This window comes from Equus quagga, unplaced genomic scaffold (assembly GCF_021613505.1).
Source record: "Equus quagga isolate Etosha38 unplaced genomic scaffold, UCLA_HA_Equagga_1.0 153_RagTag, whole genome shotgun sequence".
In the NCBI taxonomy this organism is placed as follows: domain Eukaryota; kingdom Metazoa; phylum Chordata; class Mammalia; order Perissodactyla; family Equidae; genus Equus; species Equus quagga.
This window is the reverse complement of record NW_025796915.1, coordinates 2417238-2488632: the sequence shown is the minus strand read 5'-3', so window position 1 is coordinate 2488632 and position 71395 is coordinate 2417238. Positions and strand designations below refer to the sequence as shown.

Sequence of the window (71395 nt, the reverse complement as noted above, 5' to 3'; positions counted from 1 at the left end):
ATGTGTCAGAATCCCAGGTTTTTCCAATGAGGACCCTGACTTCAGCGTAACAGATCTTCCTTAGTTGGGCATTTAACCATCTTTAAAATCAGTCATTCACACTATTAAGTCCTGGGCTTTGTCCTCGCCTTCTCCACTCTCCCACTGCAGGAGGTGTGGGCTTCTTTGTATGAACCAAAGACCCTCTGGTTTTCATAACTGGCGTTCACTTTCCTGTTACTGGCCCTAAGTTGTTCATTATCCAGTAGCACATCCGTGGAGCTTAGTAATAGCCACTCAATTCCATCATCCTTATAGCTACTATTCCCTCCATACATCTCAAGCATTCTCCATTGTGCCTTCTAGAGCATTCCATTCTATTGGTCCACTCTCCCAATTCACTCCTGGTTGTGCTCCACCTTCCTCCAGTAATGGCGTCCTTGTTGTGAGATGGGTGGGATCCAGTTCCAAAACTCCATCTTATCAGCTTTCTCGTCCACTTCTGTTACCAACTGTTGAAGGTCACTTTCTCAAGAAGGAGATGCTGAGACAGAGCTTGGGATATAAAACGCTTATTAGAGATCTACACCTGTCAAAGGAAGGGAGTGAAAGCAGGGTTGGGCAGGGAGAAAGTCAACCTGTGCTGCAGGCTCAGCGAAGTCTCAGCCAATCAGCAGATCACTCTGGAGTGAGAAGTCCCATCAGTTGTCCAGCATCAAATTGAAATGGCTGGACCTTTATGCCCCTACTTTGCTCAGTCACCAGATGAAAGTTGCCCCAGGAAGGATGTGACTTCAGACAAGCCAGCCCTCTGCAAGCTCTGAGGGAACTGACAGCTGGAGACGGTCTGCTGACCCCTCCACCTGCAGTTGACCAGTAGGTCCTTCCTTGAAGGGAGATCTGGGGAACACATCACCACATGTCCCACGGTGAGTGCATAAACCTCAGGGTGCAGCTTGGTGATTTCACCCAGGTAACCATCACCCAGCTCAAGAAATAGAAATTACCAGCACCACAGAAGTCTTATTTATCCCTCTTCTCAGTCATTATCTCTCCCCCACAGTAACTATCCTTCTTCTATCACCATAGATTCATTTATCTGCTTTTTAAAAAAATTTTTAACTGTAGTTAAATACACATAACGTGAAATTTACTATATTAACTATTTTTTATGCTTCTTTTTTGCTGAGGAAGATTGGCCCTGAGCTAACATCTGTTGCCAATCTTCCTCTTTTTTTTTTTCTCCCCGAAGCCCCAGTGTATAGTTGTATATCGTAGTTGTAAGTCATTCTAGCTCGTCTATGTGGGATACTGCCACAGCTTGGCTTGATGAGCTGTGCATAGGTCCGCGCCCAGCATCCTAACTGGCAAACCCTGGGCCACCGAAGCAGAGTGCATGAACTTAATCACTCGGCCACGGAGCCAGCCCAGAATCTTAACCATTTTTAAGTGTACATTTCAGAAGTGTTAAGTAGATTCACATTGTTGTGCATGCATCTCCAGAACTCTTTTCATCTTGCAAGACTGAATCTCTATACTCATTAAATAACAATTCTCCTTTCTCCCTACCCTCAACCCCTGGCAACCACAATTCTACTTTCTCTCTCTATGATTTTGACTACTCTAGATACCATATATAAGTGGAATCATACAGTATTTGTCTTTTCGTGGCTGGCTTATCTCACTTAGCATAATGTCTCAAGGTTCCATATTGTAGCATGAGTCAGAATGTCCTTCCTTTTTAAGGCTGAATGATATCCCATTGTATGTGTCTACCTTACTTTGTTTATCCATTCATCTGTCGATGGACACTTGGGTTGCTTCCACCTTTTGGCTACTGTGAATAACGCCACTATGAATATGAGTATAGTCATTTACCTGCTTTTGAACTTTTTATGAATGGGATAAATTATACCATGGGTATTCTATTGTGGCTAGTTTCTTTCCTTCAATGTTACATTTGTGAAATTCATCCATCTTGTTGCATATAGCAATGGTTTATTCTTTCTCACTGATATATGGTATTCCATTGTGTGACCACACCCCAATTTGCTTATCCATTCTACCATAGATGGACAGTTAGGTTGTTTCCAGGTTTTAGCTATTATGAATAGTGCTGCTATAAATATTCTTGTTCATGTTTTCTTATTCTTGTTTCTCATCCTCAAGAGTACTTGATATCATCAGTCATTTTAATTTTAGCCATTCTCGTTGGTATAAAGTGGTATCTCATTGTGGTTTTAATTTGTATTTCCCTGATGACTAATGACGTTGGAAAACTTTTCATGTTTATCAGTCAATTGCATATTCTCTTTTGTGAAGTGCTTGTTCATACCTTTTGCCCTTTTCTTAATGGTGTTGCCTGGGTTTTTCCTTATTGATCTTTAGTATTGTAGTATGTATATATATTTTCCAAAGGGTGTTTAATTCTCCACTGCAGATGGCATGGCCTTCCTCCAGAACCCCAGGGATCCTTCTGAGGCTTGCCACAAATTACACAACTGTCCTCTCCCGTCTCCCATACACATATGTGTGTGTGTGTTCTTGATAAGTGTCCACTGTTGGATATATGTATTGCAAATATAGTCTTGCTGTCTGCAGCTTGCCTTTTTGCTCTCTTAATGGTGTTTTTGATGAGCAATAGTTCTTCATTTTGGTGTTTGAATTATCGATCTTTTTCCTATGGTTAGTACTTTTTGTGTTCTGTGTACTAATTATTTTTAAAATATATATAAGAATAAACATGTATCTATTGAAACAAAATATTCTTTTGTGACCAACCTAAGATTATGCTGTGTAACCCCAGCGGTCCTCATTGGCCTACTGGATGAAGCACAAACTGCCTAACATGAATCCACAGTCGCACCGCTGCTAAGCCCCCTGCCTCCTCTCGTTGCTTCCTTTTCTGTACTTCACCCTGCAGCTATTCCAAGCATTGTTCCCTCTCCTACAGCATGGTGTTGCTAACCAACCACCCTGCGCCCGTATCAGCAGTTCTGGAAACAGTGTGTCAGGAACTGTAGCAAACACTCCTCCTCTTTCCCACAGAGCCCTGATTGTGTTCAGGCGTCCGCACTCCTCCACATAGCCCTGTGCTTCAGGGGCAGATGGCCCAGCTCTGAGCTACTGAAGGGGCATCCTGATTGCCTAATCCAATCATGGCTCCACATCCCTCCGGCCGTGGACATAGGACCCAGTTCTGGCTGCGGAAATGCCAGAGGCTCCTGGGAAAGTCATCTTTGTTCCTGCCAAAGAGAACAGGAAGAGGTGCTGCATTTCTTACTTTGGACGTTATGGGGTCTGAGGGCAAATCCCATACAGTGAGCACAGAGATTTACCTAAAAGAACCCGGGCCTTTGGTGATGTTGGGTGCCAGTGTTCACATTGTGCCTGAAGAACAACCTTCTGCTAGTCTATATTTCCTCCTGATTTAAGCCAGTTTGAATCAGGGTTTCAGTCCCTTTCAGTTGAAAGCACCTAGTGACCTGGGTGAATGACTGAAAGTGGACATCCTTGGTGGACTGTGATGTGCAGGGCCAGCTTGAGGAGTGTGTGACCTGTGCCACGACATAAGGCCTCAAGGTTAGTAGGACACAAACACACTCTTGGTTTAATGTTCTGCTGTTACTGTTTTGAAATTCTTAATAATTTATGTTCAAGAGGCCAAGCATTTTCATTTCACACTGGGCCCCCCAAATTATGTAGCTGGTCCTGGTGATGTGACATTTTTTTTATCTCTTTGTTTTTCTTTATCTTCCCTCTCAATCTTTGAATCTTCACAGCTTCGTCTTCAAGACACTAGGCCAGATGTGTCATCTGTGAAACCCACCAGCTTAACTGTAAAATGGGAGATTGAACCATTCATCAGCTCATACCTCTGGATACCTTCCAACACTGTTAAGAATTCAGCTTTCCTCCCACCCACTTTGGTAAGCAATGACTTCTTAGTATCCAAAAGTGACCTCTACAAGGCAAAGTCCAAGCCCCCGACCTGGCATTCAATATCTTTCTCAATAGGTTGCTCACGTCCATCTTTCAACCTCAACCTCCATTACTCTCCAGTGGGAATCACCCGCTTCAACCAAAATGAGAACAACAATAATAATAATGAAAACAATGCATTGAATAGTGGTTTACAGACTACATTCACACATATTACAGCATTTAATCCTCACAGTAATTCTGTGAGACATAATTTAAAAAATAATTACCCTGTACCTTTATTCTATTACAAACAAGAATTTGCTTATCAGCATTATATTTAGTGCAAAAGTCCACAAACTTAATAAGTATCATTAGTTACTAGTCACTTTTAACAACTTTTTATTTTGAAGTAATTTCGGACTTACAGAACGGTTGCATGAAAACCACAAAGACCTCCCATATACCCTATATTCAGATTCCCCAAATGTGAACTTTTCACCACATTTGCTTTATCATTCTCTCTCTATATATGTATATATAATAAATATACACACATGTAAATGATTTCTTCCTGAACTATTTGAGAGTAACTTGCAGATATGATGCTCTTTTATCCCTAAATACTTGATTGGGTGTTTCCTAAAGCAAGGACATTCCCTTACATAACAATAGCAAAATTATAAAATCCAACAAATAGCATTGATACAATAATACTCTCTAACCTAGAGACCTTATTCAGACATTATCAACTGTCTCAATAATTTATTTTATAACAAAGAGGAAAAAATCATTTTTCTGCTTCATGATCACACATTACATTTAGTTGACAAGTCTCTTTAGTTTTTTTCAATCTGGAATAATTCCTCAGGTTTTCTTTACCTTCTACAACCTTGTCACTTGAAGAATACAGGCCAGATATTTTGTACAAAGTCCTTCCAATTAGGTTTACCTGCTTTTCTTCGTGATTAAGTTCAGGCTGTGCATTTTTGGCAGGAATATTACAAAAATGATGCCATGTTCTTCTCAGTTCACTAAATTAGGAGGCATGTAACGTCTATTTGTCCTATTATTGGTGATGTTAATTAACTTTGATCCCTCGGTTAAAGGTGGTGTCTGCCAGGTTTTTCATTGTAAAGTTATTCGTTGTCCACTGGCAATTAATAAGTATCTTGTGGGGAGATATTTTGAGACGATATCCTATTCCTCATAAAACTTTCAGCTGCCAGTTTTAGTATCTATTGATTCTAAAGTTACTAATTCTTTTAATTGAAAAAGTATACATGACCCAATGGTTAAAAAAATCCACACAACGTAGAGAACAGTTCAGTACAATACAGTGAAAATTAATTCTTCTGATATCAGATCCTGACTCCCTCTTCCTGTCACCTGTTTTTTGTGTGTCCTTGTGGCAGAGACAATGTCACATGCTAATGAAACCCATTTCCTTTTCTTCTTCTTGGGCCTGAAGGATGACAATATTTCCTACCCTGCTTTGCTTGAGGCTGCACCCGTAAGACTAGTTCTGGTTCAAGGGCTATGAACAGAAGTGATATGGGCACTTCTGGGCCGAAGCATTTAGCGTTAGTGTGTGACCCTCCAGCTTTCCCTTCCCTTGCTGCGACAATTGTGGAGGCCATACCTTTAGATGGTGGAGCCACAAGATGGAAACAGCCTGGATCCTTGAGTCACCAGATGGAAAATACCTATCCTGAAGAGTTTCCCATCTCACATTGGACATGTGTATGCACAAGAAATACAAGCCTTTGCTGTGGTAAGCAACTGAAATTTCAAATTTAATATGTTGCTACAACATAATTTAGCCTGTCCAAATAAAATTCTTCTGGAAATGTTCCTCACATATTAAAAAAACATGTATTTATGCATAATTTTATTGTATGTAAATAGGTACATTATGAAATATTCTGTATGTTCCTTTTCTTACCTAACAACATTTTTGAGATTTTTCTACATCAGAACATATAGCTCATTCTTCTTAAGAGTTGGAAAGTGCTCTATGGTGTGAATGTACTTTCTTGAGTTTCTTGAATAAGTACTACATACATATGATTTAAAATTAAGATGGTTCAAAAGAGTATATGTGAAAAATTCTCCTTCCCACAGCTTTCCTGAGCCAACAAATTTCCCACCAAAGGTAACCAATATTTCTGGTTCCATATGTATACTTCCACAGATGTGTTACATATAAGATGTTTAAATGAATCTCACTTAGTCTCAGGCTTGGCTGAGACCTAAAACAATAAGGCCATATTCAAAGTTAGATGCAAATCCAACAACACAGGATTTGCCACGGGAGAGTACAGAAAACCAGTCTTTCACTCTTAGTTCACCACCCACCTCCAGCTTACAAAAGATGTTGGAGAGGTTGAAAAATGATAGGAGATTTTTTAGAGATAGAGATAAAGTTTTTAGAGAAAGCTATTGGTGTAATGAGTCATTGTCACCACCCCTAAGGAGTGTATGACCCTCACCTCGTGCTGATAGAAGGAGTTTTGCTGGGATCCCACAGCAGTACATGGTATTCCTTCCAATGTGAGAGACATGGTGGCTGATGTCTGAGTTATGTCTGGGACATGTAAAAGGTGAAGGGCTGGCTCGGGCATCCTGTGGGGTTGGGATGAGGCTGTGGTTTGGGATGGAGTAGCACTCTCAACAATGGTTCAAATGAACATGTTTCCTCTAGTCCAAATATAGTACGCATAAGCCAGAGTTCTGGGGAAGTAATGTCTTGGATCCTGTTCAAGAAAACTGCCTAGAGAAGTGAGTGGACTTCAGTAGAAGGAAGGTAGAGGCATATAACCAGATGCCCTGAGTTTCGAGAAGGAATTGTAAACAAACAGCTGTAAACACAATGCATTCATGTATGGGAAAGAAACCACAGAGATAAGATCCTCAAAGATGGTACGAGGGAGCTTTAAAGAACTCAGGAATACAGCCCCCCCACCCCAAAAAGGAGTAAGCCTTAAACATCTGCGAACCCTTGAGAATGCAGGTGCCACTCACAACAGTACTAGTCAAGTACCAATGTTACTGTCCCCCCATTACTTCCTCCATATGCCCCAACCTTCACAGGTCTCACGATTGTGTAAGTCCTTCACGAAAAGGGTGCCTGGCTGCAGGTGCAAATGGGCGCTGGAATCCAGCCTGCTTTCCACTCTCCAAACCACAAGCCCCAGTAGAGGGCTGTGTCTACTTGGAGGAAGAGTTGCTTTTTCCTACTTCATGAGAAGCAATTCTCTCACCGTGGAATTGCATCCACCCAGAAGGGGAATATTTTTCTAAACTACGCAAAGACACCAGATGGACAAACAACCACTCAGGGATCATCTTTCTAGCAAGATGAAGAAAGGAGTGGAAGCATTGAACGAGGGAAGAGTGAAACTGGTCACACACTCCTTTTCCATAGGCGTTGGCCCACCTTATAGAGCCCAAGCTGGGAGAGAGAGAGAAGCTTCAGTTTTAAATAAATTTTAGTGTGATGACTATTAGAGGGGGCTGGGTATTTTTGTTACTTAACTGATGATGTTTGGGAGACCAGCATGACAGGAGAACTTTTAATACGTAAGAGTGATCAGAAAAGTTGAGGGACCTGACCAAGTTTTCCTCTAAGGGGGCAAGAGAAAACTAGCCCCAGAGAATAAATTAATGGGCCAGTAGAAGACAAAAATTAAGATGTTTTCTGATTTACACCCTGTAGTGGAGACCGCTAGCTCCCTACTAATCTACATTCTGTCCTTTAGGCACAAAGCCAGGCTACATTTCCCAGTGTCCCTTGCAATTTGATATAACCTTTAGACTAAATTCTTTTCGATGGAACGTGGGATGGGTTAGGGCTAATCTGATGGATGCCACTTCCAAGACTGGCCTATTAAACACCCTCCCCCGCCTCCCCACACAAAACTCTTTCTCTCCTCTTCTGCCAGCTGGATGGAGATGGTGACAAAGGCACAAAAGTTGACAGATAGAAGGAATCTGGGTCCATGAATGACAGCAGTGATGAGAGCTGCCCTATGAAGCTAAACACCTGTCCAGACTACTATGTGAGCAGAAAATAAACCTTCATTTTGTTACATCATTATATTTTAGGTTTGCTTATATTAAAGGAATCCCAATTCTTTCAAATCTAAAAAAAATAAAACACAAGTAGAAATTATTTCTTGCCAAGCAAGAGAGAATTGCAGGGAGACATATAATCTCTGTGAATAAAGTAAAAGATAGGGTTTATAGGGCTTGGGGAAAATGTGGGATTTAGGTTAAATATAGATGATTGGCTTTGATTGGCTCAAAGCAAAATGGGGTTAGTCATTGATTAGATGGATTTCAAGAGCAGACCTATTGGGACAGGGTTTGGTGTCTGTGGGTCATTCAGCCCAAGACTGATATTGACTGATCTTACAGTTTCCTGTTTAAATACCTGAGAGCATGAGTAAGGTCCTTCAGGCAAGAGTGGAATTTTCCATTCTCATTTACCTTTTGGTCCGCATTGACAGGTCATGGAAGAGGCCGTTAAATATTGTCTAGAACAGGGATGGGCAATTTTTTTTTTCTGTAAAGGGTCAGAAGGTAAATATTTTAAGCTTTGCAAGCCATACTGTCTCTGTTTCAGCTACTCAACTCTGCTGTTGTAGCACAGAAGCATCATAGACAATATAGAAACAAATAAGAGTGGCTATGTTCCAATAAAACTTTATTTACAAAATCAGATGATGGCCCAGATGTGACCCACAGGCCATGGTTTGCTGACCCCCGGTCTAGAACTCTACATCTAGTCTATCTGGACTAGGTATGGTTTTGGTTTTTCCTACAGGGTGAAATGGTGGCTGTGGTGATCACCATGATTTCATTTTGTTTTTGATTCAGGATCATCTTTTGCTCCATCTGATGAGACAGTCACCACACGGTAGAGGTTAAAATTCTGGCCACCAACTAGACAGTATACAACTGCAACATAAACAAATACACAACTAGGAGAATCAGGAGGGACCGGAAAGCTCACCAAAATCAAGATCCAAGTTTTCAGAGATTAAACTCCCAGAAAAGATCCACTTCTTGACCTGAGTTATGGGAATAAGATAAGGAGTATTGACCAGGTTGTTATCTTTTGAAATTTTTTGAAGTTTCTCTAACTTTTTTGATAATGTTGAAAATCTGTCTGAGAGATCTTTGGGAATATAAGCTGCTTAGAAGCAAAGAGATCTGAAGTTTCTGAGGAAGTGTATTGCCAAAAAGCCCACAAGCCTGGCCTGAATAAATAAGTAAAGCCATAAAACAACACTTGAATCTGCAAACTTGAGCCATCAGGAAGCAAGCTGTCAAAGCTGTATAGTCAGTCCCCAAGGAAGGCAAGCTCCCCACTTCACGTAGAGCCAGGGACAACAATGGCTGGGCGAGAACTTGCCAGAGGCCAGAACCAGGGCCTAAGGAGAACAATGACAGAATTTTTCCTAAAGAGCAAAATTGGGTCTAATCTAGGAACTTCCTTCACTGTCAGGAAAGGGCATCTTCATACATCTCAGGATTCCATAATTGCTTTTAACGTGACTGTTTTGTGTTTCCCATTCTCCCTTTTCCAAATAGGAGTTTTTATGCAGTTTTTCTGTCCCCTCTATCACTGTATATTGCGTGGGTGGGTTTATTGGGATAGTGATGAAGTGGCAACACCTTGGCTTTTAGTTCACAGGTTGCTGGACCATGAGGAAATTCATCCAGGCCAATTAGAAAAGACTGAGAGGGGGCTGGCCCGGTGGTGCAGCGGTTAAGTACACACATTCCACTTCGGCGGCCTGGGGTTCACCGGTTCGGATCCTGGGTGCAGAACTACGCACCACCTGTCAAGCCATGCTGTGGCAGGTGACTCACATATAAAGTAGAGGAAGATGGGCATGGATGTTAGCTCAGGGCCAGTCTGCCTCAGCAAAAAGAGGAGCATTGGCTGCAGTTAGCTCAGGGCTAATCTTCCTCAAAAAAAAAAAAAAAAAAAAAGACTCAGATCTAGCTTTTGATATGAAATGCTATAATTGGGTGGGATTATTTGTCATCTTTCTTGCAGGAAGGGTGAGTATCTTTGCTGACCAGAGAGACAGACTGTAACAGAGACCTCTTCTGTTACAGACTGTAACAGAGACCATTATTCTCTTTAGGCACACAACTAAACTCTTTCCCACATTACCTTTCAATTTGTGTGTGGCCATATGACAAAGTTTTTTCCAATGTAATGTGAGTGGAAGCAATGTGCACCACTGTCTGACCTAGTGGATGGTAGACCACAAGATGGAAGGAGCCTAGGGCCCTGAATGACAGCAACGAAGGAGAGCCACCTCCTTGACTTGAATATCTGTTCAGGACTGTTAGGTGAGCAAGAAATAAACTATTTTGCCCAGTCATGTTTTGGATCTATTTGTTGCAGTAGTTTAGCCTACATTAACTGATACACACCCCTTGAGTCATGCTTGTTCAACATAATGATTACACATGTACATCCTTTTTAAATATAATTATTTATTTATTTTTTTTTGGTGAGGAAGATTGGCCCTGAGCTAACATGTGTCAACCTTTCTCTATTTTGTATGGGGGATGCCACCACAGCATGGCTTGATGAGTGGTGTGTAGGTCCACGCCCAGGATTCGAACCTGTGAACCCCCGGCCACTGAAGCAGAGCATGCGGACTTAATCACTAGGCCACTGGGCCGGCCCTATCAAACATAATTACTAATGGAAACATACTAGACACCCTGTAATGAAGCTTGCTTTTTTCTTTAATGTCTTGGAAAGGGTTCTATATCAGTATATTTAAAACTTCCTTGTTCTTCTTTTCTTTCTTTTTCGCTTTTTGATAGCTTAAGTATCATGTTAATTAACTAATTACCTACTGATGGATGTTTAGGCTGTTTCTAATCTTTTGCTAGTGTCCTATGTTCAGCTTCTTTCAACTGGTACTCTGCAAATGCAAGGCACAGGTCAGCTTGGTGTTTAGCATTGTCTAGTTTTACTCTCTGACTTAGGACTTTACTTAGCTTCTTTTAGCCAAAGTACAAAGCTAATATGCGACCCTACTGATTCTCTGTGGCCCGTTATTGTAAAATGTATATTGAAAAGTAAACTCAAATGGTTACAAGTCAAATTTTTACACTGATAGGAAGAATATGGCTTGGTGGTTACCAGCATGAATTATATAGTCAGACAGCCCTGGGTTCAAATCCCAGCTCTGCTACTGGTAACAGGGAACTTAACCTTGGGCAAGTTATTTAACTCCTATAAGCACTAATTTTCTCACTTGTACCATGGGGGTTACTGTGAGGATTAAATGACAATGTAAGTGAAGGGCTTAGTGCATGATAACTATCAATTAACAGATACTGTAGATTTTTCCTTAATATGGAATTTTTTCTAATTATCAAAGAAAGCAAAAATTAAACGTGAGTCTAAGGTTAGGACATATAACTATCTTTATTGTTAAGATGGGAACTTGTTTTTCAAAAGATTAAATCATCATTCAATGTTTTTTTCAAAATGATTTTACCTACTTTTTGGTAACTTGCTAGTTTCTCTTTAAATTCTACCACTAACATCTCCCCATGTCAATAGAAATGTATTGACTTTATTCTTTTTAATGGTTAAACCATTTTTGGGGTAACTACAGTATTCGTTTTTAATAAGTAGAGAGCCCTCAAATCTTGTGACTATTCATTTGAATTTTGGATCAAACTATGAGCATTAGATTGTATTGGGTCAGGGCTGATCCTGTACTGTAGGTTCAGAAAATGCGGTCATTGCAGATGCCATAACAAATGTTAAAGCAAACAACACAGCGGCTTCCTCGCTTTGGGAGGGAGAAGGGAAGGAGTTGTAGAAAATGTACACAAATGTACATGCCATTCTCCTAAGCCCTTGAATTCCAGAAGTGAAACTGGAGGGCTATGCTGTCCATATTAGGAAATGAATGGTTGCTTGATGACCACAGCATTAAGCTAAGTATTTTGCCACTTTTTTAGGGGGGAGGCATGGAAGGGAATTGGTCAGGAAGATATTATTATTAGATGAATTAGCTTTATAACCCCTCTATTCTCTTCCAACATAATCTCAGTGCAGTCACAGGCATTATAAAACCAAACTTTCACTTTAACTGGAGAGACTGAAACCCAGCTCAGTCTTTAAAGATGAAGTTTCTGAATCAGATTCCCAAATGAGGTTATCTGTCATTCTCTGAAATTGCAGCAGGGTTAAAAACCTGTGTTAAGATTGGTTTGAGGGGCTGGCCCCGTGGCCGAGTGGTTGTTAGTGCACTCCACTGCGGTGGCCCAGGGTTTCACCGGTTCGGATCCTGGGCATGGACATGGCACACTCATCAGGCCACATTGAGGCAGCGTCCCAGCTAGAAGGACCCACAACTAAAAATATACAACTATGTACCGGGGGGCTTTGGGGAGAAAAAGGAAAAATAAAATCTTAAACAAAAGATTGGTTTGAATCAATCAAAGCATTCAATATGTGCTCTTGCTATAAAGCAGTAAATGAAGGCCCAGGGTACAGACAACCTTTTCAACCTCTCTGCCACTGAATATATTTCACCGTAATAAATATCAGGATCTCCCATTATACTATACTTAGTTTCCTTTAGCTTAGAATCAGGGATAAAATATCATTAAGCTTGCAACAGGAATACAGCTGTATGGCATGTGCTGTGTGAGGGCAGTAAAGATGTGATGAAGACCAGCCCCAGCAGCCTAGTGGTTAAGTTTGGTGCACTCCACTTTGGCCACCCAGGTTCAGTTCCCGGGCGTGGACCTATACTACTCATTTGTCAGTGGCCATGCTGTGGGGAAGAAGATTAGCAGTGGATGTTAGCTCAGGGGGACTCTTCCTCTGGGAAAAAAAGAAAAGATATGATTATCCAGGGGCCCAAACACCTCAAACTTAACAAAATCAAGTGGGAAACTCCTTTTCTACACCCTCTATTTGGGAAACTTCTTTTTCACTGAAGTTTCTCTGGGCCACCTTGCATCCTCAGAGCTCATGTTTCCAAAATACTTGCCTGGTGTCCTCCATAACTCCTCTATACTTTTCTCCTGAAACTGAAAGATTTTTTATTTTTAACTCAGAAAGGACATTTTTTTTTTTTTTGAGGAAGATTAGCCCTGAGCTAACATCTGCTGCCAATCCTCCTCTTTTTTTTGCTGAGGAGGACTAGCCCTGAGCTAACATCCGTGCCCATCTTCCTCTACTTTATGTGTGGGACGCTTGCCACAGCATGGCTTTCCAAGCGGTGCCATGTCCGCACCCAGGATCCAAACCAGCGAACCCCAGGCCACCCAAGCAGAATGTGTGCACTTAACGGCTGCACCACCGGGCTGGCCCCTGAAAGGACAGATTTTCGTTTTTTTTTAACTCAGAAAGAATCCTGGCCAACCTTGACAACAGAAAATGTTTATTAATATACTTTATAACTCAATATTCAGTGTTGGTGCTTGGAAATAAAGATTTTTTTTTTTTTTTTGAGGAAGATTAGCCCTGAGCTAACATCTACTGCCAATCCTCCTCTTTTTGCTGAGGAAGACTGGCCCTGAACTAACATCCACGCCCATCTTCCTCTATTTTATGTGGGACGCCTGCTGCAGATGGCTTTGACAAGCAGTGCGTAGGTCCACACCTGGGATCCAAACCGGCACTCCCAGGCCGCCAAAGTGGAACGTGCGAACTTAACCGCTGTGCCACTGGGCCAGACCCTAAATATTTTTGATAGATGTAAAGCCCCTGGGCACGTGTAGGTGTCTATGGACACATTTACAGGAACTGGTTGGCCCTACAATTCTCCCAGCCAGCCACGCTTTTTGCTAGGCTGACTTCAACTTGGGCATCCTCTCCTAAGTCTTAACAGTACTTGACAGCATCTTGTTTATAACAGCTCTGTCAGACGGGGGGGCCAGATGGCTCCCAAAGAGCCCCGACTAGAGGCCCAGACCTGTAACCAGATGTCTTGTTCTAGGACAGATGGCTTGAACTGCCTCCTATTCCCTTTTGCTCTGACAGGCTGTGGGACTGCTGAGTGCTGGGGCCACCACAGAAATCTGGATGGAGCTGTGCAAAGACAGCTTTCAATTAAGTATCAAGGAGAGTGAAATGATCCAATGTTTTCAAAGATGAGTTACTCGGGGGGCCTGGCCCAGTGGTGTAGTGGTTAAGTTTGCACGCTCCACTTCAGTGGCCCAGGGTTCGTGAGTTTGGATCCCAGGTGCAGACCTACACACCGCTCATCAAGCCATGCTGTGGCAATGTCCCATATACAAAATAGAGGAAGATGGGCACAGATGTTAGCTCAAGGACAATCTTCCTCAAGCAAAAAGTGGAAGATTGGCAACAGATGTTAGCTCAGGACCAGTCTTCCTCACCAAACAAACAAAAGAACCCCCCAAAAAAACCGATGAGTCACTTTGGGATTGGCCTTTTTACTTGCCTTAAAGTTCTGACTACTTCCATTCCCAGGTGAGTGAAGAACAACATGGTGCACTTCATCAGAATGTTGGCAAATCCCAGAGTCACAGGAATGGAAAGGACCTTTGTGGTGAGAGCAAGTTGAAAGGGAATGTGAGCAAAAAAGTTGAAAGGGCAAGAGAGCATCTACCTGCAGAGGAATGCCGGCTGCCACAGGCCAGCGGCCCTCATTACCTTGAAGACATTCTCAAATTTCAGCTTTGGGCCTCAGGAACTAGGTGCTGGCAGTTCCCCAGGGTTGACTGGCTGGGGGAGGCTGACACATCATATAACTCATGACATCAGATACCAAATGGCAATTGACTGCTTTAAAATGCAAACTACAACACCACAAATAGGAACAGTTCTGTGAAAGAAAGGACCTAGGAGTCATGGGCATATCACCCTCTGTAGGAACACACACCGGAAGCCCAACCAGACTGCAGATAACATTCCTGGTGTATCCATCTCCACAGCAGTGAGGTCGCCTCAGGAATGTGTTGACTTGATATACCTCCTTTCAGGCACCCCCTGGACTGTCACATTTTTTCTTTTACACAAGTTAGCACCATTTACTTAGCAGAGGCTTTACACATGCTAACAGAGGCTCCTGAGGCTATACCTTGATCTCAGAAGAAGAAGAAACATTAATCTTCTTGTTACATTTTAATTTTCCATGACAGTAAAAGGTACAGTAACTGCAGGACAGTCCTCTTCTGCCTTCCTAGGGTAATTAATCCTGAAAAACCTCATGTGGGGCCAATGTAAGTCAAAAACGTAATCACCGTTAATTTCAGTGGGAAAACATTTTATATGTTCCCTGAGTCCCAAAACTGATGCCCCCCCATGCTAAAATACCAAATCTCATTAAGACGGACACAATTACATCAATAATTAACATTGGCTGGGGCCGGCCCGGTGGCACAGCAGTTAAGTTCGCACATTCCGCTTCAGTCGCCCGGGGTTCACTGGTTCTCATCCCTGGTGCGGACATGGCACTGCTTGGCAAGCCATGCTGTGGTAGGCGCCCCACATATAAAGTAGAGGAAGATGGGCACAGATGTTAGCTCAGGGCCAGTCTTCCTCAGCAAAAAGAGGAGAATTGGCGGCAGATGTTAGCTCAGGGCTAATCTTCCTCAAAAAAAAAAAAAAAATTAACATTGGCTATCATAAACACAAACTAAAGACATTTTCCCTTCATTAGTTATGACTGATTACATTATTATAAAATATGGCCATTTACCTGTTGTTTGTTAGCTTTTGTCATGCACATTTAAGATTAAATTTATAATAAAACTTACATACAAATGATACCAAATATGTGTACAACTCAACCTTTATTTTAAAAAAGAGTAATAAAATCAATGAAAACCATGCAAATGGTATTACCTTTACTAAACATGTGGAAATATAAGAGACATGATGTGTAAGATTATTTCTGCTATAAATAAGCAAAACTATGGGAAATCTGATGGGAGAACTTAAGGTAACATAAGCCAACTTCACCAACTAACATAGTGAAGATGATCCACAGTGGCTCTCTTCTTCAGGTGCTAGCAGCTCCAAGAAATAGACCCAACCAAACCCAGCCTGTTGATGCAAAGAAATGCCTTGGGTATCATTTAACTTTTATTGCAAAACAAACCACCTCAGAACTTATTGGTTTAACTTTAAAGCAATAAACATTATTTTTCATTGGTCTGTGGGTTTGCTGGGGGGTTCTTCTGGTCTAGGTCAGTACAGCTGGGCCTACATGGTCTACGATGGCCTAGCTCACACGTCTGGTGGTTGGCAGGCTAGTCCGTCTAAGGAGCCAACCTCATATGTCTAGCAGTTGGTTAGATGTCAGATGGCATGATGACCACATCTCTCATCATGCATCAGGTTAGCCAGGAGTTTTTCACAAGGTGGTGGAAGAGTTCTCAGCAGCAAGAGAGAACAAGCCATAATTGTAAGCACTTTTCAAGGCTTTTCTTGATCAGATTTGCTAATGTCCCATAGAACAAAGTAAATCACATCACCAAGCCTAGATTCAGAGAACGGAGAAACAGACTCCACCTCTTGATGAGAAGCTGAAAAATACCGTGGCTATTCCAGCCAATCTACTATAGCTTGGAAGCCAAAGCAGAGAGATTAAATGATATTACTTGTAACCAGATGGGTGAATATCTCAGGGTTTAAACATATTTCTATGAAGGGAGAAGGACTTTTCTGTTTCAACTACTGAGGTCATCTAGTATGGCTGCCCTCTTGGGTCCTCTACACCTGAGGCAAAGAGATAAAACCAAAGAGGTAGGCAGAGGTTAGGGCTCTGCAGGCCACATGAAAGTATTTAGGTCTTGATCCCAAGAGCAATGGGAAGCCATAGAGTGTTTTAAGAAGGAGAGATAAGATCACTTGGGCTGCGGTGAGGACAGTAATTCTAGAAGCTCTGTCAGGAATGGGAATAGTGAGATAAGTCTTCAGTCACAGAATATGGCATCAAGAGAAATGTTTTTTGGTTTTTTTTGAGCAAAAGATGGTTGAAACTAGAGCTTGTTTGAATACTGATGGAAGGATTCAATATTGTAAGCGGTTAAAGGGAGACCCCTGAGAATTGGGAAGGGAAACTTGAGCACGCATGAAAAGTTTGCCTTTTAAAAAAAATCATCATATAATAAAATTGATTATATCTTTGTTGTACAGTTCGATGGATTTTAACACATGTATGGATTCATGTAACCACCACCACAATCAGGATACAGGAGTTCCATCACCCCAAAACCCTCCTTCTTGCTATCCCTATAGTCACTCCTCCATTCCTAACTCCTGGCAACCGCTGATATAGTCTCCATCACTATAGTTTTAATCTTTTCAAGAGTGTCATTTTGAGACTAGCTTCTTTTACTAAGCATAATGTCTTTATTGTTATGTTATTATAACGCCAAGTTGTTGGGTATATCAATACTTCATTCCTTTTTATTGCTGAGTAGTAGTCCATTGTGGTCATTCTGAAAGTAATCCCCAGGTCAGTAAATGATATCACTATTCTACCAGGTACTTGGCCCAAAAACCTTGGCAACATCCTTGACTCTATTCTCTAACCTATACTTCCAATCCACAAGGAAATCCTGCGGGCTTCACTTTCAAAATACACTTGGAATCTGACTGCTTCTTACCACCTCCCCTGCTATTACCTAGTTCAGGCCATGATCATCTTCTACCAGGACTAGTGGTTCCACTCTTACCCTTCCACTCCCATAGTCTATTCTCCACATGATAGCTAGACTGATCCTTTTAGAGGCTTAAATCTGATCAAGTCAGTTTTCTGCTCCAAACTCTCCAGTGGTTTCAGTGGTAACAATCCAAAGTTGTCACCAGGGCCTACAAGGCCCCACATGATTGGGCACCTGGTTACCTCTCTGAGCTCATCTCCTACCACTCACCCCCTCAATCACTCTATCAGCTGTAGGAGTCTCCTTGCCATTCCTATAGCACGTCAAGCATGCTCTTGCCTCAGCGCATTAGAACTTGCTATCTCCTCTGTCTTGAAAATTCTTTCACTAGATATCCACATGGCTCACCCTTATCAAGTCAATTTCAGTTTTTGCTCAAATGTCCCTTACCAAAGAGTCCTTCTCTGACTAATATCTAAAATAGCAGCTACCTGACACCACTGTCTAACCCTGATCTGTTCTTCAAAGCACACGTATGTTTTTCTGTCTCCACACACTACAAAGATCCTTGAGAACAAGGAATTTTTTTGTTTACCACTCAACAAACACCTAGATGAGTGCCTCACCTGGCATATAGTGAGAGTTCAACGAATATTTTTGATTGAATACTAAATTATAGGAGGGAAGGACAGGATAGAAACACACGTAGATTTCTAGATTTTAGGGCATCCTCCATTTTTCTGTTACTTATACAGTAGGATAATCAGGGGAAAGAGTATGGGAAGTGTGGGGTTAGAGATCTGCAGACAGTGGAGAGCAAGTTAACTAGAAAAATATAATGAAATTTCCTGGCACTGTTCAGAGCCCATTTAAGGCTGAAATTACTAATTTAGTGATGCCAAACTATTCAGCAGGACAATTTTCTGTGACAGAGTACAGACATGAAGAAGCATGTTGGTCCATTCAGGGCAGAGGATTTGGCTGGGGAAAAGGTAGTACTGGGGCAGGCTTAAGAATAAGTAAGAGCAGGATTATAATGATGTACCTTGAATCTAAAATGGATAAGGAGGGAAGTGAGGAGTGAGGATTAAGTACAGGCTTTCAACAGATTGGAGGTTCTGATTAAGTGAAAAAACAGTTATGGTGAAGTTCTTGAGCAGTCAAGCTTAAAGGATATCAGGCTGTGATTGGACAGAGGGATGTTCTAATTACTGAATCGTGCTGCGATAGCGTTTCTGGTGACAAGGTCCAGGGTTTTGACTGGGATTGGGAGGCTGACATAAGGGTCCTTAGAGATGAGGCTCGGACGTTAAATGAGTTGTCCACATTGACTCTGAAATTATCAAGATGGAAGATGGTTAGAGGAGAGAAAGTAAGACAAGGAGCTGGATGCACAAATAAGCAGATGATCTCTACACTGGCAGCTGACAAAGTCTAAAAAGTAAGCGTCAGAGAGGCAAAGGTTTTTACAAGAGGCGACAGTACTGGGCACGCAGCCCCTCATCTTTGGAACCTGGGAAGTGAGAATACTAATCCATAAGAAGGGGTTCCAGGGAATGCTGCACCCTCAGGGGACGGCCAGGTCTCCGTCCAAGGAGTGTAGAAGTTCAGAGAAAAGCCGATCTGGAAGCGGGAATCTCAGAGGAAGACTCATTGTCCTGTATTTACATTCTTCAACCTACCGCCCGCGCCACAACAAACTCCGCAAACTAGAAAACACACAGAGAAGACTGCATGCAAACCAGCTCTTTTCAACTGCCCGCGGAAGTGCTCACACCGGAACTCCTCCGTGTCCGCGCTTTCCTATTGGCCGAAGCTTCCCCCAGCTTCAACCCGCTTCCGCCCACGACTCAACCGGGCGGGGCCATCCCTAGAAGTCACTTCCGCCTGACCCCGCCCATCGTTCCCTTTTTGGCCGCTTCCGGCCTCCGGCCCCGCCCCATCCTTGCGGCCCCGCCCCCGCCCCGCCCCGGGCCGGCAGCCCGGCCCCGCGGCGCCTCTTCCGGTGCGGGCCCCGCCCCGGCTGTGGACCCCGGCTGCGGAGAAGTCCGAGACGCAGCTGCCGCGCCGGGGCTGAGCGGCCGCCTCCTGCACTGCGGGCGGACCGGAGCGCCCCGCGCAGGTAAGCCTCACGGGGCCCGTCTCCTTTGGCCGCCGCGGGAGCGGGGGTTGTGGCAGGTGGAGGGGACGGAGGAGTGGGAGGGGAGGCAGGTGTGTCAGGGGAGACGTGAAGGCGCGGGCTGGCGGAGCGTGGGGCCGTGGAGGAAAAGTGAGAGCTCTGGGAGGAGCCCGGAGGCGCCCTGCTCCCATCAGGGTGATTTGAGATAAAGGAATGGGAAGAGTAAGGGGCCCCCGGGAACTGAGAGGGCAAGGATAGGTGGGGTTGGGGTGATCGGAGAAGAGCCAGCGGATTGGCTGTGAGGGCTTGGTAAAGGTAAAAGTGATAGGGCTGGACCTGGGGGGGGGGGGGGGGGGGAAAGAATGGGGGGGGGGGCTGGAGTAACCTGGGACGGAGGTCTGGGGCTGGAAGGGGGCCGGGGCCTGAGGGATCCGGCGGCGAAGGTAGAGGGAATGGTGGGCGAGGCCGGGTTCAAAGCTGCAAGTAGTCCGTTGCGCCGGGCTTGGTGGTCCGGGAACTTTAGGGGAAATGGGGGAGGGGGCCGTATGAAGGGATGAAGTGGCTTAGATTTCTGAGACGTTAAGTTTTCTAAGTGTGGGCCGGTGGTATTGTTGTTTGGATCAACTGGCTGCTTAGGGACAGGGGGAAGATGGGCTCTTTGGGGGAGGGCGTGTGTATTGAGTTGTAGAACTGAGTCATCTCAATCTTACTAAAGAGGCCGTGAGACACCTCCCCCTCTGCTGGGGACAGCATGCAGAGAAGATGGTGCCACAAGACAAGAAGCAGTTGTTCAATGACTGGCAGGACTTGGTTGAAAAATTATCCTGCTTGTGATTGATTGACTGTGATGATTATAAGGAAAATTAAAATGACCACCGAGTTATTTGCTTTATTCTTTTGTTTCATTTTCTTTGAGGCAAATTGTTTTTATTTTATATGAACTCTTGTCCACTGGATTTAATGTGGGTGCAAATCTTTTCATGCTTTGTTACACTATAAAAAGGGCTAAGCAGAACGAAAGTATTGCTACAGGCATAACTCACACTTTCTAAGGTGCCAAGAGAGGAAGTAAAGGCAGTAAGAGGCAAATTGGAATTTGAATCTTTCACAGAATACACAGACTACAGAAGGCAAAAGCAGTGTTTCTAAGATAAACAGAAAATGAGAATTTTTTAATCTCCACTTTTTGCCTAACTTTAAAAATTGTACCTTTTTTCTCTAACCCATTTAAAAACTCATAAGTCCAAGCAGTTTTTATTGCTAGGGATGTGATTATTTCCCCATGAATTTTTGGAAATGCTAAAAACATTTAGGTTTTTAAAATCTTTCTCCGCAATCCTAAAACAGTTCCACAGAATGCAAATATCAAGTCCTAACCTGTGCCACCCAGGTCCTTCTTTCATGTGATGACAACATTGTAGCCATGTTGCAAGTCCTGTTCACCTAAAATTTGCGCATGCATAGTAATCCGTTCAGTTTTGGAGCTTGCTGAAGAAAGTGAGGTTTGTTGGGGGTGGGGGCCTGGAGAGGAAGAAGGGAAGTGGGGGTTAGAGGAGGAGAGGGTGTGAAAGGGGAGTGTGTTTGGAGACTGATTGGTAAGAATGCTGATAAACCTGCCCACAGAATACTTTTGGCCTGAAAGCCTTTTCTTTTTGTATTCGTCATAGAATATCATAGAAGTGAATCAGAAAGAAAGGGGATGTGAAGAGATTTACTTGGCTGTTTATAAAAAAGAAACATTGACTTGTTGTTTAGACACTGTTGATATCTCTTTCAAATTAATTAACTTTAAAATCTCCAGAGGAACTCCCCCTTATTTGTTTTTGAGTGACTATTGCAATTTGAAACTCTTGCCTCCTCGCCTGTTTTCTTTCTTTCATGTTGTTGAAATTGGATTCTTTTTGAGGCTCTAATGTCAAGTTAGTGTGGTTCAGCCCACAAACGCTGGCAGTTTGATCTGGGAAATTTGAAAAGTTTAAACCCCAGAGCATTCTGCTAGGTTCTGCTTTTCTGTGAGAGAAATCTGTCTGCCTGATAGTTGTGTGTCTACCTGATGGTGCTGTCTTTCTCTGATGGGCCCGGGAACCTAAGCACTATTCTCTCTTTGGTAGGCAAGCCCTTCTTTCCCTTTATTATTGTGGTTTTCATACTCACAACCTTTGTACAGTGCAAACCCAGTTGCCTTCTCAGTAATAAACAGATTAATGTTTGATAATGTTGAGGGAGAGAGCACACAGATGTTTGCAGGCTAGATATTGTCTGGATTTACGTCTTTTTAAACCCACAGTAGTCACCACTACTGAGATTCATCCCTTATTTCTCCTGTTAAATCCTATTCCTCTTCTTCATACTCTTCCTTACCCACCTACCTCTCCACTCCTCCCCGAGTCCCACCACTCACTCACCTTAAAACTGAAGTTTAGGGACATATGTTTAGTGTTCAGAATTCATGCCCTTTACTGGAGAAAAGAAAGCCTTCTTGTACTTGTTTTACATAGTGTTTTTTTCCTCTTTTGTGGTTTCTATCAATCACTTAAGGTTTAGGCCCAGTGTGCCTGCTGGGCTGTGCCCACATTCAGAGCCATGCCAATCTGTGGGTGAAGCTTGAGGTAGTGATGGAGCCACAGCAGCAGCAGAAGCAGCAGCAGCAGCAACAGCAGCAGCCGCCGCCACAGCCGCCACCAGCACACCTGGCTGCTCTGCAGATGGATACCAGAGAGAAACAGGGACAGCAGATGAGAGAAGCCCAGTTCTTGTATGCCCAGAAGCTGGTCTCACAGCAGACTCTCTTTTCTGCCACACCTGGGAAGCCTTCTGGTAGCCCTGCCCTTGGTCCCTTAGCCAGAGTTCCGCAGGCCCCAGCAGTGACCCGAGTTTTTGAACGGAGCAGTGTGAACTCAGAGCCTGAAGAAGAGGAAGGATGTTTGGAAGATGAGGAAGGGGATGACGAAGTTACAGAGGTGGCTGAGAAGGAGGCCCAGGCTGCTTCAAAATATTTTCATGCGCAGAAACTGGCTCGCCAAGACCCCAGAGCAACACCTGTGTCTGGTCTACTTCCAGCACCAGGGCTCCCACCACATGGACAGCAAGCTAAAGAAGACCATACCAAAGATGCTTCCAAGGCCCCACCTTCAGTCTCCGCAGCTGGGCAGCCAAGCTGGAATCTGGATGAGCAGCTCAAGCAGGTCAGTCTTTCTGGCATGTGAGGTCCTTTATTCTTCCTAAAGGCTAACCAGAGAAGGTACTAGATTGCCAGGGCTAGGGTCTCTGCCAGTCTGTGCCTTCTCGTCCCACTTCAGTGACCAGCAGCCTAGATATAAAAAGACTTTGAATTTTTTTCTCACATTTGTTTTCTTGATTAAAGAAATGAAATGTGTAAGTTATTCCTAATATAGATTGTTCCAGGTTTGATGTGAAAGAATATAAGTACAATCCCTTTTTTTTTTTTAAAGATTTTATTGTTCCTTTTTCTCCCAAAGCCCCTCGGTACGTAGTTGTGTAGTTTTAGTTGTGGGTCCTTCTAGTTGTGGCGTGTGGGATGCCTCCTCAGCGTGGCCTGATGAGTGGTGCCATGTCCGCGCCCAGGATTCAAACTGGTGAAACCCTGGGCCACTGAAGCGAGCGCGCAAACTTAACCACTCCGCCACAAGGCCGGCCCCTCCTTTTTTTTTAAGGAAGAATGAGGTTGCAGCAATGTTATGAGGCATATCTAAAAATGAGATGTGTGACTCTAATTATAGTTTTTCTAGTAGTAACGTAAAGAGCAGTCTTGCCTAAGACAGTGTCTTAGCCCCAGGCTAACCCAGGTTCATGCCCTTTAAGGACAGTTTTGTTGTTTTGCAGCTAAACAAACATCCTTGCTGAGAAGCTTTTGCATTGTATGTATTTTCCAGCAAAGAGCCTTGTAGACATGATTTTATTTCACCTTATATATCGCCTCCTTTGAAACAGGAAAAGGTAGGCCTCACAATTGCCTTTTTAGCCAAGGCAAGTTGCAGTGATTCCAGTACATCGCTGAGCATAAGAGTCATCTAGGGAGCTTTAAAAAATACAGATTCCAAGTCCTAATGAATTATCTCAGGGGGTGGAGCCTAAGGAACCTGTGTTCTCAACCAAGCTTTGACTTCTAATTTCTCTTCTCTTTCTGACCTGTAATGCAGCTTTTCCTCACCCAAAGAATGGGAGTGATGATAAGTTGTTCCGGGTTAAGTGTCTTGTTGGTGCTTAGGCAGGAAGTTCATGATAAAGCTGGTAATATCTGTCTGGGTACTCCCCATAAGCATATACTCTTCATGTAGTCCACTGGTGCTGTTTAGAAATCAGTTGTGAGGAGCAGTGGGTTTATTCAGTGCAACTGAGAAGTCGTGTAAAAAATGTCCTTTGGAACCTGAAAAATCAGCGTCTTTGTATCAAGGAGCCCTGTGCAGTTGATCTGAGTCTTACAATAGCAGTGTTTGCAGAGTTTCCAGAGCCAACAAAGTGAGGTTCAGATCCCATCTCTTCCATTCATTACCCTTGTGATCTTTCAGTAGGGCTCTTAATTCCTCTGAGCCTGTGTCTTCTCTGTGAAATAAAAATACTGAAGTGTACCTCCAAGGATGTTATGAGGACTAACTGAGCTAGCACATGGTAGGTAGTATTGCTCCAGGCGCACTTTTATGCAAATAGTGCCATCCTCTGCTGCATCCAGACAGACATGCTCGGAAGCCCCGAAGGTGCTGAGATGCGTAGAGGTTTTCCCTCAGATCACCTGGGAGGTAGTGGCAGAGCTAGAAGTAGGATCAGAGAATCCCAGCTTCCACGACAGCAGCAGCCTGGCTGCCAGCCCAGACCCGCCTCCTGGCTGATTGCTTTGGTTTAGCAAAACATCTGTGACTTGCCGGCCGCCCCCGCATTGCTGTGGGGTTGGCAGAGTTCCATGCCGGCCGCTGAGTCAGCTCATAGTGGGATCCCGCCCTGACAGCACTGGGAAAGTTCAGGCCCGAGGCGGCTGGGCTGCCCCCACCTTGGCAGCTGGCCAGCCTCTGCATGTGTGCGGTCGTTCCTAGAAAGTGCAGCCGCGTGCGAGGAACAAGTGGAGCTCCAGAGCCTGTCTGTCTTCAGGAAGTGCAGCAGGTGTTGAGGTCAAGCCATTAGAGCTTTGAAGAAAGAGACTGTTCGGAACGGGCGTGTGCAAGCACACATGTGTGCACCGTGGCCAGCACCCAGCTCTGTGTTCTGGGCGGCAGCAGCCCCATGGCTACACAACTCCGTGCTCAGGAGGGTGGCTCTTGGCTTCTGAAACCCTTTGAGTTCATTTTAGGTTTCTGAGGCTTACTCGCTAATTATAGACTGCCTGGCAGAGCACCTGCCAAAATGTTTTTAAATGCCAGCATAGCTGAAGCCTAATCTTGCACCCTAACTTTACCTCCCCCTGGGTTTGGAGATTGAGAACTGGGTTAGTAGGTCATTGGGTAACAGTGACTTAAAACCTTAGATGTGCATCTCCTTTTCCCCTTTTGAATTTAGTTTTTCAAAACTGATTTGGCCTGTGTCATCCTCCTTTGTCTAACCCCACTTTTAAAGTAGTAAATATTGTGTTTGGGAATTTAAAAAAAAACTTTTTAGTTGTGCTTTGGAAGGGGGACTAAGAAAATAACATCCTTAGGGAGAGCCTATGGGAACCATTACAAACTATGAGACTAGCTTTTTTTAATTGTCCAGTCTTTTGTCTCTTATGCAATTAACTTCTAGAGAGCAGAAGTAGAGTGTCACTTACTCCAGCAACAATTAACAAAGATCTTTTACAGTTGATGCAAAATGATCTTGTTAATATGTTACAGTGTCCATTTTGTTCTTTTACACAACAAACTTTTACAGAGGCTTGTTGGGTCAGGCCTCTGTTCCCTGGACAAAGGCGTGCTTCTCCCTCAAAGAGCTCGGGGTCTAGTGGAGGCAGAGCGGGAACCTCAAGGGAAACTGGGTCCTGAGTCAGCTGAAGCGCAACTGCCCAGTCTGAGCTGTGCTGCAGATATTTTAAAATAGGATTTTGTTTCAAACGTTCCTACACCAATACAAAAGTTGATTTCGTCTACAGCATAGCTTGGTAAACCAACAGGAGTACTCAAAGTAATTTTAAGAGGTTGGGGAGGGACAGGCAGCAGGCATTTGTCAACTGAAAAGCAAAATTTGAAAAGCTTAAGGGCTCCACAGATTATTTTTTGTTTCTGAAATTCCTTTCTTAGAACATGTAAAATCAAAATTATTTCATGGATTCTCTTTGAAGAAACTCTTAGAAAATAATTGCTGAGGCCTGGATTGTTAGAAAGAGCATGGTGTTCTCTGACACCAGAGTAATGGGAAGATGGATAATGCCATTGAGCCGAGGGTTCTAAAGCCCATCAGATTTCCATGGGCAGAGTAAATAATTGTAAAACAAGACAAGAAACAAAGAGCTGAGTGTCCCTTCTCTCAAGGGAAATCAGTAGAGCCCTGTCAGCATACAACCAACTGGGGGGTGTTGCTGGCCTATTAGGTCTTCTGTCCTCCTGGGAAGAGGTCGGTTCAGGCAGTGCAGGCTTTGTCTGTCTTGAGCCCATTAGTGGAGCTAGTTTTCCAGAAGGGCACAGACTGTCTCCCATAGATAGAAAGATGAGCGATGGCTTGATAGGCATGTGGGAGCCAGAGTGTGTGTGTCTGATTCTCTGCATACTTTGGCAGGCAGTCAGTTTGGTTACTGAATGTGAAGAGGAGAAGGATGCTTAGTCTCCAGAATCTATTACCAAGAGTCCCTCTAAGTAGTAAGGTGTGGTCTCCTGGGCTGGGCCTATTTTTCTTGGTATGTACTGCATGTCTTTGAAACATCTGATGCTTTTTGTAAACATTGTACAAACTATTGCCTGAAAATAAATAAGGTCATAAGCTTTCCCCAGTTTCTTTGTAGGTCTCTCTTGTGTGCCCTCAACTTCTATAGTAACAGTGAAATTCATCCAGATCAGTGTTCCTCAACTGGAGGTGATCTCCTCCCTACGCCCCCACCCCCACCCTGCCCCCAGGGGATGTTTGGCAGTGTCAGGAGACATGTTTGGTTGTCATGACTGCTGCCCTGGGGGGAATGTGCTACTGGCATATAGTGGGTAGAGGCCAGGGATTCTACTAAACATCCTACATGCACAGACAGTCCTCCACAACCAAGAATTATCTGGTTGAAAATGTCAGTGGTACCAAGGTTGAGAAACCCTGCTTTAGATTGTGTAATTAGAAAGAGATCGTATGTTGTGCTTTCATCAGACACTGCCTTGGACTCTGTTCATTTGTGTTTTGGTCTTGGTAACTGAGAAGTTTGGCAACCTTGAGTTTTCTTCACTTCTGTTTTCAATAACCATGTTGAGTTCATGTCTTCACCCGTAGTCATCTGGGTGAGCAGACTCTGTCACTTGAGAGAGGATTGGGACCTAGAACGTGCACTCATTCTTCCAGCCCAGCATTCCATGATGTCTAGGATGTCTGTGGTGATTTGTGAGAGAGCTTGGTTGCTCTTCTAGACATTAACCCCAAAAGATTGAGTCGTAATTACTCAGCAGACTTGTTACGTAACAGATTTAATTATTAAATCAGCCTTGATTTTAGAGCCAAAAGATGGGCATTTAGATCCCAGCTCCACCACTTGCTTTCTATAGTACTTGGGACAGGTGTCCTAACCCACCTTTCTGAACTCGTGCATACATCTATCCCAGTGGATGATAATCCTCTCCTGCCATCCTCCCGGAGCAATTTTAAAGATATTACAAAGGTGGAAGAAGAATATGAGTGTGAAAGATCTTGGAAAAGCTATACCATCATACAAAGTTTAGGTCAAATTGTCATTAGCACCTAAATACTTGTTGAAGCTATAATTTTTCAGTATTTACTATCTTTGTAGGTAAGATGCCCCATAAATCCTAGACTCTAAAACAACTCCTTTTCAAGTTTTCAAGAACTGTGACCAACTCTAGTATTCTGGAGTTGTCTGAAACATTTCAGGATTATGTGAGCTAAAACCATTGCACTTTTGAAGCCACTTCTTTGCATATTAAAATAAGGATATGTGCATATTTGTTCTTTAGTAAGCTTTATTTATATTAAATTCTTATAAATACATGATCACTGACTTAACTTGGGTCCTTATCCATCTTACCAGAGACTATTCCCTCCTGATTTTTGAGGACTTGCTCCATCAGTGAACTCCCCATTCTCTTTAGACTCACTCTCTTCTGAAGCCTTTTCCACATTCACCCGTGTTCTACTATCTCCCAAATTTAAAACAATCCCCTTTAATCATAAATCTACCTGATTTGATTGTTACAGGGAAATGAGAAGTCGCTTTTTAAACGCTTTCCCGTGACTACAGTCTCCTTCCAGCTTGTTCTATAGTCCTAGCTGTCCCCCACTCCTCACAGCAGAGCTTCTCAGAGGGATTGTGTGCGCTCCTTACCTCCACTGTCACCTCCTACTCACTCCTCAGCGCATTTCAGTCTGGACTCTGTTTCTTCCATGTCCCTGAAGTTCCTCTTGGTAAGGCCTCCCAGTGACCACCATTTTGCGGTGCCCAGCCTGCCCTCACCGTATTTGATTTCTCAGCAGTATTGAATACAGTAGTTCCCTCTCCTTGAAACAATCTCTTCTTTTACTTTCTATAGCCTCTCTATCGGCTTATTTTCCTTTATCTCTTTCTCTTCTATCTGACCTCTAGAGCTCCAAGTTCCCTAGGGCTCAGATTTAAACACTCTTCTCTGTATGTTCCCCCTGGGCAATTTCTTTCACTCTCATGGCTTTAAATACTATCCACAAGCCACTGACTCCAGTATATATGGTTTGAGCTCATGTTTCCATTTGAGCTCAATGGATATATTCCCAGCTACCTTCTTGACATTTCCCCTTAGAAGTTTTACTGGTATCTCAAGTTTAACACATATAAAGCCGAACTCTTGATTTCCAACCTACTCCCCCACAATTATTTCCTCCTTTATTTTCCTTCTCTGTAAATGGCATTTCTATCCACTTGGTCATTCATATCAGAAACCTTGGAGTTGACTGTCTTTCATACCTCCTACTCTGTCACTCCATGTAGTAATGTCAAGTCCATCACGAGGTGTTACCAGTTCTCTCACCTAAATATCTAGAATCCTGTCACTTCTCTCCTCCACCATCATTTACGTAATCCAAGCTCCCTACCTACTGCTGTAGCTGTCAACAGGTTTGTGTCTCCGCCCTTCCCATCCATTCTCTACCCAGCAGCTAGGGTGATCTTCTGAAAAACAAATCAGATTATGTCACTCCTTTAACACCCTCCAAGTATGATGTGAGTTGCTCTAATTGGAAAAGCCAGAATCTGCATAATCTGATCCCTGCAGGCTTCTCCAGCCTTATTTTTACCAATCTCCTGACCTGTCACTGTACTGCAACTACCCTGGCCTTTGCATATGCTAGTCCTTCTGCCTAGGACACTCCTCCAGGTTAACTCTTACCCAGCCTTCAGTCCTCACCTTAAACATCACTTCTTCAGAGACACTGTCTTCACCTTTAGTATAGATCAGGGTATATGCTCTCATTAAACATTATACTTTTATATTTGTGTTCTTTGATATCTGATTCCCACACTAGATGGTAAAGCTCCAAGAGGACAGGGACCATCTGTGTTTTGCTTGTCATTGTATACTAGCACCCAGCAGAGTGATGGCAAATAAGAGGCACTGAATAAAAATTTGTTTCTTCTCCTTTCTTTTAATTTGCCTTGTGGCATTTTGTTTGTTTGTTTTTGTGAATGGCACCATTTCATTTCTTAAAAAAAAGTAGACTTTATTTTTTAGAACAGTTTTAGATTCACAGCAAAATGGAGCAGAAGGTGCAGTGATTTCCCATATACTCCCTGCCCCAACATACACACAGCCTCCCCCACTATCATAATCCCCCACTAGAGTGATAGATTTGTTGCAGTTGATGAGCCTACATTGACACATCGTTGTCACCCAAAGTCCCTAGGTTACAGTAGGGTTCACTCTTGGTGGTGTACATTCTGTGGGTTTTGACAAATGTGTAATGACATATATCCACCATTATAGTATCATACAGGGTAGTTTCACTGCCCTAAAAATCCTCTGTGCTCCATCTCTTCATCTCTCCCTCCTTCCTGAGCCCTGGCAACCACTGATCTTTTTACTGTCTCCATAGTATTGCTGTTTCTACAATGTCATCTAGGTGGAATCATATAGTATGTATCCTTTTCAGGTTGGCTTCTTTCACTTAGTAATACACATTTAAGGTTCCTCCTTGTCTTCTCATGGCTTGATAGCCTCATTTCTTTTTAGCACTTAATAATTTTCTGCTGTCTGGATGTACTACAGTTTGTTTATCCACTCACCTACTGAAGGACATGTTGGTTGCTTCCAAGTTTTGGCAAGTATGAATAAAGCTGCTATAAACATCTGTGTGCAGCTTTTTGTGTAGACATAAGTTTTCAACTCATTTGGGTAAATACCAGCAAGTACAATTGCTGAGTTATTTTGTAAGAAACTGCCAAACTGTCTTCCAATGTGGCTGTACTACTTTGCATCCCCACCAACAATGAATGAGAGTTCCTTTCGCTCCACATCCTTGTCAGCATTTGGTAGTGTCAGTGTTAGGGATTTTGGCTGTTTTTTTAGAATTATTTTATTAAGGTCGTATTGACTTACACATTGTGCATTTTTTTAATTGAAATTTTCACTGAGAAATTGTAGATTCATGTGCACTTGTAAGAAATAATTTAGAGAGATCCCTGTACACTTTGCCCACTTTCTCCACCGGTAACATTTTATAAAACTATAGTATACTATCACAACCTGGATAGTGACATTGATACCATCCACTGATCTTATTTAGATTTCCCCAGTTTTGCTTGTTCTCTGTGTGTGTGTCTGTTCTATTTTTAAGCCTATTTTGTTGTATGTTTAACATATCTAGATTTCTCCCAAGGTTGCACTTTGCTGTATCCCACGTTTTGATATGTAATGCTTTCATTGGTTAGTACTAAACATTTCATAATTTCAGTTGTGATTGCTTCTTTAACCAATGGCTTGTTCAAAAGTTTTTTAGTTTCCAAATATGTGGGGTTTATCTTTTTCAAAATATTAATTTATAGCTTATAATTAAACTCTAACCATAGTGATTAGAGAACTGGCATGATACCAATTTTCTGGAATTTGTTATGATATCCTTTGTGTTGGCCTTGTATATGATCTGTTTCTATAAATTCTCCATATGTGCTTGGAAAGAATGTATATTCTGTTTGATAGATGTGGGGCTATATATCTGTCTATTGGATCGAGCTTATTAATTGTGTTGTTCAAATCTTCCTTATCCTTACTAAGTTTTGTTTGTGTTGTCACTTCAGAGAGAGGTGAATTAAAATATTCCAGTGTAAGACTGGCTTTCTTTTGATTAGTATTAGTACATTTTTTTTCCTTACACATTCCAAATCTTTATATCTTGAGATCACATATAAAAGACCTGTAATCTCTGTCTTTTTTTATTAGGTTATCTTTTTTATTAGGTTAATTTAAGCCATGTAGGTAGGATTGTGATACATTTCAACCTGTTTTTGCCTGCTAACTTTGGATTTCCTGTTTAACCATACTTTGTTTCTGGTTTTCTCCTTTCCTATCTTTTGTTCATTTGATTGAGTTTTCTTTATTCAGTCTTTATCTCATCTACTGGTTTAGAAGTTATACTTTCTGTTTCTATTCTTTTATTGATTACTTTTAGATTTTTTACTTGCATTCTTTCCTTTTTACACAACTTCCAAACGATATTAGGACCTTAGAAATTCTAGTTTTAACTTCCACTTCTCTGCTACCATCTTCCAGTTTATTGTGGCTAGCAATTTATATCCAATTTGTTTTGATCCCTTCCCCAAATTAGTTTTTTTCCTCCCCTAACAGTCAATATTTATTTAGACTTCCCAGCAAGTTTATCCATTTTTTTCCTCCCTCATATCTCACTATTTCCCTTTGGGCTCCGTCGTCTTTTTCCTTTTTTCGTAACTCTCTTAGCAGAGATTTGTATATAGTAAACTCAGTCCTAGTGTGTCTGAAAAAAGTTTTAATTTATATCTTTGGTTTTTTTGCCCTTACTTTTCAATGATTGTTCATAGCTCTAGATTCTAGATTGGCCATAATTTTCCTAACACTTTGATGGTATGATTCCATTGTCTTCTAGCAACTATTTTTGCTGTTGAGAAATCTATGTTCAGTCTAATTGTCACCTTTGTGAATTCTTTTTCTCTTTTGTAGCTTTTAAGACTTTTCTTTTTGACTCTGCTATTTTTCACTTGAACTACAGTATTTTAGGTCTGGACTTATTTTTATTTATCCTACTTGGGCCCCTGGTCTGCTCCTTCAACCTGATTTCTATTTTTTTTTCCCCTTGGCTTCTATTTTTTCTTGACCATTATTCTAATAGAAGTACTTGGAACCTTCTCATTCAGTCTTCTATGTATCTTTTCTTTCATAACCTTCTCTCTTTATGTCATTCTCCTGCATTCTGGAATATTTTCACATTCTGTTTTCCAGTTTCTAATTCTTCATCTCTATTCTACTTAATAACTTTTAAAATATTATCTTAATACTGTGTTTAATTTCTGTGCTTTTTTTTTTTTTTAAAGATTTTATTTTTTCCTTTTTCTCCCCAAAGCCCCCCGGTACATAGTTGTGTATTCTTCGTTGTGAGTTCTTCTAGTTGTGGCATGTGGGACGCTGCCTCAGCGTGGTCTGATGAGCAGTGCCATGTCCGCACCCAGGATTTGAACCAACGAAACACTGGGCCGCCTGCAGCGGAGCGCGCGAACTTACCCACTCAGCCACGGGGCCAGCCCCTGTACTTTTTTTGGCTTTTAAAAATCTGTTCTTATCATATGGTTTCTAGTTCTTTCGCTTTTTGAACATCTTTAACTTTTTAGAAACTTTATCTTATGGAATTGTTAAAACTTTTTTTATGGAAATCTCAAACATACAAAGAAGAGAATGGTAATGAACCATCTGTGTTCCTTATCCAGCTTTCAACAGTTACCAGCATTCTGCCATTCTTTAAACATGCTTATTTTATTGCAACTTTTAGATTATTCTGTTGTTATCTTAATTCTTGGGGTGCAGGTTCTCCTTGTGTCCTGTTACTCTCGCACATGATGGTTTATTTCCTCTTGTGGTGATGTGTTTTTGTTTTAATGTAAGCTCATTTTGAGTTGGGGCTTGTTTCCATGGAAGTTTCGTATGCTTTGGTTTATGGAAGCATTCGTAAGGGAGTTTTATTTTCTCCTCTACTGGGTCCTGCAAATTTAGCTGGTTGTCATTGGTTTGGCGTAATGTGAATTTGGGGTCTACATCTGTGCCTGGTCTACAGTCTGTTTCTTGTAGACCCTCTTTTTCCCTGAGGCCTCTGGCAGATGGCAAGGTTCCTTGCTTCGCTTCTCCAGCGTGGTAAGCAGTTTTTTAGGCCCCACTTCAGGGGGGTGGAAGTGTAGTCCTTCATGGCCTCTGGCTTTGTGCATTTATCTCGATTCTGGTTCCTGGCATGCAGGGGGCTGGTAGCCTGGACTCTCCTCCCTTGGGGGTGATTAAATCCCCAGTCTTCAGCCTTCAGCTGTTAAGAAGTCTATCCGGATCCCTTCTCCCTTGAGCCCTTCAGCTTCCGTGTCTGCTCACTGCTGATTCCTTCCTTTTTGTTTCTGGCGCTGTGGGCTCTGCTGCCTTTCTGGGTTTCAAGCTTAGCCCTGTGTGTAGGGGGTGGAGTATTACATTGTATCCAGCATTTCTAAGCAAGGTTTTCTTTGGAGAGGGAGGGAAGCGGTAGAGTTCTCCACATCAGACTATCCTCACTCCTGGTTTTGTTTTCTGCTTTTTTCTTTGATTTTTGATTTTTAATAACTTAGACTTGATGTCTCATGTGCCAAGTACTTGCCGTCTTTCATTGCGTTGTGTGAGGCAAGCCCTGATAGTATCCTCCCTTCACGGGTTTGTTTTTATTTTGCAGAGGAGGGAAGAAGGGTGGAATGGGCTGCTTGCAGTCTGGTGGGGCAGCTGGGCTCTGAACGCAGGCGGCCTGACTGCAGCCTCCGTGCTCACCTCTCCCCGTGTTCCCTCTCGCCCCATTCCAGACAGAGGAGGGTGAGGATGATCTTCTTCGGTGGGCTCCTTATGTCAAAAGTAACTTTGATTTATTTTTTCTGATTGTCAGAGTAATTCAGACTCATTAGAAAATATGGAAAATACAAAAATTTGTAAAGAAAAAAATGTAGTCACCTAACTTAGATATAACTGTAAACATTTTCTTATATTTCCTGTGTTTACAAAAAAATCCTATTATAGGGATTTTTTTGGTTTTATGTATAATTTTGTGCCCAACTTTTATCACCTAACAGTCCACAAGCAATTTTTATCATTAAAATTTATTTTAAAGTATTATTTTAAAATAGTTTAATTTTTTAAAAACATATTACAGAAGTTATATTGACTCAAATAATTTTAGAAATATAGAAATGTGAAAAGTAAATGTCAACCTGACTTTCCATGGCTCATTGTTGTTACCAGTTTGGTCTTTACCTTTTCAGAACTTTTTCTCTTCACAAATACATTTTGCTTGTTTTTAACAAAAAAAAGGAACTCTGCGTATTATTCTACAACTTACTTTTTTGACTCAGTATTATGGCTGTCTTTCCATATGTGTTCATAAAGATCTATTTATTAACATTTTTATAATCACTTATCTCACAGTTACATAAGTAATGTGAATAGATGCTCATGAAAAATTAAAACAATATAGGAAAGTAAACTTTATACTGTAGAAAAATATTAGAGTGTCCTTTTGCCCACCTGCCCTTCCCATCCACCCCCTTATCCCAGAGGATGCCACGGTCAGGTGTGAATCAGCCTCTAGGGCTGTTTCTAGATATTTAACTACCTTAAGTGGGTGGTCCCAGAGAGTGTGTGTGTGTATATTTAGTATAAATATAGACTCTCTTCATGGATGCTGTATAACCCTGTGCCCTTGTGTCTGTATTTCTGTAGTAGATTATTCTAGAGGTTGAATTTGCTGTATCAGTGGGTATATGTATATTACTGTCTTTTCAAGTGTTTATGTGCTTTTTGTATTTGTTCTGTGACTTATCTTGCTTGTAGCCTTTGCCCATTTTTCTTCCTTCCTCCCTTCCCCCCTTCCTCTCTCCCTCCCTCCCTCCCTCCCTCCCTCCACCGTCCCTCCACCCTCCCTCCCCCTCTTCCCTTCCTTCCCTCTCCTTCCTTCCCCACCTTCCCTCCTCGGAGCTAACATCTGCTGCCAATCCTCCTCTTTTTGCTGAGGAAGACTGGCCCTGAGCTAATATCCATGCCCATCTTCCTCTATTTTATATGTGGGATGCTGCCACAGCATGGCTTGATAAGCAGTGGGTAGGTCTGTGCCTGGGATCCAAACCAGGGAACCCCAGGCTGCCGAAGCAGAGCACACGAACTTAACCGCTGCACCACCAGGCCCCTTTCTTTCTTAATCATAAAAATCATGTGAGATTTACCGTCGTAGCAAATTTTAAGTGTACAGTACATATTGTTAACCGTAAGTACAATGTTGTATGGCGGATCTCTAGAAATTTTTCATCTTGCACAACTAAAACTTACACCCATTGAATAGCAACTACCCTTTTCCCCTCCCCACAGACCCTGGCAGCCACTATTCCTCTTTCTGCTTTGATGAGTTTGACTACTTTAGAGCCTCATGTAAATGGAATCAGGTAGTATTTGCCCTTCTGTGACTGGCTTGTTTCACTTTATTTACATTTATTTAAATTTTTATTGAAATATTTACATTATTTAGCATAATGTCCTCCAGGTTCATCCATGTTATCACATATTGCAGGATTTCCTTCCTTTTTATGACTAAATAATATTCCAGTGTGCATATACCACATTTTCTTTATCGTTTCATCCATCAACGGACACTTAGGTTGATTCCATATCTTGGTTATTGTGAACAATGCTGCAATGAAGATGAGAGTACAGGTATCCCTTCAAGATTCTGATTCCAATTCGTTTGGATATATCCCCATAAGTTGGATTACTATATCATATGGTAGTTCTATTTTTTATTTTTTCAGAAACCTCCATACCGTTGTCCCTATCAGCTGTACCATTTTACAATCCCATCAGCAGTGCACAAGGATTCCAGTTTCTCCACATCCTTGTCAACACTTGTTATTTTCTGTTTGTTTGTTTTTATAATGGCCATACTAGCAGATGTGAGGTGACATTGTGGTTTTTATTTGCATTTCCCTGATGATTAGTGATGTTGACCATCTTTTCATATACATGTTGGCCATTTGTATGTCTTCTTTGGAGAAATATCTATTCAAGTCTTTTGCCTATTATTTAATTGGGTTATTTGGTTTTTTGCTAAGTTGTGGAAGATCCATGTTTTCAGTGCTAAGTTGATTCTAACTCCTAGCAACCTTGTGTACAGCAGAGTGGAGCCCTGCTCAGTCTTTTTGCACCATCCTCTCACCTTCTGGAGCTATTTCAGACAATGTTCCACTGCTATTCATAGGATTTTCATGGCCAGTTCTTTCAAAAGTGAGTGGGCCGGTCCTTCTTCCTAGTCTGTCTTAGTCTGGAACCTCTGCTGAAACCTGCCCACAATGGGTGACCCTACTGGTGTTTGAAATACCCATGATATAGCTTTCAGCATCACAGCAACATGCAGCCACTACAGTATGACAGCCAACAGACAGGTGGTATGGTTTCCTGACTGGGAGACGAACCTGGGCTACAGCGGTAAAAATGCCGAATCTTAACCAGTAGCCCACCAGGGCTGGCTTGGAGTTCCTTATATCTTTTGGATATTAATCCCTTATCAGAGAGATGGTTTGCAGATATTTTCTCCCATTCTGTAGGTTGCCTTTTCACTCTGTTGATTATTTTCCTTTGCTGTGCAGAAGCTTTTTATTTTGAGGTACTTTCATTTGTCTATTTTTACTTTTGTTGCCTGTGCTTTTGGTGTCATATCTAAGAAATCATTGCCAAGACTAATGTTGTGAAGCTTGTATCCTGTATTTTCTTGTAGCACTTTGGCAGTTTCAGGTCTTATGTTTAAGTCTTTAATCCATTTTGAGTTGATTTTTATGTATGGTGTAAGATGAGGGTCTAATTTTATTCTTTGCTTATGGATATCCAGTTTCCCCAGCACCATTTGTTGAAGAGACTATCCTTTCCCCATTGTATATTCTTTGCACCCTGTCAAAGATCAGTTGACCCTATGTGTGTAGGTTTATTTCTGGGCTCTGTATTCTGTTCCATTGGTCTCTGTGTTTGTCTTTATGCCAGTATCATACTATTTTGATTACTGTAGCTTTGTAATATGTTTTCAAATCAGGAATTTTGAGGCCTCAGCTCTATTCTTCCTCAAGATTATTTTAGTTATTCAGGGTCCTTTGTGGTTCCATATGAATTTTAGAAGTTTTTTTTCTATTGCTTTAAAAAATGCCTTTGGGATTTTGATGGGGGTGGCATTGAATCTGTAGATCGCTTTGGGTAGTATGGACGTTCTAACAATAGTAAGTCTTCCAGCCCATGAACATGGGATGTCTTTCCATTTATCAGTGTCTTCTTTAATTCCTTTCAGCAATGTTTTGTAGTTTTCAGTGTACAAGTCTTTCACTTCCTTGGTTAGGTTTATTCCTAAGTAGTTTATTCTATTTAGTGCTGTTATAAATGAGATTTTTTTTCTCTTAATTTCCTTCTCAGATTGTTCATTGTCAGTATATAGAAACACAACTGATTTTTGTATGTTTGTTTTGTATCCTGCAATTTTCCAGAATTTGTTTGTTAGTTCTAATGGGTTTTTTGTGTGTGGAATCTTTAGAGTTTTCTACATGTAAGACCATGTCACCTGCAAAAAGATAATTTTACTTCTTTCCAATTTGAATGCCTTTTATTTCTTTTTCTTGCCTAATTGCTCTAGCTAGGACTTCCAGGACCATATTGAATAGAACTGAAAGAGTAGGCATCCTGGCCTTGTTCCTGCTCTTAGAGGAAAAGCTTTTAGTTTTTCACTGTTAAGTATGGTATTAGCTGTGGGCTTTTCATATAAGGCCTTTAAAATGTTGAGGTAATTTCCTTCTATTCCTAGTTTGTTGAGTATTTTTATCATGAAAGGGTGTTAAATTTTGTCAAATGCTTTTTCTACATCTGTTGGGATAATTATGTGATTTTAATCCATGGTTCTCTTAATGTGTTGTATCACATTGATTGATTTTTGTCTGTTGAACCACTCTTGCATCCCAGGGATCAGTCCCAATTGGTCATGGTGTATGATCCTTTTAATGTGCTCTTGAATGTGGTTTGCTGGAAGTTTATTAAGGATTTTACATCTGTATTCATCAGATAGTTTTGTTTTAGTGTCTTTTTCTGGCTTTGGCATCAGGGTAATGCTGGCCTCATAAAATGACTTTGGAAGTGTTCCCTCCCCTTCAATTTTCTGGAAGAGTTTGGGAAGGATTGGTATTAATTCTTCTTTAAATATTTGGTAGGCTCACTCGTGAAGCCACCTGGTTCTGGGCTTTTCTTTGTAGGGAGGGTTTTGATTACTGATTAAATCTCCTTACTAGTTATAGGTCTCTTCAGACTCCCTATTTCTTCGTGATTCAGCCTTGGTAGGCTGTAAATTTCTGGGAATTCATCCATTTCTTCTAGATTATCCAATCTGTTTGCATATAATTGTTCACAGTAGTCTCTATTTCTGTGGCATCCATGGTAATGTCTCTTCTTTCATTTCTGAATTTATTTGTCTTCTCTTTTTTCTTAGTTTAGCTGAAAGTTTGTCAATTTTGTTGAACTTTTCAAAAACCAACTGTTAGTTTCGTTGATGTTTTTCTATTTTCTGTTTTGTTTATTTCTGTTCTAATCTTTATTATTTCCTTCCTTCTGCTAACTTTGGGCTTACTTTGTTCTTCTTTTTCTAGTTTCTTGAGGTATAGAGTTAGGTTGTTTATTTGACATCTTTGTTTATCATATTTATTGATCATGTTTATCCCTGTAAACTTCCCTCTTAGTACTGCTTTTGGTGCATTCCATGAGTTTTGTTATGTTGTGTTTTTGTTGCTTTTACCTGTTTTTCTACTCTGTTATCTTTTTCTTATTGATCTGTAGTAGCTCTTGGGCATAGGCCCTTGTCTTTGTGTGTCAGATATTTTTCACAGTTGTTGGTCTTTCAACATGATTTGTAGTTCTTTCATTAAGTAGGAATTTAAAATTTTCGTGTGGCTAAATCTATTGATCTTTCCCTCAGTGGTCTCTGTCATAATTTAAAAAGCCCTCCCCTCCCCAGGATTATAAAAAAATATATTGTTACTGTTATTTTATGGTTTTTTTTTTATATGTAGATCTTTACTCCACCTGGAATTAATGGGAAGGATGTGGAGTAGGGATTGAACGTTTTTAAAAGGCAATGTTCTTTTTAAGGCCTGCACAATGGTCTGTCACGTGGATAGCACCTTCATTTGTTGCCTATTCCTTTAGTGTTAAGACATTTAGGCTGTTGCCAATTTTTTGCTATTATAAATAGAATTGTACTGTACTTCTATTAATTTTTGTGGGGTAGATTCATAGAACAGTATTACAAGATCAGGAGAAGACTGAAAAAGTGAGGCTGTTACAAGCAGGGACTTGAAGGTGCACTGCTGGCATTTGATTCTCGGCTCCACTGTTTGGTTGCTTTGCAACCTTCTGCAAATCACTTGCTTGTACCTTGGTTTTCTCATCTGAAAGATGGGGGTTATAATAGTACCCACCTCAGAGCATTGTGCTGAGGTTTAAATGTTTGATACACATAAAATACTGGAACAGGGCCTGGCATGTAGTAAGTACTCGATTCTTGCTAGTTGTTGCTGCTGCTGCTGTTTTTATTGTGATGGGCATTTTAAGGCAAGTGACTTTGTGGAAAGGTCATGCCATTTTTATATTTCCTTTATGGGAATATAGGAGATCCCATTGTCCCAACCCTTGTTACCATTGAATATTATCATTTTTTAAAGCCTTGCTAATTTTACTTAGATAATAGGCTCCTGTTTTCTCTTTTTTTTTCTTTGATGCACCCTCTTCTGTCCTCTTGAACCTAAAAATTAAACTGCTATCTTTAGGAAATGGTTTATATTGCCTTTGAGATCCTTTTTATGGACTTGTATTTTAGAACTTGAAGCCCACCTTTTAAGTGTGCGATTTTTTTGCCCCAAATTCATCACTTAGCCTGAGGCACTTCTTCTAAGTTTATTCCTGTGGCTTGTTCTTCAGGTACTGACGTTCGTTTGAGTCCCTACCATCTGCCAGGGACTGTGCTGGGTGCACAGGCCTCATTGAGGAATAAGCTTCTGTCCCTGTATGAGAGAGACTCATAGCCTGGGAGAGGTGGCAGACAGTGCAGGGACAGCTGGCATCAGAGTTGGAACTTGTATGCCATAGGACCACCCCCTGGGATGGGGATGTGGGGATGGGAGAAGCCCTAAGAGAAGCTCTCAAACTGGTAAATGGGGTTGACTTTTAAACAGAAGTACAAGTGTGTTCTGTCTGAGGAAACCTGCTCTGTGGAATCCGAAACTTGAAAATGAAAGAGGGACTTTTTTTTTTTACTGTATAAAATAATTTATCATAGCATTTTTTAAAAACGTGGTCTTCCTATATATTTAAAATATATAGTTTGAAAAAGAGAAGTTTTTAGGAAACTTGTCTGAAGCACTGCCTTTGGCGCTCAGTTTCCCCTTCTGTCAGATGAGGGGTTCTCCCGCTCTGCTCTCCAGCTCTGACTCTGAGCTCTGTGGTGTGTGTGGTGTCAGCGGCCATTATGAAAGCTCAGGTGGTAGGTGGCTCTCGGGGTGGAATGAGCAGTACTGCCAACTTGGATTCTGCAGAGAACAAGGCCTTCCTCTGTGGCTCTCAGACTTGGACTTGGCTGGGCCGGTTCACTCTTCGGCATAGAGCTGTCCTCGTCGCCAACATTGCATTTTAGTTTCTCTGCCTCCTTTTGTAGGAACAGAGCATTTCTGGGCAGTCTTCTTGATTATTGACTGCGTGGACTGATTGTGTGCCTAGATGGAAAGGTAGGCCTGCCGCCCTCTCTCCCTTCCCCCACCCATCCTCCTTTCTACTGCTTCATCAGAAAAGTGTCCTTAGTCTTTTTCCAAGCCACCGAGTTTGAATTGATCTTTGTTGCTAGTAAGAGGTGGGGAGGCACTTTCTGGTTCCTGCTAAAGTTACCTGACAGCGGAAGGTGTGCATCTGATAATTATAACTCTAGTGCTTCCAAGGCCCGAGCGATTTAGCTAAGAGCAGTAATCCTGATCTTATCAGGAGGGTTTTGTAGTCCAACAGTGTTGCTTATAACAGTATCTGTTTTACTTCCTGGGCTTCCCCTCTCCTCTTAGGATTCTCCTATAATCCTGCCCATTACCCTCTTGTGCATGTCTCCTTACCTCCTGGAATCAGTTAAAACTGGTAGGAGGACAAAGATAGCTTTCTTTTCTTCCTACCAAGATCTGGGAATTGGACTTTTAACATTACAACATCATCAGCCTGGCCAGCAGTAGAGCAGTCACAAGTGCGGTACAGATAATACCTGCAGAGCCACAGACCTAGCCAAAGAGAAGGTAGTTTATGCATTGCTTATTAAAAAATAGTAATAATACTAGCAACAGCAGTATTCAGCCCAAATCAGAACTTCAATTGCATTTTGTATTTCAGAGTAATTAATTGGTGTCCATGAGCGTGGGATCAGCCCCTTACTAATGACTACTTTGAGGTTCAGGTCCTAGGCATTTGCCCAGATCCTTCACCTTGGGATTCAGAATCTATCCGATTGTAGAGAGTAGACAGAAAGGAAACACATTACTCTTCTGTATCTTCAGAGAACACTCAGGAATCTCTATAGAAGTTGTCAGTGTGCATGATGGTGTTCTAAGGACGGGACAGTTTCTTAGAGGTTTCAGAATACAGGGAGCCCAAGTGAAGAATAGGCGGCTTAGCCTCTGTGCTTTGAACCTGGAGGCAAGGGTTAACTCTTGCCTTGCGGGGGAGTGAGGAATGGGAACTAAAATTGCTTTGGACATCTGAGCTGTGCTTTAATAAGATATTCCAGGTGGTCAAGGAGTAATCCTAAAATAGCCTAGATACTTAATTGCTTTTAAAGTCAGGCACTCCTGTCTCTGGGGAGGTACAGCTCTCAGGAATGCAGTGCTGGCTCCTAAGGTCTTAGAGGCGTGGTCTGGTTGGGCTTTTTTTAAATCCCAGGAAAAAGAAAGGCACAAGGTAGTCTTCTTGTCAGGAGACACTGGATAAATACTCCCTTTCTCCTCATTGGAAAGTTGGCAGTAAGCCTTTGGCTCCTGCTGCTGCCAGCTGCCATAACCTGGCTTTGTCTAGGGCTGTGGGATTGGTCTTGTCGCCCCCCACCCATCCCCAGAGACAGTGGCCTATTTTCATGAGTGCTCAAAGGCTTCCTGTTTGATCCTCTGCCCAGCGTCTCTCCATTTCCGTCAGAACATACCTTTCTCACGATTAGATTCAGATTCATCCTGCCCTTTCTCTTTCATCCCCTCAATCCAGATCCAGTTGATTCTGATTTGGCTGCTGCTTAAAGTCCTTCCTCCCTGGGCTGCTACTCCGCCAGCCCCTGAGCGGGCTCTCAGTGTGGGAGACTGCCCAGTGGCCAGCACTGGCTTCCCTCTCAGATCTTCAATACTGTTTACAAAAGTAACGTATTGACATTGTAAATCATTACTGAGGGGCATTAAAAATATATTTTATTAAATGAGTCATACTGCTCTCTTGCTTGAAAGACTAAATATTGTGAAGGTGTCAGTTCACTAAATTATTTTATAATTTCAGTGCAATCCAGATTTTCTTTGTTGGCAGGGGAGAGCAAGTGATGGGTCTTGACAAATGATTCAAAAGTTAATACAAAAAAAAAAGCAGGGGCCGGCCCCGTGGCACAGTGGTTAAGTTCGCACATTCCGCTTCAGCGGCCCAGTGTTGGCTGGTTCGGATCCTCGGTGTGGACATGGCACCGCTTGGCAAGCCATGCTGTGGTAGGCATCCCACATACAAAGCAGAGGAAGATGGGCACAGATGTTAGCTCAGGGCCAATCTTCCCAAAAAAAAGAAAAAGTGTTTTGATTCTTTCTCTCTCCATTAGACTGTAAGCTGCGCCAAGTCAGAGGCTCTTACCTGTCTTGTTCTTTTCCTCTCAGAATCTTTCACAGTATCTGGTATATCCAAGGTGATCAACGTTAGTACGTAATTGAATATCAGGAAAAAATTGAAAAATGAAAATCCCAATCCAAGTAGGTGTCTACATACATTTGTGTGTATATATTACATTTTTTTCCAACAAAATTGGGCCATTAAAATAATCTAAAACGCTGATTTAATCCTTTGTGTGTCTGTTCAGAAAACACCCACTGCCTCCCTACAGTTTGGAGTGTAAACTTCCTCCTGGTATTCAAGGCATCTCACAGCCTGTTTCCACTTTAACTACTCTGACTTGCATCCTCCCTGCCAAAACATGCCTTGTTTATCCCCTTCTCCAGGCTCATTTAAACTGTAAATCTCCCCCACCCCTCCTCCACCTCCCGGGCACTTTGTGTCCTGGTACTTTGACTCGCTTTGTTCAGTGCTCTGTGTGTTCAGCTTGTTTTGCCAACCGGGAGGTAAAGCTCCCAGTGGTGGGACCGCTGGTTTTTTTGTATCCTCCTCAGCAGCTTGCACAGTGCTCGACCTGGGGTGGGTTCTCCGGAAATCAGTGTTGAATGAATTTGGCATAGGATCTTCACTTCTCAGGACAGAAAGGAGCCGTGGAGGCCCTCTCGTCCAGCCCTGTCTCTTGTTGGATTCCACATCATGACATCCCAGACAGATGGTCATCTAGGGCTAGGAAGCTGCCCATCTCCTGAGAAGGCCCACTGCATTACTGGGCAGTTTGGATTGTTAGAAAAGTCCTTCTATCAACCTGAAATCTTCCTGGTTACTTCTGCCAGTGACTCTAGTTCTCCCCTCTGGGGCTTTCGAGGAAAACAAAAAAAAAAACGAACAACAAAAAAACCCTGCTTCCTCTTCCACAGGCAGCCTTTTAGATTTTCAAACACAGTGAATACATTTCCCCCGTCTTTCAATCTCCCGAGGCTGAAGTGTTGGGGAAGCACTGTTTTAATTTTGAGTAGCAGTCAGGTTAGACTTAGAGTCATTATTTTTTGAAGGCTTTTATGTGCATGTCACCGTGCTAGCTGCCATATTTCTCTGATCCCCTCAGAGGTGTAACCTGCTTGTCTTTCTTTCCTGATCCCCTGTCCCCTGGGGGAAGATGGGGGCCCATCCTACCCAGAATGTTCTGTTTGGGAGGTAGTGGTAAAAAGTTAGCAATTCCTTTTTTTTTAAGGTATGCTTTTTATTTACCTTTTTGGTGAGGAAGATTGGCCCTGACCTAACATCTGTTACCAATCTTCCTCCTTTTTTTTCCTTCCCAAAGCCCCAGTACATAGTTGTATATCCTAGTTGTAAGTCCTTCTAGTTCTTCTATGTGGGCTGCCACCACAGCATGGCTTGATGAGTGGTGTGTAGATCCGTGCCCAGGATCTGAACTGGCGAACCCAGGCCACTGAAGTGGAGTGTGCAAACTTTAACCACTACACCGTTAGGCCACCCCCCGGCAATCCTTATTTCACTATCCCAGATAAGTCTCCTGGGCAAGTGTTGTGTGAGGGCTGGCTTTCTGTTTGGCTGCCTCTCCCAGATGAAGCCAGTGAGATGAATCAAGAAATAAAAAAATCTCCCACTGATAGGAGCCTCCCAGAGCCATGACTTGACGTTGTCGGCATTGTATGGTCAGAGGATTTCATTCTTTTTCTCCCTCTCTCCCTTCCTGATATCCCTACCCAGAACTTTCTACTGTTCTTTCAGCCCACGTGGCAGCATGGTATAACAAGGAAAGCCAGACAGCCCTGGGTTTAGGTGCTGGCACCACGACTCAGAAGCTCTGAGGCCTTGGGCAGGTGAAGTTACTTGCTCTTTGAGCCGTTGTCTTCCCATCTCTAAAATAACCACCTCAACATAGTAGAATTAAGTGAGGAAATGCTTCTTAAGCGTCTGGCCCAGTCCTTGATACACAGAATGTGCACAGACACTAGCTTCCTGCTTCCCTTTCTCCTTCCCCCAACCTTCTTTCACTACCATTTTTGAGGGATTTAAAGGCAGAACACTCTGTGGCCTCCCAGGGGAAAATGAGCTAGTGTGGATATAGTAACCAAAGCTAGTCTTGGGTGAGTATTTGGGAATAAACTGTCTGTTTCCTGTGAGCCCCTGGTGAGATCAAAGCTGCTAAAAGAGAGTTCTCAAGTAGGAGAGGCTGAAAAGGTTGTAAATAGCAATAAGTGACCACTCTGGCTACTGTTGACTTCTCGCACACATTTCTGCCTGCTGCCCATGGGGGAGTAACAGATCCTGTTCCCTGGGCAGGTGAGACGTGCATGCAGCGCCCCCTTATCTGAATTGTGTTTCTCTGGGACCTCTCTGGATCCCTAACCTGTTGAGCTGGCTCTTTTTGGATATGTTTTCCCTGTACTTGCCTCTACCACTCCCTGCTTTCCTCCATCACTACCATCTCAATCAGACACACTCAACATTGAAGAAAAGAATCATTTCTCTGGGCTGATAACTGTCCAACAGTCAGACCCACACCATGTTGATAGACCAAGAACCCTCCTGCACGTAAACCTGAACTGCATAAGTGAGCTATGTTGTGCAGCAATTGGTCGGAGTTAAGAATCAAGAAAATAACTGCTGAAGCCTGTAATCGTCCCAATGAAAGGAGAGAAGAGAGGTGTTGTGGGGTTGGTGGTCTCATGGGAGAGCCCATCCCTGTCTTTCAGCAGATATGTCAGGGCTTTCCATGTCCTGAGGGCTGGGGGTACCCTGCCAGGATGCTTACAGACTGGGAACATAGGCAGAGGCACAGGGAACCAGAACCCAAGGGGACACAGCCCAGAGGAGAAAGGCATTGATTCTGCCTGGTGGGGAGAGGCTAGAGGCTTCGTGGAGGAACTGGCATTCCAGCTGGACTGTGAAGGACGGGCAGGGTTCAGAAATTACTCTCACCTCAGCCAGAAAATCTTGTGAAGCAGAGTCGAAGTTTAACGGCCCCAAGACAAACAGAGTAATGCAAAGAGAGTGGATGTTTCCCCATCAGCCCCAACTGAATAATTTTTTCAATTAAGCAATGGACCATCCTGGCCTTGGAACTGGACAAAAGAAAACGCCTGCACTCCTGGGCAACTCTTGTGCGCGTGTCTTCTTTAAATGGTAGCTGACATTCCTATCCATGAAATGGGTCAAACAATGGCATTGCTCAAAGAGTTTAGTGTCCCATTTCTACCCTGTTCTGGCAGGTTTCTCTGTTCTTTGTGATCACTGAGTCAGGGGCGTTTCAGGCTAAAATCCAATCACTAAACAGATTTTTAAGCAAAATAGTTCACCCTTAGTGCAAGGTCTGACCATCCCACTGTTCAGATTCTGTTGCGGTTTGGGCAGAGCTGGAGAAAGTGAAGGGAGGGGGTCATAATGACCCCCAGACCCCATCCTCCAAGGCATTCTCCTCTGTTCCTGGAGCTGAGCTCTCACACTTGGGTGTTTATTTTCACACGTAGTCACACAGTGGTTACACTGACGGGCTTGTTTTTACACTCCTCTCCTGCTGTAGAAAACTCTGTCTGAGAATCTAGGTTGTGGATTCCATCCTCTCCACCCAACAGAGTGTTAAATAGTTTCTGAGTGAGCATTCGGAGTGCCTGAAAGTTACTGTAATTAGCACAAAAAACTGTTTTCATCTCCCTTGGTGACCAATATAGAAAGAATCCTCCTGTGAACAGAGTCAGCTTCAGATCTCCAGCTGGAGAGAGTTGGGAATTGAGCTGCCACAGTAAACAGCTGACATAACAGAAGCTGCAATGATCCCCCATTAAATGTCTTTCAGCCGATAGGGGCTCCCACGATAATTGACTTTCCAGCAGGAATTACTGGCTCAAACGAAATCACTGGGCATTAGGGCAACCTACTGCATCCTTTGAAAGGAGGACTGTAACTCTGTTCGGTTTTGCTGACCTGACAGGCATAATTCATCTTGATTATTCGTTGTGCTAGTTGCCATCAGATGACACCCGATTTCTGTTGACTGTAATTACAGTGTCGGGGTGAGTTTTAGCTTCTTTTTTTTTTATTAAACAGTGTTCCACCTACTTGGTTGTTGGCCTCCCTGAGCTGAAGGTGCTTGAGGAAGATTCCTCCAACATCTGCCTGGGAGATGCTGAGTGCACAGTCAGATGGCATTTACTGAGCACTTCCTTACACGTCTTTTACTAGATAAGCAGGGAAACAATTTGGTGTAGCCTGTTTCATTTCAACTGACAGGGTGTCACTTCTTCTTGGTTGTACTTACCTCCCTCTGTGCTAAATTGCTGCTCTCAGGCAGTGGGTCTACATCTCAGAGCCTGCTTTGAGCAGGGGAAGCACAGGATGACCCCAAAATATAACTGAATAATACCTCCACTTTCAGGCAAGCTCTATTAAAGGGAGAGTATGGACTAAGACCAGGCTTCCATTTTGTTGGCTTGGTTTTACAACGAAATCCCTGTGCCAAGGATTTCCTCCAAAGAATTTCCAGTCCGAAGAATGTCCTCCCAAGAAACCCGTTCCCCATCCCCAGATGCCCCTCCCCAACCACTTAACACACCCCAGCCAGCTGTGTGGCATGTGTGTGCATGTGCATACATGTGCCTGTGGTCCTAGGGGAGAAATGAGAGTGTGCCGGGCTTAGTGCATTTGGTCCCATCCACTGGGTCCTCCACTGGCCAGTGGAGCAGCAGTGAACGGCAGCTTTCTACTGACGTTTCATAGTCCCCACTAGCAGAGGGCCTCTTTGACTCTCTGTATGGTATATGTGTTTGTATATTTTCTGAAGAGGTGCTTAATTGGTTCAAATAGCCAGTTAATGCCTTTTAACAATGATTATAGTTCATCACGAATTCCCTGGGGCCTAATATGTGCCTGGCAGTGTGCTGTATGCTGGACGTGCAAAGATAGATAAGACACCTTTGCTCCCAAAGAGCTTACAGTACGGTGGGGATGACCGATAATTTCAAAATAAGATGTTAAATTCTAAGCTTGAAATGTACGGAGGTTGCTTCCAGCGTTGTTAGCACAGCTGGGAGTGACTGAGGCCTCCCCAAGAGATGTGCCTGCTTTGGGGAATGAGTCACCCAACTGAATAAAGGTAGGAAGCGATTTCAAGAATGTCAACAAAGGCATATTTGCCATTTCCTCCTGTTCAGTTGAATGGTGTTGGTCTAACCTAATCAATTAAATTAGGATTAGGTTTTCATTACTTCTCGATGAAAATGAACTCCACCCTACTGGCACTGGAGTCTCTGTATTTTGGGAATAATCTCAGGTCCTGGGGGCCTCATATCACTCGGGAGTTCTGATTGCTAGACTTAGGGCTTCTAGTGGTGAGGCTTGGCTGAGAGACCACAACTTTGTCTAGGTCTTGCTCCCCTTGACCTTTCATCCCCACTTAGAGTGTTGCGTGGCAAGCCAGGCCAGGTATCTTCACAATATACCATAGAATGTACAAACACATAGACCATACAGAACCTGCAGAAAAGTGCTACATCTCAGAGTATTGGCTTCTGGAAGATCAGCTAGGGATGAGCAGGTTCTCAGAAAATTGAGCCTTTGTGTCCTCTTCTTCCAAGATTATTGGGTATAAGTAACACCCCCCCTCCTCTGACAAATGGCGATGATTCTTCTACCTGACTCCCTCTTAGTTTGGAGCCGTAATTGAAAGCAAAAGACCCAAAATGTCCCTGTAAGGGTGGCGGTGGCAGTTACCTGAGCAGTCTTTATACTGTGAGCCAGGATAGCACAGTTGGTACGAGTCTTCATCTTCCCCCTAAATGATTGCCTTGCCCTCTGTCACTCTCTTCCCATTCCCTTCTGAACGCTGTGCTTTCTTCCCCTTCAGAATGGTGGTTTGGCCTGGAGTGACGATGCGGACGGAAGCCGGGGACGAGAAATCTCTCGAGATTTTGCCAAGGTCTGTAATGTTTCCTTGTGATAACAAATGGGGTAGTTCTGCAGTGGGTTGTTATATCTGATCCCCAAGGAATAGGGACAGGAGTGGTCTATGAGTCCCATTTGTAGTCGTTCAGATGGTTCTGTGTCTCTGGTGTAGACTTCCTGCACAAGATGGAATTTTTCATTGTGTTTTTTTCTTGGGGGATCGGGACTGCAGCTGTATGAACTGGACGGTGATCCGGAAAGGAAAGAGTTCCTGGATGACCTCTTTGTCTTTATGCAGAAGAGGGGTAAGTGTGCAGTCCCCTCATCATTTCAATTCAGTGGATATTTATCAAGTGCCTACTGTGTGCAAGTCACTGTTAGCCATCCTCCCCGCAGAGTACCAGTGTCTTAGCCCAGGAGGACAAGAGGCCTTTACTACTGATTGGTTCCAGACTTAGCCAATAATTGACAACCAGATCCAAGAGGGCAGAAATGGCCTTGGCAGAAAATGAATAGAATGATCATCCAAATTTGGTGCTGCCTTATTTTTGTCACTCTTCTTCCTCTGATTAACTGATCTCTGGAGTCATTTCAAATTCAAATATACTTTTTTCTTAGCCTTATAGCTGCCCTAGACATCACTTAAACTAGTATGTGGGACTTCGTATTGGTGCGTGTAGTCTTATAGGGACGGAGAAAGGTGGATGAAAGAATGGCGGTCCCTCAGGATTTGTTGGGAGAGTCTGAAATGATCCATGAGAGAGAAGGGCTAACAGTTTTCCTATCCATCGGCTCTTTGATTTTTGCATCCACTGGCTCAGTTGGGGCATTCTTGCAGTTTAACTGTGGGGTACGTGGGCATCTGCTTTATAATGCACATTCGTACTTCTCTGTCCCTCTCTCCTTCTCACGCCTCCCCCACACACCCCTAACTAACTCCACCCTGGACCATGGCGTGACTGGGTCTTGAGCCCAGTGACTCAACTTCCTGGCTTTATATCCTGTCACAGCAATGGGTTCACCAGCTGGGTCAGCCCTCAGGAAGCACGGCCAGAACCCTAGCCTCTCTAGGAGAAGGTCTTCAGTAACCTGTGCAGCTCTACCTTCATCACCCTCAGGACAAACCGACAGGAGAGAGCTGCTCCCACCAGCCTCTTCCCTGGGACCCTCCTTATGTCTGATGATGTATCTCTTGGTTTCTGTGTCAGCTCCTTTATTAAGACCTGGGAGTGAAATCTTCCTCTCTATCCTAGGCTGAGCCATAATGGCAGCTCCCAGCAGCTAAATATTCTAAATATCCTTTCCCTCCCTCTTTCCCCCTCCTTCTCTTTCCTTTACCTTCTAAAGCCTTGTTGCCTTCTTAGTAGCATGCCTGTTACTGGTGATTTGCTTACAAAGGCAATCGAAAGTTTTGAGTCTTGGTTCCCCCCCATATTCAAGCTCATCAAAGCAGTCTAAGCAGCCTTAATTAGTTTATTCCTTCAACTGTTATCTGGAGATGCATGTGTCAGTAAAAAACAAGAATATAATCCTGAAAGATAATGTGACTGGCAGCAGTGAAACTCCCTGGTTGCCCTGAGAGAGAGAAATCCACTTAATACTTTGGTCTCCCCTTCCAATTACCTTTTAATTATTTACAAGCTCCACAAGCCCAGCTGGTGCAAATCCATGAGCTGATCTCGTCTCAGAGGGGCTGCCATAGCAATATAGATTTTAATCAGTGCTGTAGCGCCACTGCTTTATTTTCTACTTTATTGTTTTTCTCCCTTCCCAGAAGGATTTTTAAAGGAAAATGGAAGTTATATCAGCCTAGCCAAGAAAGAAGACCAGTCATTTTTGCTTATTACTGTGTGTCCCCACTAGACTGGGAACTCCTTGAGGGCAGCTACTTTGTCATGTCTTTTTGTCCCCAGTCCTAGCACAGGGCTAGGCAGGGCGGTGCTCAGGACACATTTGCTGTATGAGCACTCCTGTCGGTTTTCCTGACTCAGCTGGCCACACACGGGGAGGCTGTGCTCCCCTTTAGACAGCTGCGCTGCAGTTGAAGTCAGCAGCGGAGAGCAGTGAGTGCTGCTCCTCCGCAGCGTCGAGGCGCTCCACACTGCCGTCTCGTGCACTTCTGAGTGAACCCAAAGCAGGAGTGAGTGACTGCCTTTGGTCATGTCGGTTTAGGGTTGTTCAGGCCCCGGGTAAACCTTTTTCCTGTCTTCAGCACTTATGTCAGGTATTTCACTATTTGCTGGCATGGCCATTGAGGGGAAACAATTGAGCCAGTCTTCCTACTTGTGAATTAGTCTAATACAAGGCTTCTCAGCCTCAGCATATTAACTTTGGAGACTGGATAGTCCTTTGTTATGGGAGGCACCCCTGAGGTGTGATAACCAAAAATGTCTCTAGATATTGTACATGTCCCCTGGGGGACAAAATTGCCCCCCTGTTGAGAACCACTGCCAAGAAGGATGGGAAAGAGGGTGAAGATCTAAATTTCCTCTGCAGAACAACTTTTTATGGAAATCATCTTCCCTCCACTCAGGTTCAGTATCTGAGGGCTGCAGGGCCTGTGGCAGGCACTAACGTGAGTGCCCCTCCTGTGGCTGAGTGCCAAAGGAGAGGGTGCTGGGACCCCATCCTGGGCTGGAGTGCAAGGCAGGCCTCTGAGAGGAACTGCAGCTCCAGCATTTTGGAGGTAATAGGAGTGAAGAAAACCACACAGGTGGAGGCAGAAATGCAGTGGCATGCGTGATGTGCAAGGCCTGCATGACCAGGCACAGCTGGAACCCTTGTCTGCGGCCTGGACGAGTGAGCTGGCCGTGTATGGCCAGGAAGTTAGCACTCAGTCTATGGACATAACTGAGTTACTGAAGTTGAAACATGAGGAATGTCACCAGAGGTGGGCTTTCAGGAAACTTGCTGTGGCAAGTAGTGTGTAGTTGGGCCGGAGAGGGGAGACTGAGGCATGGAGACAGTGTGGAGGCTGCTCCCTTTAAATTCATCTCCCTGGAACAGGGCACGTGTCTGATGGTCTAGAGTGGGTGGCTCAGGAGGGCTGGGAGCAGACTGCACTTGAGTCATGTGAAGCTTGCTGTGCTCTTCCTAGAATGGTGAGACCAAGGGCCCCAGGTCATCTGTGACTTATTTGTCACTCCTAAATTGGAGTGTCTGGGGCACTCAGGAGCCACATCTTGTAAGCTAGCTCCAAGGAAAGGCCTCATAGACCTCAGCAGCAGGCCAGCAACTCATCCTCCAGAGCTAATGTGGAAGATAAGCAGTAGATTTCATAGGAGCCACTGAACATGCCTGTCTTTGAAAGGCCTGGTGATGCCCACCTGGGCCGTGAGTGGTGCCGGGCAGCTTTGTCACAGCAGGCTGCACTGGAGAGGAAGTGGCCAGGGCTCCAAGAGAGGCACACACAGCAGGCGGCCCGGGATGACCGCAGCTGCAGGTGATAAAACGGCTGTCCAGAGGGAGGGGGCCGGCCGTAACTGCTGTTTTTTGCTGGGTCTCTTTTGCTTGTTAACGTCTTTGGGTGAATTGACTGCAACAGATGGACCTTTCAGCCTGAGGCACCTTGGTTTCTAGGCCAGGCTGGGTTACTTACCCCCTGGTGACCCCTCCCCCACCAGCAGAGCAGCCAGCTCCAGGAGGACCCTGAGAAGAGACCTAGGCAGTGCCCGGCGGCTCACTGTCTCCTGTCTGCCTCGGAAACAGCACAGCAGCCCTGTCGGGAGGCATGCAGAGGGGAGAGCGCTCTAGACAGAGAAGTGGACAGCCAGGGCTAACATCCCACCCCTCTCCATGGTCTTGAGCAAATCCTTCCCCTTCGGGCACCACAGTTTCCTTATCTATTAAAGGAGAGGCTTCACTTAGAGTCAGTGTAGAAGTTTCTCCCAAATTCTCTGTTCTCTGTTATGCATCCATGATTGAGCTACCAAGAGATAATGAGCCACCCTTGATGACAAAAAAAAAAGGAAGAAAAGCCCTTTTTAGCAATTTTCTGTCAAAATAATTGTGTAAAAACTACACCAAGGACGCCCAAGACCAAATGCTCCCCTGTCCTTGCTGAATAATGTTTCCTCTTTTGTTGACTGAGCCAAATGTAATTAAACAAGTTGCTTTTGATTCTCTTTCCCACCCCAAATCTTTCTCTAGAAAGACTGGTTGGATTTCAGAACTCTGATGCCCCTTTTTGCTCACCTTTTGCCGTGTGTGTGTGTGTGTGTGTAAAATATACACACATTTCTTTGCCAAAATAAAGCCAAACCATTGTAAATAGAATTCTCTGGGTAATTTAACCCCCTGTGGGTGGTTTCTGAGATATGAATCCCTGGTAGATTTTCCAGGGGAAATCTAAGGAGTGGACTAATGTGGAAGTCTGCTAAGCAAAGGCTTATAGACAGTTCCACTCTGCTTTTATCAGTGAGGAAGAAAAGCTTATTCTCTTGTTCCCTAGGCAGTGGAATAGAAAGTATGGTTTCATCAAAGAGGAGGAAGAGGAGGAGAATTTTGCTGTTATTTTTATTATTATCTCTTGCACTTTACAGAGCCCTTTCAACCCAGTATTGGGATCTGCTGCTCCCCACAGCTCTAGCTCTGTGGGGTAGAGAGAGCAAAGGTTATCTTGTTAGCCAGGAAGAATTGGCCCCAGGTTACATGACTTCCCTGAGGCCGCAGAATCTAAGCCTAGGGTCTCCTGACTCCTAGGCCAGTGCTCTTTCCCTCTCCTGCACTGCCTTTGAGAAACTTGGCCCCCATCACCCGTAGCTCCATCACTTCCCCTTGGGGCCTTGGACAAGCCTTGCTTCTCCTTCAGCCTTCTGAGCCCCACAGAGAGCGCTGGCCTGCCTCCACAGGCCAGTGGCTAGGAGGGGCTGACAGCGTCTGGCTGATTAACATGGGGTGGAAGTCTTTGTGCAAGAAGAGTCTTCATTGCAGGGTAAGGCCTATCTCTCAGGGAAGGGCAGATGTGACAGTTCACAGTGGCACAGAGGCTGCCGTCTGTCAAGGCAGGATGGAGTGGGGGTGGGGGCACAGGAGACAGAAGCCCTAATCGTAGCATCTTGCACACACCCAGAGTGCCCAGGAGCGGGGCTCTCCTCTCCGGCCCCTGCCCCAGTTGGGCACACTGGGCTGGGGAACTGCTTGGTCATGTAGAAGACAAGTTTTGTCAAGATCTCACCCGGAAAACTGCCTCCCTCCCCCACCAGTTCTGTTCAAGGCTGCAAACTGACCTTGGTTTTCCCAAATGGCTTGTTGGATCTGTTTTTGATGTGTATATACAAAGAATTTACTGTGGGAAAAGGGCTTGGTCTGCCTTAAAGTGCAATTTGAGTGTTTTTCCTTCTGTTGTGTGCTTATCTATCCATCTCAGGCAAGGAAATGTTCGTGACATATATTGCTTTGCCTTTTGGTGGAAGCAGTTTCTTGTATATTCTTTGTATCTTGCAGTAAATGGTCTGTGCCGTGGACATTCTTCCTGATAGACTAAAATACGTTGTCTCTGTCAGATAAAATAGGCTTTCGGGCTTCCTTTTCTACCTTTATCCACAGATGAAAGTCTAAAATGCAAGAGTTTGTCTCAGGGTTAGCCGTTTGTCTGAGGCCAGATCTTTCTCTCTCCCCAGGTGATCCAACTGCTGTTGATATACTTTCTTTTCCCCACTTTTAATAGTCATTTAATACCCTATAACTACCCAGTTATCCATGATAATGGGAAGGGATCCTGGTTTTTGAAAGGCATGATTACTTTTTTTTTTTAAGAATTTATTTTTCCTTTTTCTCCCAAAGCCCCCCAGTACACAGTTGTATATTTTAGTTGTGGGTCCTTCTAGTTGTGGCGTGGGGGATGCCACCTCAGCATGGCCTGAAGAGCGGTACCATGTCTGCGCCTAGGATCCGAACCTGCGGCAGAGTCTCGAACTTACCCACTCGGCCACAGGGCCGGCCCCAAGCATGATTAATTTGAATAGCCCACTTTTGTCATTACAGTCAGCCTCTTCCCCCTTCAAAATATTTTATTGGTCCTTCTAGCACTTGGTAAAATTGGGTTGATGAGTTTTGCCTCCTTTGTTCCAAGGTGAGCCAGTAGTCAGTAAGTCGTCCAAGGGTTGATGCAGGCAAAGTTTAAAGTGAGGGTTTGGTCCCCTTACACTGTGGGGAAGTCTAGTGGGTCTTGAGAGGCTACTGGCACGGACTGGCAGTGGAAGCTCAGAGAGCGGTGCGCTGCCCATGCCAGAAGGCCCTTGAGTTGCTGTGCCTCTCCCCGGGCAGCCTTCCACCCACTCTCCTGGAGACGACAGCCGGGTCTGTTGATCAGCAGAAAGCAAAACAGAGAAGACACCACAGTCCACCTCCTTCTAACTCCTTGGCCAACTTCTTTGAACACAGTTTTTAAGGAAGGAGACAGCGCAGCCATAACCATAATTTTATATATATATATAGCCATAGTAGAATACAGCATTGCACATACTGTTGAACTTCAACTAAAGCAGTTTGTCTGAGCTAGAGTATCAGAAAGCATAATGAGTTTAAAATTAACCTCTTGGGTTGTGGTGCCTCCAGAACTCCCATGCATTGCTGATGGGAATGTAAATGGGCATAACCACTTTGGAAATCTGTTTGGTAGTATTTTACTAAAGCTAAACATACACTGACCCTGTTACCCAGCAGTTCCCTCCTGGTTTATACCCATCAGAAATGAGTGCTTGTGTTCACCGAGAGACACGTACAAGAATACTCATAGCAGCACCATTCATTAGAGCCAAAAACTGGAAAGAACTCAAATGCCCATCAACAGTAGAATGGATAAATGGTGGCATAGTCATATAGTGGAATACCACAGCAATAAAAAAGAATGAACTAGGGGGCCAGCCCTGTGGCCAAGTTCTGTGTGCTCCGCTTCAGCGGCCTGGAGTGCACAGGTTCACATCTCGGGCTTGGACTTACTCCACTCATCAGCCATGCTGTGGAGGCATGCCGCATACAAAGTAGAGGAAGATTGGCACAGATGTTAGCTCAGGGCCAACCTTCCTCACACACGTACAAAAAAGAATGAACTACTGCTGTACCCAACGAGGGTGACTCTCACAGACCTGTTGTTGAACAAAAGACGTCAGACACAAAAGAATATATACTACATGATTCCATTTATATAAAGTTCAAGAAAATCACCCGTGGTGATACATGTCAGAATAATGGCTACCTCCTGGGAAGGCTGGGGTCGGGGGATGGGTATTGATTGGGAAGGGGCATGAAGGAGTTTTTTGGGGTGCTAGAAGTGTTCTGTATTTTTATCTGAGGAATGGTTACAAGGGTGCACACAGAAGTAACACTCCAGTGAGCTGTATACTTAAGATTAGTGTGCTATACCATATGTCAGTTGGACCCACTCAGTGGGAGCTCGGAGCTGGAGGGCTTAAGGATACCTGTCAGTCCAGTGTTAGATATTTGCACATCCTTGCCTCTTCCCTGTCTTGAGGAACAGTCAACTACACACTGCACTGCACACTACCAGACACGGCTACCCTGTTTCCCGATGGGGAGTGTTTTCTACATAAACAAGTCTGAGGGGAAAATCACCAGTCATTTCTCCACTTGTTCCTGGGGACTAGAGCGGGGCAAGAATTAATATGCAGAGGAATGGGCAAGAGGCCTACCTACCTGTCTGTCTGTGCACGTTCACCACTTAACATGGGGCTTAACTCTTCTAGGCTCTCTGGTCAGCTGCCCAGCTCTCTTGACAGGCTATGGAAATGATTAATGATCTTTTTCCAAGTCAGGAAAAAGCAGCAAGGGTCCCTGAGGGCCACGCCCTGGGTCCTGGGCCCTCACCCCTGACCAGTAGGCAGGAAGACAGCCATGCAGCTCTGTCTGGGGTCCCTGCCCCCTGATTGCTTCTGGTCTTCATTGGAACTTGCCCATTCTCTGCGGTGGGGAGGAAGTGGCGCTCCCCACAACACTCCTGCCATCTCCAATCTTTATCTCCAGTGCCAGAGGAGACCATCCTGAGACTCCCTATGCCCTCACCCCTACCCCCACCTCTGTCTCCATGGTTTGAGTGGTGGGAAGGAGAGCAGAGTGCCAGGGAGCAGCTTTTGTTTGGCTCCATCTGCACTGGAAACTCCTGATTATAGCTTTGGCCCACTAATGCCTGTGTCCGGAGGCATACCCACCACCAAGGGTTAAAGCCCCAGGAGTCCCCACGGCTTCACTGGGTCTGTGGCCCTCATAAAAGCCTTTCTGCATCATCCCTCAGGCTGCCTCAGGCTCCCTGGCTGAAATCTGATAAGGGGTCTCTTTGATGGAACTGTCAGTCTCCTTTATTGAGGAGGGAACTGGAGACCAGCGGCATTTCTTGGGGTACAGATAAGGCCCTGGATTCCTGTCAGAGGGAGCATGATTAATTACCCTCAACCCCAGCTCCTGCTTTGATAGCAGTGACTGACAGTCCGCAGGCTTCCCCATCAGGTGCTCACCCCGCTCTGGGAGGCGTGATGGGGGAGGAGATCAGCCTCCTGCAGGGCCAACACCAGTGACCCACAGAGAGCTCTCTGCAGTGGTTCTTTGCCCCCTTCCTGGTTCTCTGCAGGTTGCTTTTGCATTTATTGTGGACAGAGGCCTGTCCCCTCTCAGATGAAGAGCCTCCTTAGAGGAAGATGTAATCCGGCCCAGAGAGCAAGACAGAGACTCCCTGCTTCCCTGCAAGGCTAGGGAAAGAGCCATTGCTTACGGACTTGAACTTCACAGACCTGGTCCTAAGCCACACAGGGGCCCTTCATAGGAGAAGATCCCAAACCACCCATCTCAAGGTCACTTGGCAACATTATTCCATTATTCAGGCAAGCTCCCCAAACCAGCTTACCATCCCTTTGTAATAATCACAATCACCAGTTTTTGTTTCATTTTTATTCATAGCCCCATAGGAGTTTAGAACTGAGAGTCGTCTAGTCCAAAGTCCTCATTTCACAGATGGGGAAACTGAGGCTGAATATGTCGATCCCCCATTCCCACTGCCCAGTATAATGTATTGGTTTTCTTTCTTGTTCAGGCAAGTAAACTCAGCTAAAAGGCCTTCTCCCTTCTCTCTTCATACTTGAGTCTTAGGACAAAGGAGGTGGACGCCAGGGCTGTCAAGCACAGAGCAGGCTGCAGACACAGGGCAGCCTGAGGATCCTGCTCCTCCTTGTTGTCAGAAGAATTGAAGCCAGGGCAGGTTTTGTTTCTGGATTATTTGGATAATGTGAGAAAACCGTACTGTCGTCGGGAGCTAGCTCTCAGAATAGCCTCAAGTTTATTTCTGACAGTACCGAGGGGCCTGTCTGCACTGGGAGCTACTTTTAGCAGTGTCACAGGTGTCCACACAAGGAAGAAAGCGCCTGTGCCCCCTACCCACTGACCTCTGGAACCAGGGTGCCTGGCCAAGCCGTAGGGGCCCATGTGAGGGAAAGCAAGATTCCTGTATGCCCAGATAGGGCTGGGCCACTGAGCACGGCTGCTGGGGTCACCACCAGGGTCCCAGTGCACCCCTGGCCTGTGGTTTCTCTGGAGAGCTTGGAAGAGGTCCCTCTTTGGTTAGGCTTACGTCCTTGACTTCAGACACCACTTCGCCCCTTCCTTGTCCTCTCAGGTCCGATATCTACCTCTGTTCCCCTTGTCCCTGACCAGTTCTCAGCCTAATGCAGTCACACTGTGGGTGACTATGAAAAGGCCAATTTTTAATGAAATTTCTGCATCTGTAACGTTGTCTTTCAAAGAAGCCATTTTAAATAGCTAGACATTTAGTTCAATGGCTACTCAGAATTTATAATTCTTCTCTGGGGAGTGGCCTTCAAAGGCAGTTTGAGCCATACTAGAAAATCTGTCATGGTTTATGGTCACACCCATCTTCAAACAAAATCAGTATAAACAGCCTGGTTACTTCATCCTATTCTGGCTTGCCTCTGTGAATGGCCATTTCTAAACGTAAAATACACCCTTTACTTTTGAAGATTTACCACCGTTGAAGAGATTCAAACGAAAATAGTGCAAACTCTGAAGGCTTTTCCCAAGTGGAGTTCCAAAACCTGGTGGTAGCTGGCTCACCAGGGGGACTGTTCTGAAGGACAGCCCTCCATTGCCTGGGCAAGCTCTGCTTGGTAGTTATATGCTCAGCCACACCTGTTCTGTGTAGGTCACAGCCCCAGCCCCCTCCCCTCTTTAATACGTTTTCCCTTCTCTTTGGCCCCACTGAATGAGGTCATCGTTTCTTTACCTTCTCAAAAGCCCCAACTCTCCATCCATTCTGCTGCTAGTCCTCTTACTGTGAGACTTTCACACAAAGAGCTTAACCACTCTGAGACTCAGTTGCCCCATCTGTTTAGTAAGGGTTGTGACCCTGATGAACCTGCTTGGACTTGAGAAGAGAAGGTGACTTCTATTCAGCGCTCTCAGCATTAGACATTGAAAGCTAGTGACGGGTCCTGGCGGGCACACCACAAGCATGAGGGAAATGCAGTTAAGATTCCCACTTGGGTTACCATGGAGCTGCTTGTTTTTGACTCTGAGAAGCACTTTTGTTTTTTAGTCTGCATGGTGGTTTGATTTATTAAATAGCACAATATTCGAGACATGTGAAGGAAAAACAATCCCTGCCTTCACAGAGCTTGCAGTCCTCCTGGGACACCAGGCAAACATGCAGTCATGTGCCGCATAACGACATTTTAGTCACCAACAAACTGTGTGTCCAACGGTGGTCCATCAGATGAGCGCCATGTAGCTTAGGTGTGCAGTAGGCTCCACCATCTTGCACTCTACGATGCCATACAACGACCAAATCGCCTAATGACGCATTTCTCAGAACTTATCCCTGTCGTTAAGTGACTCATGACTGTACATGAAACAATCAGAATAATTATTTGCTGAACTTGTAGGGTTTATAGTAGAAATTCTGAGCAGGAAGAAATCCACGTGAACAGGAGTAGTGAGAAAGTTCTCCCTGGAGGGAGTGCAGGTTGAAGGCCATTGTAGAGGTGATTTGAGCAGAGGCAGATCATTTTAGGCTTGATGAGGAGGGAGAGCACAAAGCAAAAATTAGGGGAGAAATGAGCGTGGTTTTAGGGGTGACAGTGAGAAGCCCTGACTCACTGGAGTGAGAGTGAGTTGCTGGGATGTGTTGGAAATGCTTCATACGTAATCTTTTAAGGAGTGTTGACGAACACAGGTCGTGAGACTGAACATGTACGGTGGGATGGGTAGGCAATAAGAGTCTTTGTAGCTTTTTAAACAAGGTTGTGAGTAATATGGTAAAGTAGTATTTTAGTAGGATTGTCTGGCAGCAGTGTGCAGATTGAGTGCATGGGTGAGTGGCTGCTGTAGGCATCTATTTGTGAGCCACCAAGGGCCTGGTCTGGGGTAGTGGTTATGGGCCAGAAAGGAAGATAGCTTTGAGAGGCACCTCAAAGGAAGAATCGGAGAAGCCTCATTACAACCTAAAGGTGGGTGAAACAGGAGAGAAGAGGAGCCAGGGCTGCCTCTGAGGTTTCTGCCTAAGACTTCAAAGAGTGATGGTGTTGCTGGAAGAGGAGGAAGCAGTGGGAAAAGGGAGCTAGCTTAGGGGATGAAGGGGAGCTTAGTGTGAACATTCTGACTTGGAAGGGAACAGGTCACACATGTGAAGATGTCCTGGAAGCTTCAGGAAATGTGAACTGAGGGGGCCTATGTGAGGGGACCTTAGGAGTGGTCCTCCCAGAGTCTCCAGGTGATGCCATGGAGAGTATGAACTTGCCAGGCCGTGAGGGTGCCCCGGCAGTCAGGCCTCCAAAAGGAGGTGATCCTTAGCCCTGTCCTGCCAGGGGACCAGTTCTGCTGCATCAGGCTCTTGTCTTTATGACAGGAATAAGGTTTACCATCTAGAGCAGCAAAGGGAGAAGGTAACCAACACGCGGGCTGTGTGTCTTAGGCGGATGCCATTAATCCTCTGATGCTTTCCCTGTGAATCTTTGAATTTAACTCCATGACCCCTTTATCCTTGACCCTCCAAAGACCAGCTGGTCAAGACAAAGGTCTTCGAGACCTCTAACTCCCTCTCCACACTTAGAAAAGAGGCCTGCTCCCACCATAGCAGTCCCATGTGTTCATGCTCACGCTGCTTTCTCTTCATAAATGTGGGACCCCTCACTGCATTCTCTGGCTTGAATTCTCCTATAGAAGAGTTGATGAGGCTGATGTTCCAGGGCTGAGAAGAAAATGCCATTCCTTGAGGGGAAAGAAGTGGGAGGAGCGAAACAAACAGTTCTTCTCTAATCAAGCTGGCCTGAAGTCCACCAGGCAGTCAGTGAGACCTCAGCAAGATTGGGGCAGTGGGAGAGGGGCAAGACGGGAGGAGCAGTCTGTGTACAGTAAAAGGGGTTTGCCATCAAAAGGCAACAAGTCTCATACGCTGCCCTGGACGGTGACCCTTCCCTGTGGAATTCTCCCCTCTGACCTCCAGATCATTAATCTCGAGGCTGCCAAATGACAGTCATCCATCACGCCTCCTGACGAGCATCCCGGCCGCCTGTGAACAGGGCTCTGGCCCCGCCCTCCCTGCCGTCCCCTGGTGCTCATTAGTAGGCCTTCCTGCCCGGTGCCCGGTTTCCTAATCAAGTCCCTGGCTCCTCTCACTTCCCTTCGGGCCCGTGGCCGGAAGCTGCGCTGACCCTCCCTCTTTCAGAGGCCAGGGACTCGGCAGAGTGATTAGTGGGGAGAGAACTGTTGAGTAGCTTTTCATCCCTCTGGAGACCTGTGTGTCCAGCAGCTCCTTTGACATGGTGGGGACACAGGAGAGAAAAAAAACATTTCTGCATCCTGCAGCAGGAGAGGAGAAAGCAGGCAGGATGCAAATAAAACACTGTTACAACTGCACTGAGAGCTGCAAAGGAGAAGCCAGGGAACTGCCCGGGGGATGATAGGGCAGGACCGGCGGGGAAGGCTTCCCTGAGGAGGCAGCTGATTGGCTTCTGAGGCTCCAGAGGAGTGTGAGTTGCCACATCATTAGGAGAGAATCTGAACTCTACTGCTAGCACAAAAAAATAGAAAATAAAAAATAAATCTTCAAAGTCATCTAGTCCAGCCCTCTTATTTACAGATGGGAAAAGAGACCCCGAGAGGCTACATGTTTCACCCAAGGCCACACAGCCTGTGAGTTGGACCTATCTTTCTGCTCATCCCAAGGACAACTGGCAGCTAGTCTGAGAGCTTCCAGGCTTTTAAGGGTTTAAGTCAAATTTACTTCTAAGCAGATTTCCCGACAGATTTCCAACTCAGCAGAAGGTGGTATGCATAAGCAGATGTATTCTCTGCTCGATGATGACATACCCCACTGTTTCTCTCTTTGGACAATCACAGGGACCCCCATCAACCGAATCCCCATCATGGCCAAGCAGATCCTGGACTTGTACATGCTCTATAAGCTGGTGACGGAGAAGGGGGGCCTGGTGGAGATCATCAACAAGAAGATCTGGAGGGAGATCACCAAAGGCCTGAACCTGCCCACATCTATCACCAGTGCCGCCTTCACCCTGAGGACACAGTGAGCAGCCAGGGCTTGGAGAGAGGAAGCCGAGGCTGGAAAAGGGGAGGTTTTAACCTAGAGGAGGGGAAGGAAGGATGTTCCACTGTACAGTGAGCAAGATGAGTGGAATTCCCGAAACAGCCGGGAGCTTGCTGAGGTGACTCCCTTGCTAGACCCAAGTACCAGTGAGAGCCCTGTCCCCCAATGTCCCCATGCGCTGCTGCTTCACCATTCTGTTTCATTCAAACCTCCCGTCAACCCTGTAAAGGAAGTGTTGTCTTCACTTTCCAGATAATAAAAACCAAATCTCAGAGGTTAAATTATTCAGTCAAGGTCATACCAGCTAATAAATGGTAGAGCTGAGATTCCCACCTGGGCTTCCCTTTCCAGGACATTGACTCCCACACAGCAGCTCCAGTCTAAGCCTGGCTCTTCCTCCCCGACACTCAGCTTGCCCAGCAACAGAGGACCCAGAGGAAGGCAGGCAGTCAGGCCCCACTGGGATTGGTGACCTCTTTTTGTAACCATTTGAGTTAATTACAAGGGTGATAGAAGCAGTGAAACATTGGAGAATGAGGGCCAGAGGGGAGTCTGGTCTTGGAACACACTGGAAGTTGCTCTATGAAGAATAAGGAATGAGCAGCTGACATATCAGTTAGGTGGCATGTTATGACCTTGTTGGAAAGTGAAAGGGCTTTATCTAATGGAACGGTTCCAGCAGAATTGGGGACAGAGTCATAAGCAGTATAACAGTCTTTCTCTCACAGTTCTTAGGTAGAGAATTGCTTTTTGGGACATCTGACACTAAGAGGGACAGCATTTCTGGGTCCACGCACAACAGGAGGAATTGCACCTCTCTGACCAGCTTACTTAGAATGGTTTGGAGATCAAGGAACCGGAAATACGTGGCAAAACATGGGCCTAATTTCTCGTGGGGTGTAGGAAGTTAGGGAAGATGTTACCTATTCACCTTAACGATGCCTCCAGTCTGAGCAGTGTTTAGAATTGAGTAGCAGTTAGAGGGGCCTGGGGCCGAGTGTCCAGCAGTCCTGGACTTTTCCATCAAGTGCTCAGGTTGTGATCCTTTGTCCTAGAGGCCCGTCCAGCAGAGGCAGCTTCCAGAGACCCATCAACTTAAAGTGAGCGGTCTCTGGTACGTGTTTTGCATTGTTCTCCTTGCTTCCTTCCTTCCCTCCAGGTACATGAAGTACCTCTATGCCTACGAGTGTGAGAAGAAAGCCTTGAGCTCCCCAGCTGAGCTCCAGGCAGCCATTGATGGCAACCGGAGGGAGGGCCGGCGGCCCAGCTACAGCTCCTCTCTCTTTGGCTACTCGCCCACTGCTGCCACTGCTGCGGCTGCCGGGGCCCCTGCCCTTCTCTCCCCACCAAAGATCCGCTTCCCCATCCTTGGACTGGGCTCCAGCAGTGGCACCAATACCAGCAGCCCTCGGATATCCCCAGCCACCACTCTCAGGAAAGGTCTGCAAGGCCCTTGGGAGAGGAGGGAGGGAGCCAAGTTCCCCGTGTCCAAGACTGGGTGGGGGAGTCGGCTGTCAGGCAGGAGGGTGGATTGTGGGTGGGTCCAGCTCTGGTGCTTTTGCCAGGTGATGGAGTCTCAGTGACAACAGTGCCCGTGCCAAATCGCCTGGCTGTGCCTGTGACCTTGGCAGGCCAGCAGGCCACTACCCGGACGGCCACGCTGGAGCAGCTGCGGGAACGGCTGGAGTCAGGGGAGCCCCCTGAGAAGAAGACATCCCGGCTGTCGGAGGAGGAGCAGCGCCTGGTACAGCAGGCCTTCCAGCGCAACTTTTTCAGCATGGCACGGCAGCTGCCCATGAAGATCAGGATCAACGGCAGGGGTGAGCGCTGGCCCAGGGCAGGTTCCTCCCCTCCTGATGAGTGCCAGCCCGGCTCCAGTCAAGGGCATGGCCCCAGGACCGTCCCCCAGCACCAGGGTGAGGCCCCTCCAGGCCCCTAGAAAGGTCTAGAGGCCAGAAAACCATATGAAATCATGGCCACTGAGATCTGAGTTCACCAAGCAAAGGTCATTTTTCAAGGGGCCAGAAATCGCCTCAGGCAGTGCCCTGTTCTTTAGCAAAAAAGAAAAGAGGTTGTTGGAGGAGGGGCCGGAGACCTTCAGGAACAGCTGCTGTGTCTCTCCCCCCCCACGAGCCTTTTGATGTATCCAAATTAAAGGGCTCAGCCTTCACCCCAGTACCTCACGGGATGTAGGTCTCTGGCCTGGGAGGAAGACAGCACCTCTATTCCTGAGGCTCAGCGAGGAGCCAGTGTTGCCTCAGGCCAGGCTGCCAGTGACCCTGGGGAATGAAAGGAAAGGAGGAAGTACAAGTTTGGCAGCATTATTGACATCCTCCCCTCACCTCTGCATTTCCTAGGTGCTCCACCTTCTCTCCCCCAAACTACAGTGCCATGTTCCTTGTTCCTCCTTCTCCCCTTTTCCTCTTCACACACATATTCTTTGTCATTCTTGCCCTTGGCTCTGTCTCAGAACAAACATGAATAAGCATGTGTTGGGAAGAAATCAGGTGTGAAGGTTGCTGTGCATATTCCCAGGCAGCCCCTCCCTGTCCCACTTTCCCCTGAGCGAGGAGCAGAAGGGAGCTGGAGCTAACAGCCCGCACAGCAGGCCTCCACCCTGTTACCCATTCAGGGCCAGGTGCCCCTGGTCCTGCACAAGCCAGAGGCTAATAGAAAAGGCAACTCATCTGGAAGAATCTCTGCTGTCTGCGTAATGAAAGGGTGGAGCCTGGGGTGAGCTGGGCAGAGGCCCTATGTGCCAGCACCCGCAGCCTTCCCTGAACCCCACATGCTCAGGTGGAGATGGAGTGCCGGGTGCTAGGCCATGTGCTGGGCAGGTAGACCCTCTCCTTGAGGACTTCCCAGCCTGGTTATGGGGAGGAGGCGGCAAGGCGAGTCCTCAGAGGCAGGGACTGGGTCTTACTGGTCTCTGATCCCCAGCCTGATGGATAGAGGGTGCTCAGTTAGGCCTTGCTGAATCGCGTTGAAAGTGTCAGTGCACAGCTGTGAGCCAAGGTCAGCCTCCTTGCCAACTGATCCCTTTTCTCCGAGAGCAGCAGGACTTGGGAAGTGAAGTGGCTCAGTGGAGAAAGCAAGCAATAGAATGCTGGCAAGCCTGGTTCTCCTGCCAGGCCTTACCCTCAAGTGAAGGTTATACAGATGCTCTCTAACAGTGGGAGGCCTCATCCTGCCACGGTCAGGCAGGGAGAGTGGGAGAACCTCAGAGAGGACAACAAAAGAGCCAGGAGGCCTGACCAGGCCTGCTGTCTTCCTTGTCCCAGCAGAAGACAGATCAGAGGCGTCGGCTGCAGCACTGAACCTGACCACGAGCAGCATTGGGAGCATCAACATGTCTGTGGACATCGATGGTACCACCTACACAGGTGAGGCTCCTGGAGCTCTAAGGGAGGCTGCCGGTGTGGGGGCCCTCTTGTCACTGTCCTATCTGAAAACCTTCCCGGGGGTGGCTTCCTTCTTTGTAGTTTCCAGGTCCCAAAGGTCAGGTGGTTCTTCTGGACCAGTAGGAGCTGAGGATTGCTAACAGGATGACAGGTCCGTCCCTCCACCTTTGACAGAATGATAGAAATCCTTCATCTAACCGTTTTGGATCAATGGTTGGCTCATTAATTGAAAAAGTCATTTAATGTGAAGAGTTATAGTCAACCGCCTTACACATCATATTGTAAGTCACATCAGTGTCCACCATTACAGTCTTCTAATGCATCGCTCTCCTTTCTTTGACTGTGGTTCAACTCTTCTCTTCCTAATCATCATCTTTCAGTCCCCTTCTTTGAAATGGACCAAGCAGGGGCCAGCCCTGTGGCGCAGCAATTAAGTTTGCACATTCTGCTTTGGTGGCCCGGGTTTTGCTGGTTTGGATCCTGGGTGCGGACCTACGCACCGCTTGTCAAGCCATGCTGTGGCAGGTGTCCCACATATAAAATAGAGGAAGATGGGTACAGATGTTAACTCAGGGCCAATCTCCCTCAGCAAAAAGAGGAGGATTGATGGCAGATCTTAGCTCAGGGCTAATCTTCTTCAAGAAAAATAAATAAATAAAAATAAAAAATAAAATGGACCAAGGACTGAGCTACAAGCAGTGGAATCTGAGTGCAGCAGAATCAGCCTATATTTTTTTTTGAAAATTTTCCCAAGTCTTTTACAGTTCTGTCTCCCTAAATCTAATGGCAATAGGTTTTTTGTTTTTTTGTTTGTTGGTTGCTTTAGCATCTTTACCAAGACTATCCAAGACACTCAACTTCATTTTCATAGAAACAGCCATCCTTTTCCCATTCCCATTTCTTTGGGAACAAATGCAGCCGACTCTTAAGTGCAGCTTCATGAGTGGCGGCCAGGGAGCCCCCGGGGCACACGAGCCAGTGGCCTCCTCCGGGAGCCTGGGCATTGGCCTCCTGTTACAGAGGCAGAAGGAGGGGCCTGCGGAGGGCGTTACAGCTGCACCTTCCACCAAAATGGGGGCCTGCTCCTGTCTCTGTGAGTGCTCCTGTCCTGGGGGCTGGGGACTAGTCCCCCTGAGGCACCACCGGCAGGCCTCATACTTGGGATCTCTGCTGGGCCACCCGCTGTGGCATCAGGGTCAGGACAGGGAAGGGGCAGAGCTCCTGGAAGCAGCCTGCAAGCAGCCTGCAGAGAGGCTGTGCTGCCAGGCTGCCTCGCAGGCACCACGTAGTTGGCGCTTCAGAGGCCACATGCTGAGGTCTCTGCCTGACATAGGAGCCCCTCGAGGAGACCGGGCGAGCCAGCTGGTAGGGCCAGAGTGCCCTCTGCCTCCTGGTGTGCTGTGGTGGTCCAGGAGGCTTGGGGGTTAGGAGTGGCTCTGTGGAGAAGGCAGGGACGGAGGAGATCAGCGCCTGGATCTCAGTATCCTCTCGTCCTCTGTGAGGAGAAAGGAGAAGACAATGCCTCTTTCTCAGAATGGGGAGCACTCAGAAGAGAGTTGAAGGCTCCCCAAACCTCACTTGCCTCAGTCCCTGTCCCACTTGTGCCCTTCTCAGTGGGTGTGCAGTTGCCCAGGCAGGGAGCCTGGAAGTTGTTCCTGAGAGCTCCTCATGCCTGTTCTCGTCCCCCAGAGCTAAGCAGGCAGCGCTCCTCCGTGCTCCCTCTCCTCCTCTCCCATCCTTGCTGCCACCACCGCCCCGGTTCAGACCTCTCTTCCCCTGCTAGAGTGGCTACCTTGCAGGCCTCCATCACCCATATTCCTCCCAACCCCACAGAGAGCATTCTGTAACTTACATCTCATGATGTCCCTTCCCTGAAAATTTTCAAGGGAGGGCTGGCTCAGTGGCGCAGCAGTTAAGTTCACATGTTCTGCTTTGGCGACCTGGGGTTTGCTGGTTCGGATCCTGTGTGCAGACCTTCACACTGCTTGTCAAGCCATGCTGTGGTAGGCATCCCACATATAAAGTAGAGGAAGATGCACATGGATGTTAGCTCAGGGCTAATCTTCCTCAAAAAAAAGAATGAGTCTTTGGGCTGGCCCGGTGGCACAGCGGTTAAGTGCTCATGTTCTGCTTCAGCGGCCTGGGGTTCGCTGGTTCGGATCCTGGGTGCGGACATGGCACCGCTTGGCACGCCATGCTCTGGTAGGCATCCCACATAGAAAGTAGAGGAAGATGGGCACAATGTTAGCTCAGGGCCAGTCTTCCTCAGCAAAAAGAGGAGGATTGGCAGCAGATGTTAGCTCAGGGCTAATCTTTCTCAAAAAAAATAACAAAAAACTTTCAAGGGCTTTATGACCCCTACCGGGTACACCCCGGGCTTCCTAAGAGGCATACAGGCCCCGTTACCTCGCCCTCCTGTCTCTCCAGCCTCACCTGCTCCCGTGTCTTGCCTTCGGCATCCCCTAGTCACTGCACGCCACTGTGTCAACCCAGCACATTCGCTGCCTCTCTCTGCTCTTTGTTCTCTCAGATCTCCTTTGCCTGCAAACCATCCCTTCTTGATTTGGCCCTTTTTCTGACAGTCTAGGCATGCTCTCCCTCTGGAGCCTTTCCTGATCAAGTCTCCCCTGCCCTCCAAAACCTTTTGGTTCCCACAGTGCCCCATGTACACTTCCCCCAGAGCCTTTGTGACATTTCAGCAGAATTACTCTGTTTCCCTGTCTGTCCTCCTCTCGGGCCTAGAAGCCCCTGAGGGCAGGACAGGGTTTGGACATCTGTCAGCACTAGCACGATGTCTAGAATGGAGTCTTGTGCAGAGTTAGGCACAGACAATACGGTGGAAATGAACTGAACCTGCCCCTCTCCGCATCTGCTCACACTTTCGTCTCCTCCCCTACCCCAGGTGTGCTGTTTGCCCAGAAGCCTGTGGTCCACCTCATCGCGGGATCTGCACCCCAGAGCATCGGCAGCAGCGCCAGCAGCAGCAGCAGTTCACACTGCTCACCAAGTCCTACCTCATCTCGGGGCACCCCCAGTGCAGAGCCCTCCACCAGCTGGTCCCTCTGAAGGGCAGACCCAGCTTCCCATTCCCCACTCTCCTGTTGAGAGTGAAGGAAGCTGATGCACAGAATTTACCTCATCTCATGGAGCCCACGTCAAACACCATTTGGCCAGATGTTGAGAGTTTGGACATGTCTGTCTGTCCAGGCTCCATTCGGGTCCTGCTGTACTCTGGGGACAGGGGGAGGCTCGAGGGGCAGGACAGGGCAGCGTTGTCCAATCAGGGATTGTCCTGGAGAACTGGGTGGGGTCTGTGGGCATCCAGCTTCCTCCAGGGTTCCCAGGCCACCTCGAATCCCGGGCACAGTGTATCGACAATCTGTAAGCCGACACGGGGCTGGAGGCCTTCCATATTCCTTTCCCTTTAATTTATTTCCCTTCCCCTCCCTTCTGCCATGACCCCAGGGTCACTGGTCTCTTCCCCTGCTCAGTCCCCAGTCTGTAACTCCCCTGTGGGGCTGCTGGGAGCCAAGAGCAGGCCTCCATGGACTTTCTCTGCTGGGCATGGGATAGGGCCGTCCAAGCCCACCTTGCCTACCATGTTTGGTTCCTAGGGTGTGGGTCCCTCAGATTCAAGTCTTGAAGCAGTCCTCAGGGCCCCACTTGCCCCTTTTAATTGTCCCAGGAAAGGTCACCTGCGGGCAGTCCTCAGGTCCCAGGGCCTACTGGGCATCTGCTGAGGGAGAGGCGGGGCCTCGGGGCTGCCCAGGCAGGTCCTGGCACCCACTCCACACTGACCCTCCCGACCCTCCCAGATCTCACGTTCCCCACTCTCCCTTGTTGGCCAGCAGTCCCGAGAACAGCCCACTTGTCCCTTGGGCCTCCCTTCTTCTCATGGGGCCGTCTCAGCCCCAGCATCCCCAAACCTGCTGATGTCAGGTTCATTGAAATACCTCAGATTTGTAATTGTTGATGTTTGATTCTTCAGGAAGTATTTGCATTTCTGAAATCTTTTTTATATGTGTTTTGCTGACTTTTTTTTTTTAATTTTTATTGTTATTGTAGCACCAAAGAATGAAAGCAGATCACCCCCAAAGCCGAGCAAATGATTTGTTACCCCAGCCCCTCTGGCCCTTCCCTAAGACCCCAGTGAGGAGGTGGGGGAGGCAGGCAGGAGAGATGACTCAGGGATCACAGGTGGGGGAGGAGGTGAACAGAGAGGCCCGCTGTTGTGCAGGTTGGGTCCTGAAACCACACCAGTTCTGAAGATGGTCCTTGACCCATTTCCTGCCAGAGTGGGGCCAGTCCCACACCCATACCCCCAGCTCACCAGGGTAGGGGCAGGACATCTCCCCTTCACTCAGCATTCCTGCCTCAGGGCACGGGCAGGCCGTGGGCCTTGCAGAGGTCCAGCTGCCCCAGAGGAGGAGACGCCGAGAGAGCTCCGCCTCCTCTTGGACCCTGGGCTGGAGCAGGCTGCTCCTCTGTTGTAAGAAGAGGTGATTCTCACACAAGGCTCACCTCGCAGTCGAGTAAGCCTTGCAGTGATCAGTGGAATGCCGCCCACGGACATCATCAGCCTCTGGTGGTCAGGGCCCACGCCTGGCCCACGTTCCGTCCTGTCTGGGAAGGGAAAGGGAAATCAGAAGCTTGAGCACAAAACAGATACCTCAGCCTGGTAAGCCACGGCTCTGCTGCGCTGCATCTTCTTTCCTTCCCCCAGCCCCCCAACAGACCAACGCACAGCCCCTCCACGGGGGGCTGACCCTCCTCAGTCCTCAGTAGCCTTCCCCACCAGGCGAGCGCAGGGCGTGGGCAGAGAAGGGAGCCCGGGAGCTGGTGCCAGGGAGGAGCCCAGTTGGCTGGCGCTGGGCCCACTGGAAGGTGTCACAGATATTTGGCCAGTGTGTCTTTCTCAGGGGTTTGGTCACGAAGGATGGACTCTTCCCACCCGGAGGACGCAGGGACAGCACACTGTCTTTCCGGTCACTGGATCCTCTCCCTTTCCCCATGCATCTTGCCCAGCCTCACCTTCTCAGCAAACCTTCACTGTCCTCAAGGACAACAGCAGGGTCTCAGCCTGAGAGTCCAGGAGTGGGGTCCCAGCAGGTGCCCCCCGGAACAGGGCCCTGGGCCAAGAGGAGCTTCCCCTAAAGGTGCAGACCTGAAGGCCGTGTGGTGGGCAGGTGGCCGGGGCAGCTGTGTTCCGGCCCCCCCCAACGTCTTATATGTATTCTAACCAGGAAAACGTGATAGCACATGGGTAGCCTAGCCAGTGGATAAATACCTCAGACGTCCTCTTGCAGCAAGTGTCTGTATATGTTGTGGCTATTTTCTATCTTACATGTTCTCGAATGTTTATATTTCAATAAACCTCTACCTCTTCACACCAGCGGTGCTCTCAGGTGCTTTCAGTGACTCTTCCATCGGACAGGAATGGGGAGAGGCAAGAGCCTTCAAAGTAAAAAGGGGTACGTGAACTGCTCCTCTGATCCCCTGATTTTTCCTGAATCTTCTCCCCTTCACTGCTCACCCATCCTTTCCCCAAAGCTCTCACTCTCCACCTGTTTTCTGTATTAGAGTCCCTCTGGTACTGCCTGATCACCAAAACTGACTCCAGTGGTGTCACATCAGTGTCCTG

At 45.5% G+C, this 71395-nt stretch overlaps 1 protein-coding gene across 1 annotated transcript; it reads left to right on the top strand.

Annotated features, from left to right (window-relative positions):
- Positions 1–19543: 19543 nt before the first annotated feature.
- LOC124233033 (AT-rich interactive domain-containing protein 3B) lies at positions 19544–71129 on the top strand. The gene is made up of 9 exons (XM_046650031.1): positions 19544–19666; positions 22202–22848; positions 48752–48823; positions 49022–49094; positions 62149–62332; positions 63513–63793; positions 63919–64173; positions 65638–65736; positions 68657–71129. Exons 2-9 carry the CDS (start codon positions 22279–22281, stop codon positions 68818–68820), a joined length of 1698 nt encoding a protein of 565 aa, XP_046505987.1. The 5' UTR covers positions 19544–19666; positions 22202–22278; the 3' UTR covers positions 68821–71129.
- Positions 71130–71395: the final 266 nt, after the last annotated feature.

Coding starts and splice junctions, on each gene's coding strand:
- LOC124233033 (XM_046650031.1), top strand. CDS start 22,279: ATGGAGCCACAGCAGCAGCAGAAGCAGCAGCAGCAGCAACAGCAGCAG. Junction 22,849..48,751: donor TGGATGAGCAGCTCAAGCAG/GTCAGTCTTTCT, acceptor CTTCCCCTTCAG/AATGGTGGTTTGGCCTGGAG. Junction 48,824..49,021: donor TCTCTCGAGATTTTGCCAAG/GTCTGTAATGTT, acceptor TCGGGACTGCAG/CTGTATGAACTGGACGGTGA.